At 51.6% G+C, this 65,027-nt stretch overlaps 2 protein-coding genes and 1 long non-coding RNA gene across 3 annotated transcripts in view; 1 reads left to right on the forward strand and 2 right to left on the reverse strand.

Moving 5' to 3' along the window:
- Positions 1-39,832: 39,832 nt before the first annotated feature.
- On the forward strand, positions 39,833-41,385 carry LOC122363538. Its single transcript, XR_006253386.1, has 2 exons — positions 39,833-40,082; positions 40,417-41,385. It is a non-coding gene; the product is annotated as an uncharacterized LOC122363538 (long non-coding RNA).
- Positions 41,386-42,084: 699 nt separating this feature from the next.
- Positions 42,085-60,297, reverse strand: LOC122363541 (peroxidasin homolog pxn-1-like). The gene is made up of 25 exons (XM_043332955.1): positions 60,264-60,297; positions 56,500-56,628; positions 55,980-56,154; positions 55,369-55,585; positions 54,758-54,913; positions 54,292-54,442; positions 52,935-53,103; positions 52,323-52,492; positions 51,874-51,982; positions 51,356-51,522; positions 50,834-50,972; positions 50,336-50,485; positions 49,774-49,913; positions 49,199-49,372; positions 48,618-48,794; positions 47,924-48,130; positions 47,410-47,537; positions 47,057-47,183; positions 46,715-46,887; positions 45,957-46,110; positions 45,524-45,645; positions 45,043-45,182; positions 44,441-44,587; positions 43,909-44,068; positions 42,085-43,612 (listed from the first exon to the last, which is right to left on the reverse strand). The coding sequence occupies exons 1-25, from the start codon at positions 60,295-60,297 to the stop codon at positions 43,187-43,189; spliced, it is 4,041 nt and encodes a 1,346-aa protein (XP_043188890.1). The 3' UTR covers positions 42,085-43,186.
- Positions 60,298-63,063: 2,766 nt separating this feature from the next.
- The window catches only part of LOC122363542 (thyroid peroxidase-like), a 39,764-nt gene continuing 37,800 nt past the window's right edge, over positions 63,064-65,027 (reverse strand). The window contains exon 6 of the mRNA XM_043332956.1: positions 63,064-64,542. Coding sequence (XP_043188891.1) covers positions 64,178-64,542 — 365 coding nt within the window. The 3' untranslated portion in view covers positions 63,064-64,177. The remainder of the gene's footprint in view (positions 64,543-65,027) is intronic.

Here is a 65,027-nt window from a genome sequence, read left to right on the forward strand (position 1 = left end):
TCGATGGAGCAGCTCAGCCGATGGTGCACCATCGGCTGAGCTGCTGTTTCTGTAAAAACACGCCCATGCATCAATGCACTGATGTACAATCCGCACTGAAAGTGCGGATTGTACCACTCATAGGCGCCAGATTTATTTATATATATATGCCTCCTTCCTCCATCTTGTTTTCTCCATCCTGGAAGGCATGGTACAATTCCCTTCTCCCGGGTGAGCCTGCATTCCCGTTCGTCCATCTACGGCTAGCCTCCACGGGCTTTCCGACATTATTGTAACTTAGATAGTCACAAAAGTAAGTGTAGACCACCATCTACACTTACTTTTGTGAAGCTTTACAGAACCCGAGCACACTACTCCGTCCATCTGGATGGACTTCCTCTTCTCGAGGAATTCGTTCTGTTGTCTATGTAGAGAGGTGACCGGTGAAAGGCAACAGAAGAGACGGATGAGAGGTAGAGCGGCGACGGGTAACAGCGAGAGCACCACAGCTTTGAGTGGAAACCACGGCGTGGGCAGTGGGCACTTTTTCTTCAGCCTCAGCTCTTTCTGGGCGTTCCGGAGCAGCTCGCGACCTTTACTGTCGTGTGTCTCTTTGTTATTCTAGTGATTGAGTTCACGACGGCCCACACCCAGAGGCACCTGTCTTCCTAGAGTCGTCTGCCAGCGCAAGTAGGTGTGCTCCATCCTACAGCATGGGCACACAGGGCGACATGGACCTCTCGCGGTAGTACTCCTGCATCTTCGTCAGCTACTCCAGGAATTTGCTGGGCACTGACAGCCCGTGATACTTAGGGACCTCCCGAGCTTTCCGGACTATACGAGTAAAGGAAGCCAATCGGCTGTTTGAAGGCTTGTTTCACTCAGCGTGCCGTGAACACGAGAGCTGGGTCCGCCACAAGACCCAATCTCTCCCATGTCCTCAAAGCCTTCAACATAATCTTCACCTCGTGATCTCTGTGGTACACCAGTTTTTACGGTCATCTCGTCCATTTATAGAACTACCAGCGTGTCTGCGTCGGAGCGTCTGTCATCTTTTTCGGCTATTCTCCAAGAAGGTCGATGACGATGTCCTGAAATCCAGGGAGCATCTGGATATGCTCGATCCTCTTTCGCAGTGGGCGAGGGCGAGGTGGGAAAAAATGGATCGCAGGTGACTGTAGGATCTTGCTCCTTGGTATTGGACAACCAGGGTGATGAATCACAATCAAGTCATCGCAATGTTCTTGTATTCTCTGGCCAAGCTCTCGCTACGCGGCGAAGACACACACGCTCAGCGAGCAGTTCCGTGAAAACCCCATAGAGGGCACCGCCATCTATCAACTGCGGTTAGTCGCATACACATCACAGGGCCATAGTCATTGTACTGTCCGAATACCTACGCCTTTTGGGCTTGACACCGGCTAAGCGGAGCTGCGGTTTGCTGCACTTTTTGAAAACTGGAGACATTAGGGGGCGGCGGCACTTGCTTTGAGTACAAGAGTACATCATTTATGGTTGTCTCCCGCCTTTGCTTCAACTGAGCTTCGAGCATTTGGATTTTCCTTTGCTGTGGGCTCACTAAACCTAAGTTTGTTTTTTCCGCCTTCGATCCCGACTTTTTCGACACCGCTTGGTATGTTTTCATCCCACCGTGAAGTCATACCGGGGTTGTGCTGGATGGCGGGTAGTCACTCTCCACCGGATCTGTTGCTCAACACTATTCTTTTTTAGGGAGTCACCGAAAGCTGTCTAAAATGACTCAAATAACTTCAGGAAGCTACTCTCCTTTACTCTCCCCAAAACTCTTGCCAGATCTCACCACTTTCCATGTACCTACTCCGTACTTCTCTCCCAACTCCCCCTAAAACGTTTCCTCAAACTCTCCATTGCTCTCCTAACAGGCATTAGCTCTCCTGTTAACTTCCCACTCCTCCTCCCCCCCCCCCACACACACAACCCCTCATTGCTCCTTTCGCGGGACCATTCATTACTCACCCAAAATTGTCATATGCGAATAGAGCAAACCATTTATTAACATTATCATTCGGGTTAGGCTCAATCTTTCACGGGCATTTTCGTTACGAAACGTCAACAATAGGTCACCCAGCTGACAATTTGCGCCTCTTAGCAACACATTACAATTGACTGTGATTAAGCAACGGTCGGGCAGGCGCAGCGGATATCTAGCTCAAAGGTGCATACGTAGAAATACGACCTTCAAGTAGTATTTCGTAAGCTTGCAGAGAACGACAACCAAATGCATGCTCATGAACTACGTACCATTGCCACCCTAGCCGCAGTGTTGTGACCGAGCAAATCATCCAGCGCCCTGAAATCTTCGGAGGTTATCAGGCGTCGGAAGTCGGGCTGCTGCTGATGCCCCGATGACTGCGCCACTTGCTCTCGAAGCTCACGTTGCCCCTTTTCTAGGTTATCCAGCTTAGCCAAGATCTTGGCCAGGTAGACTGTCTGCTTACGAAATTCTGTACCAGATAATGAAACGGTCTTAACCCGCGCCCCGCTGGGATATTCAGTATTCAGCCATACGCGCCCTGCGGGGGGGGGGCAGATTCTGCCCCCCTGTCTAACTTCCGAACCGATGGTCTCTAACTTCCGAACCGATGGTCTCCAACTTCCGAACCGTCTCCTGAAGCAAATATGCTTGTTGCTGCAACACCTGAGCAATCAAACAAAGTAGCCGAGTCTCTCGGTGCGTTGCTCGATTACGCCAGGTGGCAGAATGCTGAGCAGCGCGGCGGCCCAGTAGCCGAACCGTCGCTTGCCTGTCTCGAGCCGCGAGCGTGCATGGGGAGGTGGAAAAGGTGGTCCTGTCGAGTGGATCTTTCTCGCGCGTCACTGTTATTAGTGAACATGGCAGCTAGTTCTTTGGGCTCGCTCTTCCCTATTATTTACTGAGCAGTTACAAGGGTTTGGATATCGGTAATAGCTTTTGGAGGTATCCATCCGAGTGAGTCACGGAGGCGAGACACCTGGTCAAATTTACGGCGGCCGAAGATGACCCGTGCAGCGAAGTTCATAATTTTTTGAAGTCGTTCAAAGCTTTTTTCCGGGAGTAGAAATTACATAAGACGTTTGACTGGGAAGCTGCTGGTGGTGCTGCTACAGCCCACAGAATAGGTACAATTTTGTGATGGTATATGTATATTGTTTAACTTGTAACTCAAAGTAGCTACTAGCAAGACATCTTTTGTAACTAATAAATATTTACTTTTGTAATTCACCGATGCTAATGTTGAAAATGAATCATGCATTCATGATAAACAATACTGTTTAGCGTTTAAGAAGTAAAAACAATAAACAGTGAAAAGGAATTGAGTCTACGCCTTGCGTGGTGTCGGTTAGCTGCCGAAACACCGAGAGGTCGACGTCCGACAGCTGGGCCCACGGGACCACCGCCATGAGAATGACAATGGCCTCCGGGGTGCCGTTATCAGTCATCTGATGTTCTCGGCCACCGCCGCGGCCATGGCGGGTGCGTCGGGAAGGGCACTGAGTGGTGTTGCCCGGAGGCGAGGGCGTTCCTCCGAACGACACCACGACTACATTGGGGGCAGGATTAGGAATATCAGCCAAGGGGAGGGGCCCGGCTCCCGCAGGAGGAAAGCCGACAGGATCTTCCGGCAGTCCTCGGCGGCAGCCCCACCTGTCGCGCCACCCAAGGCTTCGTATTCGCCCCCTTCCCCTGTGGTGAGGTCGGCCGGCAGGCACTGCTCGACACGCCTGGCGTGGCTGTCGCCCAGGTACACAACGCGAGCCTGATGACCCGCCGGCCCGCCCTTCAGTGTCGACCTGGAAGTGATTGTACTTCCTCGTCATCTAGCAGCATGGCACATTTCATTTTTTCTTCTTCTGTTCTGACACTGCCAGGATGTTGACTCACACAGGCTCTTCATCTTTTTTGACATTGATGCACATTGCACAATCCATTTCATTGCGTATCGATGTGTTTTGGATTCGTCACAAAGCGCAACCACATTGGGCCATCACCACCACAGACTGCCACAAGTTGAAGCATTTCAGGCTTTAGGGTCTCACACGGTGCCACGTCACGCAGCCGGTGAGAGGCAAGTCCTGGGCTGCAGAGTTGTGAGGATGTCATCTGATCGAATCGATAATATCGCGGTACTGGGCAGGAATACAATCGAGAATTCCGCACATTTTTAGGCGCGCAATCGCGCGCTCGACGTGAATGCGTGCTTCCGCGACGTCCCGGTTGTGCAGGACCTTGTATTTGGTAAATTGAGGATTATACAGGTACGCTGGGGTGTTCACCTCGACCCCCTCCGGTACAATATCTTTGACGGGGAGCCATTTGTCGGCTATGATCATTGATCAGGTCACCTGCCATCAGCTGATCAGGGATGTCGGACGTTTGCACAATGTTCCGGTCAGACGCTTGCCCACCATAAACTGGGCTCACATAGTTGATGACGCCGTTTGGTGCCAACCCCACCATGACCTCAAGTGTTTTGCAAGACTTTTACGCACTGTATGTGATCGTCTTATCGTTTGTTGCTTCGGGCACTTTCATCCTGAGTTCAGTGCAGTCCAGTATAGCACGAGTTTTTCAATTTTGAGAACGAAGCTGTTAATTCAGTCATGCTTTTGTCTTGGCATCGACTCGCCAAGGCTGGAGGAGGCTGTTGACCTGGGCGCGGTTGGGCAGGCATAGCCGTCCAGGATCCGGTGAGACCGTCGTTCTGGAGGAGCCAGTTTCCGGGGGCGCCCAGCCTCCAGGCCGCGATTCGGTCATTGCGTGGGGGCCGCCGGCGCGGCCTTACGGCGGCGGCGCCGGGCGCCCCAACAGCGGGCGCAGCGAACATGTGTGTGAGAAAAGCGTTTCCCTATCGGGCTGTAAAAGAGTGGAACTCTCTTCCCCCTGCCACTCGGCAGTGCAAGTCTCTCAATGACTTTAAGAAAAAGGTTCTGTCTTTCATTGTGTAGCTGATCTTAACCACTGACTCTATGACATCATTTTTATCGTTTTTCGCTTTTGCATGTGGGTTGTACTCGTACCCATGTGTTCATACCAAATGTGTTTTTGCGTGTACTTACCATTTTAATCACTATTCTTGTATTTTATTGTATGAACTGTCATAAGTCTCGCCCATGTACTGACGCGGCGCTCTAAGAGCCACGATGTGGATATCGCCAAGAACCGCAATAAATAAATAAATAAATAAACATGTAAGGGTTGTTACGTAAGGCATACCCGAACTGTGCTGGAGCGAAAGTAGGAGCAGGCGGTGGTGCTGCCGCCGCTGCTGCTGAGGCCGGAGCTTGTGGCGGTTGCGTGGCTGGAGGTCCTGTCGCCGCTGGGACGTCTATCCCCAGGCGTTTCAGGTCCCAGTCAGGGAGGGCTGTGAGCGCACTTCCCCAACCTCGATGTCCTACCACGGTGTAGAGCTGGAGGTGATCCGACAGGAATTGCCGGTCTTGTCGGTTCAACGGTGGCCGCTCTACCGCCAGGAGTAGCGAGCTTGGTGCCGATGCTCGGACACCGCGCAAAGGCGGCACCAGACCGTCAGTTCAATTAAAACAGCTTTGTTGCCCACAAAGCGAAGGGTAAGTTAATGCATAAATGCTACAGTAACCTATTGGTGGCGAAAGAAAGCACATGACTGGTGTTGGCTTCTTGACCAGCGTCCTGTAAGCATAGGACGTATTAAGCGAACTGCTCAAACAGCTCGCGGTGCCGAATCAACACAACGGAGAACTCTGAAACGAATGGCTTACAAACGTCTACGACCTCGAAACACTACGTCCGTACTAGTCACATCACTCACTTAAACCCGTAGTAATTGCGCTTAAGATTAACCTCTGACATCAATTTACGATCGTTTGATGCATAAACACGTGTGTCAAGTGGGCGACAGCGGCATTGCGTTGTGATCCCGGGAATAACTTCTCGCCAGCTTTTTCACGGCGAGGCGCTATCCCGACTCGTCTCCTGTATACGTATATTGTATTGCCTCCTCCTTTCTCTCCTCGGTTACCCCGTCCGCCAAGCAGCTGCCTCCCGGCAGACTGAGCGTGTTTAGGTACGATGTTCAGTCCTGCAGGCTGTCCTTTTTCTCCTTCCGCCGCCTCTGTGCCCAGTTTTAACGACCAGCGTCCCCTCGCGCCGGTCGTACTCCTTTTCGTCCGGCGTGGCCCCGCTGCTGTTTTTGGCGGGTGATGCGTTGGCGTTCATTCAAATTTCAAGCGATATTCTCGATCTGATACTAATCCATCTAGTCTTTACCTTTATTCTATTCTAGCCCTTATCGATTCAGGTATCTTGTACGATACGCACGTGTAATTTTATTCATTCCTGCTCTTTAGCTAGCCTTGTTCTTTTATCTTGTCGGTGCTCTTGTGATACACTTGTTTTACTAGTATGTTTTCGGCGCAAAATAACCTTGTAGTCGGCGCGCCCTAAAGCCCCAATAAACAAACAACAAACAAACGAGATATTCAATATCTTCAGCTGGGTTTTCTCAAGGTTTGCAATGCGCCCCTCGCAACCTGTCGGTATGGCGACACCGCTCCTTCTGTTTCCACTACCCTGGTTGAGGCGGTTTTCGAGGATGTTGAGGATTCGCATAAGGTTTGCTTCCAGAGCGTCCCGCCTCGCTTCCAGCGCTCCGCGGCTGACGCCGGGCTGGGCTCTGTTGATGAGAAGTTGGGTTCCGCCGACGACGGGCTGGGCTTCGCTGACGCCGGAGCCCAGCTCGGCGTCTAAAAAATGTAGAATAGTTTATATTCACGTCTCATAGTTTTTTCTTCGTTTTTTTTGTGATTTTGGTCTCCTGGATATTGCAACGAAATATCTACCATCAGTTATTTTATATCAGCCCTGGGTAGGGGCACCCTTTCCACTGCCTTTCAGACCCTGAGACGGCGCCCAGCCGACCGAATATCATGCACATTGCACAATATTAAAGGCGGTGTAATTGGTCCTACCATCACGTGGCGCCGCAGGCTTCCGCGCCAGCTGCTCAAGCTTCTCCTCAGCCAACGGAGCGGGCTGGGCACCGATGGTGGCCGTTGGCGGTCCGCTAGAGTTGTGCGCCAGCTCGAATTGGAGTTGTCGCGCAACCCCGCTCCGGGTGATGCGTCCATACTCCACAGACGAGCGGCGGGTGTCTAGCATACATGTGTGTTACACTCATGCTACACTAAGATGTGCATTTCACAACAATACGCGCTTGCCATCATCCTTTCTTGTTACAGCATATGTTATATTTTGTGTGTGCTATTCAAAGTGCTATTCTTGCCTTTATGAGTCGTGAATGACCAAGTTATTATATAAAACGTCGTATATCATACAAACATTAAAAACATCCAATAAAGACGATATAAAAAGGTCGAGCGGACGGTGCTCACCGGCGGCAGACTCGCACTGGCAGTGTTCCTCTAACGCAGGACCTCGTGGTACACGACGTTGCGGGTCGTTGACCCGCTGAACCGTTGACAGCTATGCCGCAAATGCTACGGGACATTGCGACATAGAGCTAGCTGTCCGTGAGATAACACGGGGCTCTTGAGGCAGACTTTCACACGCTCCTTCATCTGGCCCTGACTACGGTTGATTGTCATCCCGGAGACCACGCTCACGAGAAACTGCAGCCTCCGGAATGAAACACAAGCCAGAGTCCGCCGAAGACTCGACTGGGAGTTGCGGAACAAAAATACTATTGCCGCGCTCTGGTCTGGTGACCACCATCAGCTCTAGCACGCTATGCATCAACGTCTTTACGACGCAGAGGATGCTGTAGACAATCCGAGATGCGTCCGAGTTTCGGATCAAAATGACGGGAGCACCGGGCTTAAGGCGAATTTTATGGGCCGGTATTCCAGAAAGTTCGATGCTGTTGAGCACCTCAGTTGCCAGTGGCACTGCGTCAGGGTCGGCCATGGAGTTCACGCTTGTGTGCCCCATCTCTGATTTGGACACACGCGCGATGACCAGGCCATTGACTTTCTTTGCGTCGGAATTTAGCATGGTTAAAATGGCTCGCACTTCGAGCCAGCCCAGGTCCGGCAATTACGGTCCAGATCGGGGTATTTCCGGTCCACCAGCTCGTCCGGAGTCCGAGCCGGACTCAACACAGTTGGACCAAACTAACCCCTGGGGGTTGAGTTGGTGGCTTCGATCCCTCTGAGGGGAGTTGAGGGGAGGGCTACAATTCCTCCGCAGTTCTGCTGAGCATAGGAGCTGACATCCTGCCAAAATAAGTCATTATGAAATATGCATAAGTACATGTCAAGATATATGCGACACAGTGCGTTTGTACCTATGTATATTATACGAGTATATGGGAGGCAACTGCACGGCATACAATAATTCGTGCACTGCGAGGCGGCGTAGCGAAGGCACTATGCCGCCTCGTACATGTCCAGGTGTGCCGAGTGTAACGATATAATTGAATCACCGGTCATTATTCACTCACCACTCATTCAAAGAGAGAAAGCTGGGACACGGTTTATTTGTTACAAATCATCCGGCTCAGGCGCCGTACGGCGGCGCGCTCTCGCGGCGGCAAGTGCGTCAAACGTGATCCCAGTCGCCTAAGCAGGGCAGCCGTCCGACGTAAAATCACACTGACTTCCTGTGCCCTCTCGCGCTGGGCAGCCTGAAAAAGGAAAACTTGGCGTCACCTCACGAGCAGGGTTAAGTAAAACCGGGTAGGTGGTCAAAGTAGAGGTCAACTTAGGCGTTTTTTTTATACATTGCTCAGGGGTATAGAGTTATCCGATATTTCAGTGACGGCGGCCACCAAGACGACGTTAGGGGTGGTTCAGCAATGTGCAATGAACACGTGCGTTAAACGGAGAAACAGAAAAGATCACTCACCATGGCCAGGTATGCAGCGCGGTAGCGTGACCGTGTGGTCACGATGGCCATGGCCAGATATGCAGCACGGTAGCGTGACCGTTCGGTCGCCAGGTACCCCTCCATCAAAACGCAGTCGTAACATGGAGATGGAGGCGGCACGTCCGGATCATACCGCCAATCCGGTACCTCGTAGTCCGGGGACGGACTCCTCGCCGTCCGCCGCACAAACGTCACGTTGAAGTCGCCTACGACCTCCGGCTCCGGACTCGCCGGCCGCGGTGGGATCCCAGTAGGGGTCGTCTCGGCGATGGTTGTCGTGGTCGATGGTTAAGATGAGGCTGGTAGAGATGAGGAGGCTGTACGCACTTACTCTGACTGGGGCACTCCGAGGAGTCCTTACTTATCACCTAGCGAAGGGGGCGGGGCGAGGCTCAATCCCCGCCCCGACTCGCCCGACCGACCCCTTGGATTGGCCATCAGTAATCCCGGCCATTAGGACCGGGTTGCGCCGCAGGGCGCGGATCGGCGCCTGCGCACTGGGAAGGGAAGGGGTATGTCTCTCCATTCACTCTTCATCTCCGTCGTAAGGGTCAACGTAAAGAGCGGTTAGTGACATCAAAGAACGGTATCGTAATGCCCGGCGGGGTCGTGCCGGGATGGGGCTGCCTCGTGAGTCAGCTCCGGGGATGGGGCTGCCTCGTGAGTCAGCTCCGGAGATGGGGCTGCCTCGGGCTCCGGCCTTGCCTCGGCCACACACAGACTCGGTAGCCAGGCCATTGGACAACGGCCCTTGTGTACAGGGTGTTGCAGCTAAATTGGGAATTTTTCCCGCTTACACTTAAAGTGGCATAACTCAGTAGAATGAAGAGACAGAGCTTTCAAACTTTGAACGTGTATTGACGCACATGTTCTCTACCCTCTCACTCAATGTGGCCACCATGAGCCTCCTTCACCATCTCCAGGCGGCGTCGGAACGCGCCGCACGCGCGCTGAGCCTCCATAGGATCGATGCTGCTGGCTGCCTTCTTGATGGACTTCTTGAGGCTCGAGATGCTGTCATGGGCACGTGCGTTGGACCTCTCCTCAATCGCGCTCCACATCCAAAAGTCGCACGGATTTAGGTCGGGTGAGTTTGGAGGCCACGTATCCTTTGGGACATACAGAGGGATCTTCCGACTAAGGAAATCCTGCACCCTCCGGGAAGCATGAGCTGGAGCCGAGTCCTGTACAAGTGTGACTTTCTTCAGGTCGTAGTACTTCGCCATCCAGGGCAAAAGCACTTCTTCTAGGATGGCCAGATACTCCTCTGCGCCGATTCTTTCTCCAGCAGGTATGAAGTGAGGGGGCATGACGCGACCGTCGCTCGCGACGGCTCCGAACACCATCACAGAGGCTGGATTTTTGCTTATCATCACTGGTGGAACATCACCGGGGTTCGAGGCGATGACTCTTGAGTTCCGGCGGTTGGCAACTTCGTCTACCACAAACTTCTTTTCGTCCACAAAGACTCTCACGTCTCCTCCATGGTTCTTGAGCTGGTTCAGAACCATCGGGACCCTCTCCTTCCGTAACGCTTTTAGACGCTCCGTCAGAAGGTTCTGCCGTTTCCTACTATACGACCTCATCCCGAGGTTCTCCTTGACAGCCCTGCTAATGGTGCTTTTGCTCACCCTTCGGTCTCGCGCTAGCTTACGCATTGAGACACCTGGTTTGGCCTCAATAGACCTTTTCAAGCCCGCGAGAAACCGAGGATTCCGTTTGCGGTCACTTCGCGGCGCATGGGGACGTCTACTGACATCTCCTCCACCGTCCATAGTAGCGACAGTGCGATATACCGTAGACTTCGGGTATCCTGTTGCGATAACGATCTCTTTCGCGCTTTGTCCAGCGCGAACTAATTCAGCAACTGTACATCTACGCTGTTCCTCCATGACTGTTATCGGTTTTCGTGCATCAAAAATATTAGCACGTGAAAGAGCATTGTTGAAATAGTATCATGTCAAATTTTCAGCCATATCCTCCAAATAACAAAATTGTGATTAGGTTACGAACTTTGTCCCAATTTAGCTGCAACACCCGGTATGCTGTAGACTCTGTAGAGGACTCGGAGCTTCTCCAACACAAACGAGCTCCTGCAGACGCCCCACCACGCTATTCAGGATGACTGATGTCATAGGCTGGTCAAATGCGAAGAAGCACGGCTGCTTCCATGCGCTGCATAGGCTTCTAGCCATCATCATCTGCATTTTGCCTGCACACCTGACTTGATCTGCACCTTGGCTCTAGCACCACCGAGAGGCCAGGCTCACTTCGTCAAAGCATGTTTCGGTCAGCTTTTCGATGCCTGTCTACACGGTCTACGGTCAGCCGTCTCACTCCTGTCACCGGTCACCGCTCGCGGCTGGAACAGTCAGCCTCCGAGACCCCGGGTGACCTCGCCTCGGCCACACAGCGGCTTACTGCGTCTATCGGCTGAGGACGCGACCCGAGGCGACGCACTCTGCCAGGCAGTGGAGCGCGACCGTCCGGCGGCCGTCGCAGCACTGTAGCCCTGCTCGGCAGTCCTGGCCTCCTTAGTCGGCCAGTCAGACGGCACGCGCCTTCTGCCCCGCAGGGTAGTGGAGCGGCGGTGAGCTGTCGCCGTTGGCTGCATCCCAATGCGGGTGGCGCTTCTGCCGCGATCCGGCACTGCCCCGTGTAGGATGGAGAGGCCGGCCGTGCTGGTGCCCTCCCACCGTCGCAGGAAGGCGTCTATCTACGCCCTTGGTCCACTCGTGGCAGTCAGGTCCGGTGGTAGACTGGTGGATGAGACCTTCCGCAAACTGGCGACATGCGTTTCCACCGCACAACAGGGTCAGTTCCCCTTTGTCGAGCCCCTCAAACAGGCCCTCGACTCCACCCAGGTTATGGGACTGCAGCCCGTGAAGAGGAGGTCACTGTTTCGTCTTCTCTTTTCCAATTAATACATTGCGAGAATAGCACACAGTTAGGCGACCTTTACCCTTTTATTTCTGGAGGTCTATCATCTTCAGCACGATACATTTCTCTCTTTTAATGATCCGGGCCCTCGGATGGCGGGCCAAGAAAGCCCGCACCGCCAACACCCTGGTCGGCACTCCCATCTCCACAAGCGTGTCGGCCGTTGCCAGTTCGTCTGCGGACCATGTCCACCGCTTCCTGCAGGCAGTCTGCTGTCTTCTTTCCCACAGCCTCCGCTGATAGATTTCCTGGTACTGGTACCATTTCTGATCAGCGTGTCAGACGCTTATGGGAGGTTATGGGACTGCAGCCCGGGGAAGAGGAGGTCACTGTTTGCGGCCGTTGGCAGGAGCGAGCGGGCATGCTGGTAGAAGAGGCTCACCAGGGACGCCTGATCCGGCGTCAAGACCACTGTCGTCGTTCCCATGATGCGCCGAACCTTCCCGTCATGGTGCAACACCGTCGTGGAGCGAGCGGAGTCGTGACGTCGCTCCCACTCCTCCACTTCCAGGCCGGTCCGCACGCCGGCTCTCGGTGACCGGCGAATAACACCAGATGGACGAACAAAATCTGGCGGGCGCTGCAAAAAGAACACAACCATAAACACATGTTATTAGCATCGTATGACGTAAGCACAACTTTGCGTCTATAAAAATGCAATCAGCTGTGCGATGCAGTCATATTCCAACTATCGTTTATCAAACAAATGAAACAGATAATACAAATTCAAAGCAAATGAAAGTCTGCGTGGAAATAAAACGGGAAAACGCATTTCATTAGCCTGTTCTTTATGGGAACTGCAATTCTAATTTAACATTAGTTTTTCATATTACCGAATGGCATCGGAACTTGTCAGTTTGACTTCCTTGAAGATCTGAAGCAGTAGTCGTTTCGACTGCTCCGGCACGCTTTTCCTCCGCCGATACTCGTCTTTGATGTCATTGGCTTTCGCCTGCTTCTTGGCGCTCTTCTTCGTTACGTAGTCGGCGACCTGGGTCTCGTTTGTTGCCATGGCGGCCTGGACCACGTTCATGAAGTTGTGGAGGACCGTCGACCACTCGGTCTGAAACAAAACGCACATACATACGCTCAGTAACCACCACCAGAATGTTACCTTAACTTTAAAATTCGCCATAACTCATGCATCACACGACCTCAGCAGGATTGGGCTTTCCCAATTAATACATTGCGAGAATAGCACACAGTTAGGCGACCTTTACCCTTTTATTTCTGGAGGTCAAGCATCTTTAGCACGATACATTTTTCTCTCTTCAGGATCCGGGCCCCCGGATGGCGGGCCATGAAAGCCCGCACCGCCAACACCCTGGTCGGCACTCCCATCTCCACAAGCGTGTCGGCCGTTGCCAGTTCGTCTGCGGACCATGTCCACCGCTTCCTGCAGGCCGTCTGCTGTCTTCTATCCCACAGCCTCCGCTGATAGATTTCCTGGTACTGGTACCATTTCTGATCAGTGTGTCAGACGGTTATGGGAGGTTATGCGGCTGCAGCCCGTGGAAGAGGAGGTCACTGTTTGCGGCCGTTGGCAGGAGCGAGCGGGCATGCTGGTAGAAGAGGCTCACCAGGGACGCCTGATCCGGCGTCAAGACCACTGTCGTCGTTCCCATGATGCGCCGAACCTTCCCGTCATGGTGCAACACCGTCGTGGAGCGAGCGGAGTCGTGACGTCGCTCCCACTCCTCCACTTCCAGGCCGGTCCGCACGCCGGCTCTCGGTGACCGGCGAATAACACCAGATGGACGAACAGAATCTGGCGGGCGCTGCAAAAAGAGCACAACCATACGAGCACATGTAATTAGCATTGTATGACGTAAGCACAATTTTGAGTCTATAAAAATGCAATCAGCTGCGCGATGCAATTATACTCCAACTTTCATTTATCAAACAAATGAAACAGATAATACAAATTCAAAGCAAATGAAAGTCTGCGTGGAAAGATAACGGGAAAACGCATTTCATTAGCCTGTTCTCCGCCACGCCTTTCCTCCGCCGATAATCGTCTTTGATGTCAATGGCTTTCGCCTGCTTCTTGGCGCTCTTCTTCGTGACGTAGTCGGCGACCGGGGTCTTGTTTGTTGCCATGGCGGCCTAGACCACGTTCATGGAGTTGTGGAGGACCGTCGACCACTCGGTCTGAAACAAAACGCACATACATACGCTCAGTAACCACCACCAGAACGTGACCTTAACTTTAAAATTCGCCATAACTCATGCATCACACGACCTCAGTAGGATTGGGCTTTCCCAATTAATACATTGCGAGAATAGCACACAGTTAGGCGACCTTTACCCTTTTATTTCTGGAGGTCTATCATCTTTAGCACGATACATTTCTCTTTTAATGATCCGGGCCCTCGGATGGCGGGCCAAGAAAGCCCGCACCGCCAACACCCTGGTCGGCACTCAAATCTCCACAAGCGTGTCGGCCGTTGCCAGTTCGTCTGCGGACCATGTCCACCGCTTCCTGCAGGCCGTCTGCTGTCTCCTATCCCACAGTTTTTGATTGTATATTTCCTGGTATTTGCACCACTCCTGATCAGCGCCGTCACTGTCAAAAGGGTACGATCAGCTGACTATGACGTGCCCACCGCTATTTGCGGCGAATCGGAAAGCCAAATAAAATGCAGGGCGTATGTCGGGGACTTCCGCAGCGCCCTTCCGCGGGAAACATACGGCGGATTGGCCTACCAAGGCACTCTGGTTCTGCGGCCCGCCGCTCCACACACATCTCTGACGCCCTCAATTTAGCCCTTACCGAATTTATAAGAGCGATTCTAGGCGCATGTTTGTATTAGTGCCCAGGCTGGGTTCTTTATGGGAACTGCAATTCTAATTTAACATTAGTTTTTCATATTACCGAATGGCATCGGAACTTGTCAGTTTGACTTCCTTGAAGATCTGAAGCAGTAGGCGTTTCGACTGCTCCGCCACGCTTTTCCTCCGCCGATACTCGTCTTTGATGTCATTGGCTTTCGCCTGCTTCTTGGCGCTCTTCTTCGTTACGTAGTCGGCGACCTGGGTCTCGTTTGTTTCCATGGTGGCCTGGACCACGTTCATGAAGTTGTGGAGGACCGTCGACCACTCGGTCTGAAACAAAACGCACATACATACGCTCAGTAACCACTACTAGAACGTGACCTTAACTTAAATTCGCCATAACTCATGCATCACACGACCTCAGTAGGATTGGGCTTCCCCAATTAATACATTGCGAGAATAGCACACAGTTAGGCGACCTTTACCCTTTTATTTCTGGAGGTCTATCATCTTCAGCACGATACATTTCTCTCTTTTAATGATCCGGGCCCTCGGATGGCGGGCCAAGAAAGCCCGCACCGCCAACACCCTGGTCGGCACTCCCATCTCCACAAGCGTGTCGGCCGTTGCCAGTTGGTCTGCGGACCATGTCCACCGCTTCCTGCAGGCCGTCTGCTGTCTCCTTTCCCACAGTTTTTGATGGTAGATTTTCTGGTATTTGCACCACTCGTGATCAGCGCCGTCATTGTAAAAAAAAAAAACAGTACGATCAGCTGACTATGACGTGCCCACCGCTATTTGTGGCGGGTCGGAAAGCCAAATAAAATCCAGGGCGTATGTCGGGATTTTATTCCCGACATACGCCCTCCACTGTGCGCAACCCGGCAAAGCTGGTGGCTCCTGGCACGTGGTGAAGGAGCATGCGCAGGTAGAAAACGTCCCCCTGCCGTGGCGAAATGCTCACCACGCGGCCGATTATGGGCGCCGCCTGACGGTTCTGCTGCCGGACCTAGCGCCGGCGACCCTTGTCCCATCGACAGTGGCGTGGAAAGTCAACGCATGTGGCGTAAACAAGTCGACGTATAGGAGACGCCGACACTCGGGGCCGGCAGCGACACTCTCCTGGTTGTATAGCAGCCATGCAGTCAGCGGCGTGGCCTTGGGTTCAGCGGTGGAGCGTGTCAGATTGAGATTCATAGAAGAGCTGGGCGTTGCCTCGGTGGTCGGCTGCCGCACGACATCTGTGCTGCAATTTTGGCAGCGGATGCTCAGCTCCCCTATGGTCGACAGCCTGTCCACGACGGACGACGTGACGCTGGCCACCGAAAAGGGAACCCAGAGATCTATAAGTTTATGTTTGCAAGCTGCAACAGAGAAATTGAAAGAAGCAGCGAGCCACCACTCAAAGAAGTGGCTGACTGTGTCTCGGCTTCTCGCTACCCGGGGAGCGAGGACTTCGTCAACTTGCGTACTGAAATGGAAAATAAGACAGCATATCATTGCTCCGGAGACGGAGCTGGCTATAATGGCACCTGTGCCGTGGCGGCAATCAACTGGAGCATTGAGCGGGCGACCCGATGCTATGTTGGTAAAGGGTGGCGCTGCATAAAGTTAAACATCTAAAAAGTGGGTAGGTGAAATTCTTTTAATGCACTGATACTCAATACAAACCTGTCTCTCGATTTGGAGAAAAGCCCGGGTGACATTGGTCTCCAACACAGTCGTCCCTGCCTCGGTCCGAAGGCCCCTGGCTGCATCTCGCTCCTCCCTCTGCTCCTGAAGGTTATCGCCGCAAGCGCACATGCGTGCGTTTCCCGTCCTTGGGGCAAAACACTCGACACACCTTTATGAAAGGTTGCCCGCAAGGCCAAAACACCTCCGTGCCGGTCCTCTCGGTGGAACATGCAGAACAAAGTTTCATTCGTTTCTGTGGAATAAGCCCAATGAAGTGACCATATGTTCTTGTAACGATATGTTACAAGTGACAACATGTTTTTTGTTCTCTTTTCAGGACACTTGCACTTGATTTTCTATTTTTCTGCGAACTATTAAATTCGGGTTCAATGCTGTCTTGGACGCTGTCCTGGGTCGTTCCTTGACCGTCGAAGACCACGTCATGTCTCAATAGTCCACTTTTTTCGCACTGTTGGTGACAAACTGCACCTATACATACATGGCGGTTCGGGCGCGCGGGCGTTTCCGCCCGTCCGGCCAGGATAGTGGCGCAGCTGAAGCCTGCTTACGGCACGCCGCACGGTCCGCCCGAAGTCGACGCCATCGTCCAAGCTCACTCTGAGAATCTGCTCCGAGACGCAGAGCGACCGCCCGTCCGGCCCACACAAACTGTCGGGCGAGAACTCGGGGGCCACGCGGTTCCAATATTCCCAGGAGGAGCTGGATATGCAGTGCTCATGGCTACGTCCCGTGGAAAACTGAGCCCACTGCACCGCTTCGGCTGATCTCACGCACTTTTCAGGAGATGGAAACCTTATCATCATGTCCGACATGCCCACCAGAACTTTCACCACTTGATTTACATAGTTCCACGCTGTTGACAAAGATACCCCAAACAGGGCGGCTACCTCCCGGAAGCTGATGATGCTCCCAAGGTAGTAGAGGAATAGCAAGAGTTTCTTACGAACTGATTGTCCTGCTCCACTTGTTCCATGTTTCGCTCTATTTCCCTTCCAAGGTGAAAGTTGCACTTCTCCTCTGATCTGTGGTACAACCCCTTCATCATCTCGTTTGAAGGGGGCGTTTAACGCCCCCCCCCCCAGCAACTTGCGGGTTAAAGTACGGTGCGTCACCTTCATGATCCGGATGCCGGGATGCTCTGCGTGAAGCTCAGTCAAGACAGCTTAGCGATCCCTGCTGGGAATGATAACGGCGGTGACCCCACCTCAACACCCCACAGCAAGGAGCTGAACTCCAGTGTGCCGCTGGTAGTGCAGTGACCAGGCGGCCGTTCACGCCCAGCGGCCTCAGTGCCGTGCGGAGGGCCGCCCGGGATGTTGGGTCGTCTGGCACCCCATGCTCGATCAGCAGGTGAAACAGGCGGTCACTGATACGGAAATGCATATGCATCACATCAATGACGATATTCCAAGGTTTGATGCACGGCAGCAGGTTCTCCTGTTTGCACCCAGGGTCACGCTTTCTGACATGTTGGCGCTTGTCGCCGACACCTTTATAATGCATGTTGTTCGGACATTTACAATATATACACGCATGTGAGGAGGTGGCAGCCTTCATTCCAAGAGCTATAAGTATGAATTTGTAGTCAGCACATAACAGGATTTGTACATTTTTGTTGCCCACAAGAATGGTCCCTGAATTCAGCAGATCGATCTCGGTATTATACAAGCTGAGTAGCTCTTGAACATTTTCGTATTTCTCGCTCTCCTCCAGGACGGCGAGGAGATGTGGACAGCGCTTTTCCGCTCTCGGCTCGTCAATAAACGTGACAGTGAAATTTGTGAACGTGCGATATTTGCCGACGTTTGCACCGTCTGCGGAGAATTTGACTCGGATTTTTTCATCCTTGAGGGTTTCTGGAATAACTTTTTCGAGAACTGACTGTATGCTAAAGAAGGAACCTGTCGTGTCGTCTGAGTCTCTTCTCGCCTGCTTCAGCTTCACCCAGTCACAATCACTCTTCTAACTCAAGACTTGTATTGCAATTACCACGCAAGAAAAGGAAAGTATAACGAATAACATAACGCCGGCCAGTGCGTGCCAACTCAGAGTGTGCCAGAGAGTGCCACGTCATTCGCATGTTAGCCCGACAATAGTTCCGCTCGGGAAACAGCTGACGCGCGCACGCAGGTCGTCCGAAAAGACACACACGAGTGTCGTCCGAAAAGACACACACGCGGGTTGTCGAAAAGACGAACTGATACGCAGGTTAACGAAAAGACGCGCGGACAACAATACACTACATCTGCCCCTTCCTTTTAAGCCAAACCACTAGAAACCAAACCGGTCGGGCGGTTTCACAATTCTCCCACATCTCATCCTTGTCGCCAAAATGTCGTGTCGTCTGAGTCTCTTCTCGCCTGCTTCAGCTTCACCCAGTCACAATCACTCTTCTAACTCAAGACTTGTATTGCAATTACCACGCAAGAAAAGGAAAAGTATAACGAATAACATTACGCCGGCCAGTGCGTGCCAACTCAGAGTGTGCCAGAGAGTGCCACGTCATTCGCATGTTAGCCCGACAATAGTTCCGCTCGGGAAACAGCTGACGCGCGCACGCAGGTCGTCCGAAAAGACACACACGAGGGTCGTCCGAAAAGACACACACGCGGGTTGTCGAAAAGACGAACTGATACGCAGGTTAACGAAAAGACGCGCGGACAACAATACACTACAGAACCGTTTTTCAAAGTGCGGATGGAGGAATCGATCCATACTCCACAGACGAGCGGCGGGTGTTTGACATACATGTGTGCTACACTCATGCTACACTAAAATGTGCATTTTACAACAATACGCGCTTGCCATCATCCTTCCTTGTTACAGCATATTTTATATTTTGTTTGTGCTATTCGAAGTGCTATTCGTGCCTTTATGATTCGTGAATGAACAAGTAATTATATAAGACTCGTATATCATACAGACATTAAAAGCATCCAATAAAGACGATATAAAAAGGTCGAGCGGACGGTGTTCACCGGCGGCAGACTCGGACTGGCAGTGCTCCTCTAACGCAGGACCTCGTGGTACACTACGTTGCGGATCGTTCGTGAGATCAGTTCACTGAAACCACCCTCCCAAACGAGCAGACGAAACTCCTGCGTTTCACCCGACATGTTTTTTTTTTATTCTGCGACGGCGGCAAAACGCTGGGACATGACTCTTAAATCGTGGCGTAGTTTCCACCCTGGCTTGCCGTCCATGGCCAAGGCCAGAGCGCGCCGCACACGGGCCGGATTCAAGTCCGGCCACCGTCGGAGCCGTACCCGCAGCTCGGCGGCCGTCCCCTCGGCGGCGGCAGTCGCCAAGGAGGCCTCCTCTAACCGGCGACGTAGTGTCGCCAACTCGGCAACCTCCAGCTGCCGCGTCACGGCGGACAGCGCCGCCGCCTCCTCGGCTAGGCGGGCCTCCAACATGGCCTCCCGCTCGCCGGCCGCCCGCAGCTGTTTCTCCATCTCGTATATTTTTCTGGCGGACGACCGGCGCTCCCGCTGAAGCGAGCGGGTCATCCCTTGGAGGAGGCCCATGAAGGCGTTTCTAGCCTCCTCCGCTAGCTCCACAAAGGGGGACGGGAGTTTTATTGCCGCTCGCAGAAGTAGAAAGGGGGTGAGAATATCACCGTTCCGAGCCCAGTTCAGGTAACGTGCACCGTGGTCACGTAGGACACGGGCGCACGTATTAACGACCCTGGGAAGAAAAGAAATGCAACGGTGTTACGAGCGGTCGACCAGAGAAACGAGTAAGCTAGGATTGACGTCACTAGGCAACAAACAATTAACAGTCGTGGGAGAAGCGCTGCAGTGAAACATGAAAAAAACAACAACAGCAGCAACAAAAATACCCAGGGAAACCTAGGAGACCCACCTCGCCATCTCTGCGCTCCCGGTCGGTCGGTCCGGGTGAAATCGGGCCTGCAGTTTACGCAGGCGGCGGCCGACTTCGGTTTTCCAACTTTCACTTCTTGATTTACATAGTTCCACGCTGTTGACAAAGATACCCCAAACAGGGCGGCTACGTCCCGGAAGCTGATGATGCTCCCAAGGTAGTAGAGGAATAACAAGAGTTTCTTGCGAACTGATTGTCCTGCTCCACTTGTTCCATGGTTCGCTCTATTTCCCTTCCAAGGTGAAAGTTGCACTGCTCCTCTGATCTGTGGTACAACCCCTTCATCATCTCGTTCGAAGGGGGCGTTTAACGCCCCCCCCCCCCCAGCAACTCGCGGGTTTAAGTACGGTGTGTCACACCTTCATGATCCGGATGCCGGGATGCGCTGCGTAAAGCTCAGTCAAGACAGTTTCGCGAGCCCTGCTGGGAATGATAACGGCGGTGACCCCACCTCAACACCCCACAGCACACAGACAACTCAAAGTTTTTTTTTTCTTCAACACAACAAACAAAGGAATATGGATAACGGGATAATGATGGATGTTTGCTAATGGACAAGGATGTTCACCTTCTGGCGAAGCAGTTACGCCGGCCAGCCCATGGCCGTCTTCAGGATTGGTGACGTTTCTTGGAGGTGGTAGTATCGCCGGGGAACGGCCAAATCATGGCCCATGTGGTTGGCGACAATGTCCATTTCGTTTTCACGCAAGTTGAGCACTTGATTCTTCTGCCTTGGCCGCGCCCACCGCGGGCACTCCGACGTTGTGGACGCCGTCCGTCGCTGATACTCACTCGTAAATTTGTGCTCTTTTTCAGAACACTTCTACTTGCTTTTCTATTTTTTTTTCGCGAATGATTAAATTCGTGTTCAAGGTTGTGTCGTCTTGGATGCTGTCCTCACTGGTCGGTCCTTGACCGTCGACGACCACGTCATGTCTCAAAAGTACGTTTGTTGCACACTTGATGAGATGTGGCACAACATGCATACCAGTCACAAGAACACCTAGCTAAAAAATAATTGCGTAAGGTGACTCGAGGACAGTATCTTACCGCTAACGACGATTGTTCAGCTCTCGTATGGTTCGCAGCTTGTCGACGGCAGAAAATCTGACGCTGGCCACCGGAAAGGGAACCCAGAAATATATTATGTAATGGTTGGAACAGAAATGTTGAAAGAAACTGTAAGCTTTCACTCACAGTGGTTTACTGTGTCCCAGCGTCTCGCTACCCAGTGCTTGAGGACTTCGTCAACTTGCGAACTGAAATAGAAAAGGACAGCATATCATCGCTGGAGGTGGCGGCTAGGATATCTTTTCTTTTATCCGTTCGACCAACTCCCAAGTGATTTACACAACCTTTTGGCGAGCTGGGCTAGCCGGGTTGCCGCCCGCGTTGCCCTCTTTCAGAGGCGGCGGGCTTCCCTTTCAGCGGTGACGGCTTTCTTGAACGGCCTTGCGAACCTTTTCCAAGTCGCGGCGGGCGATAATTTTCTGGATGCCACACCGCCGCACGTTGTTGTGGGCGGTGTCGTGCGCGGTAGCTCAGCGGGAGCTGGATGGCCAACTGAAACCTCTAAAGGAGGCTGGCTAACTAAAGATCAACCTCCTATGACCTAAAATTCTCGAGATGGAGAAGAAACTGCAATGTGTGAATTTGGACATGACCCACTGATTCATCGGTATATACTATTAGACTGTGCCAATGTTTGTACGAATGACTAGATTATGTAATTCATCCCGCTGGATACACAGTACACGCGGCACCTGACCTGGGACATAGACGCAGAAGTATACATGCTGCATTACTGTCACCATCATTCGCCCCTGTGGCTGATACATGTACTTGTGGTCATCCTTCAGCATGAGGTTTTCGTCCAAGAAGGACGCTTCTTGGGGAACACCGTTTCTTACACTGAAGGGGCACTTCACCTCCAACAGAGTCTCCCCACAGCAGTCACATGACAAGATGCTATCTGGGGTAGCTGCCAAGTATAGTGCTTTGCTATATATCCACAACCCTGACTTTTTCACCTTCAGACCTGTGTGCAGGAGTTGAAGGGTCTCCGGAGCTGTTTTCACTGTTGCATCTTCCTTCATGTTTGATACCTCACTGCACACTGCGCGACCTCTGTACGTAGCGCCTTTGGAGGGCAGCTCACCTTGTCCACAAGTGATCTACTTGTTCGACAACCTCGCACATTGTGGACCACCTCACCAAACACTGAGGTAGTCAGCCGATCATGCCTGTGACCTTTCCATACTGTTGACTGACTGAGCCACTGTTGCAGTTCTTTAGAACCTGATCAGGGTACATCTCTGGCAGCTTTGACAATAATCGTGTACAATACTTTGGCGAAAGAGATTCACCCTGTTCCATTTTTCAGGATACTTGTGCCTGATTTTCTATTTTTCCACGAATTATTGCATTCGTGTTCCGGGTTGTGAGGAAAATGTCTCGGACGCTGCCCTCATGGGCCGGTCCCTGGTACCTTGGCAAACAAGTTGAGTCACGTCACGATTTTTGATTACAGAATGATAACACGGATAACACTTCCTGTTCCTGTCCGATTTTGCGAGAATCCGTGGTCCTAGGGCTCCCAGTGCGTTTTGGTTGTTTTGGGAATATCATCGGTGAGCTACATCCACTCGGAGCTGCGCCTCTCCTCGGCACTGTACCAGCTGTGCAGCTCACCACTGCTGAATGCCGTGCTGAGACGGGCCGACTGTCGGGCCGTGTTCGCACTGCCGCCTGCCCCGCCGCCCGCCAAACAGCTGCACACCGCCCTGCTGCGCTCACTGAACCGACTGCAGCGGGAGACGGTGTGCAGCGTGTCAGCGGGTACCCCTCCTGGAGATAGGATGTCTGTAAATGGTAAGCCAAGTAACAGCTAAGCACATAACCATTTTTCTTCTTATTAGCGGGCATGATAAACTAAAATAAACCAACGATGATTGAGTACGAAACGAGTCAGATGGCCATATAAACGGCAGTACTTATCACCACATGACGCAATGGCGGTACGCCTGGAAGCGGAGCTGCTTGTGTAGGAGTTCCACGTCGCCCGCTGTTGGAACCGACTCCCCAGCGCCCGTTGTGCTAGAGCCGGGCCAGCTCCAGCGTCACAGGGTCTTGTAAGAGCAGGATGAACTCCTGCGAGAACGTGTGCGTTCGTAACCACATGAATCGGTTCTGTTCAATTTCTTTTTCCATACTATTTCATGTTCGAATATAGTGAACTCCGGACCCCACACTTTGATCAGATCCTCAGTGATGCTCTGAGTGCTTGGAGGAGTGATGTTACGCATTGCGTATTCTTCGAAGGATACAGCTCGCTTGACCACTTCGTCCATAGCCTGGCTAGTTCTTTGCAAGGTGCGTACCTGGTCTGCCAAAGGGGATGGCATCCAGGTCTAGGAGCAGGTTCCGTGACCCTATGGCCAATGTCAGTGTCCCCATTTCCGTGAATTTCACCCCAGATGTAATTTCCTGGTCCTCCGCTAAGGAGCAGCAAAGGGCCCGCGACAAGGCTGCCCTGCTGCGAGGCGCCAAAGTCACGTGAATCTTGTCTATTGAGTTATTGACGGGGGGGTTGGACGATATACGCTCAACCCGCTCAACTAGCGATGGGTATGAAGTGCCCGAGCAGCTGGCGTACGCGGCCATTCGTACCGCGACGTTGTCGAGGTGGTGGGGTTACATGCTCCGGGATGGCCACGTCGAGGCTGCCGGGAAGCCCACGATGATAATCATCCTCCGCCAGAGCGGTCGGACCACATGCTTCCAGGGGGTGTCCCGCTGGCCTTTGGTTGTCGGCTGGTTGGTTGATCAAGGCTGGCACTGCGTCGAGAGGTGCGTCGTCATCGTCGTCCAGAAACCACGTCGCCGGTGGCTGGACCGATATTTCGAGCTCCTCCCACAGGTGCTTTCGTTCGTTCTGCCAACGTCTCAGGCGTGAATCACTCTCGTGCCTTTCATGTCCGCTCCCTTGAGGTAGTACGTGTGTCACTAGGTGTGGCTTGAGTCGGTTGACGTGGACTTTCTTGACATCCCCACTCCTCGAGGGCTGTCAATTTTCGTGGGAACTTTATTACACCAACGGGTGTCTACTAAATAGTTATTATAAAAGTACCAAGAAAGCTGTCAGGTCTCTTCACTGAAATCCTGCCATTTTATTAGGTACCGATGGCTGTCTACATCATGCTTCAATACTTTTCATCAGTGAAGTATTCCTCAACATTACGCTTCTCTACGTGAGGTTGCCACCCTTTCTCTTCATTCATTTTCACAACTGATACACCTCCATTACTCGTCGTACACGCCTCGCAGGGTGGAATTGACCCAAAGGCTGCCACGAAGCATGGAAGGCTGCCACAACTAACCCGCAGGGCCACTCCCTCAATATCTTTACGTCATCTCCCCGTTTTTTTTTTGGGGGGGCCTAATGTACGGCTGAACGATGATGAAGAAGATGAGTAAATGTGACGCATACTGAAGTAAACGTACAACAACTGGCCAGCCAAGTAAGCCAGTGAAACAGAAATAGTATAGGAAGACAAGGCAGACAATGTAAATGTTTCCAACATACTGAATGATAGACGAGTACTAGTACATATTGCGTCCGGCATGTAAAAGAAAAGATGTAACCTGGCTATGACTAGAGGAAGTCGTGTATATCAAGATGGGCGACACGTAAGCTACTATGATCGTTATGATCGTTTAGTATAAAACGAGTAGCTCCTTGGTAGACACGTTAGGGGCAGCGCACTTCTGTCCGAGGGCTCAAGGCGAGCCCGCAGCGCCCGCTACCAGCCAAGAGTGCAGTAGCGAGCTCAGCCGCTCGTGGCCCTGGGCCAGCTAGATGAATCCCATTACGGGCGAAACACGCCGAGGCGTGCACATAGTAGCCACGCCTCTTCCCATTCCGCCACTGGCACACTCGGCGCCCCACACTCAGGACCGTGGTGCGGCACGAGTTGCGCAACGCCCGCTCGAACCGGAACGCGGGCGTCTCATTCCACATCTTCCCGTCATCGTGGGCCAGTCGGGGTGTCGGTGCGATGAGGGTGACGTCCGGGACCAATGCGGCCAGCTCCGAGAGGAAAGCGACGATACCGGGCATCTCCAGAGCACCTCTTTGACCACCCGGACCGGGGTAAACATCGTCGCCCCCGATCCAGTCAGCCATGACGTCACCGCTCTGCAGTCCGTCCCCCGGTGCGCGACATACCTACGTCCTAACAATACATACACCATGTATGCCAACCACTGGAATATCTCTAACTAAGAAATAAGGCCGTATGGTGATTGGAGGACAGTTTCTCACCATCGACTATCACGCTGTTTCAATATTCCGTTTCTTACACACTTGATGAGCTCCTGCACACGCCCGACCACGCTGTTCAGGATGACTGATGTCATAGGCTGGTCAAATCCGAAGAAGCACGGCTGTTTCCATGCGCTGCATAGGCCTCTAGCCATCATCATCTGCATTTTGCCTGCACACCTGACTTGATCTGCACCTTGGCTGAAGCACCACCGGGACTCCAGGCTCACTTCATCAAAACATGTTTTGGTCAGCTTTTCGAGTGGAGTCGTCTTCTGGACGGCATCTTGCAAGACAAGAGCGTATGCTTCGACCATTGGGGGCATGACCATTGACCGCTGCCCTGACCAGTCAAACGCCTGCGTTTTTATAATCATACCGTGGTCTTCTAAGGTCTTGTTATGGGCGCCGATGACCACTGTAGTCCGGGCACCCAAAAACCCCAATTCATCATCGGGCTTACCGTGGCCGGTGAAAACCTCGTGATAAGCCCCTTCGTGCCGGACTATGTTGCACCCCATATTGGCCAGCTGGAAGGCCGTGTGCTCGCCCCAAAGCTTGTGCTGGAGCCTGGCGACCTCCAACGTCATTGGGTCGTGGACGACCAGGTGGAACTCCTGCGAAAACCCAACGCTTATCAGCACATAACTCGCTTCTGTTGATAGCCATGGAATACAATGTCTGAGATAAGATGACTCATAGACAGTGGCTGCTGCTATCTCTCAGTCACCCTCATCGAGTTGCTGTTCCTCCTGTTCTTGTTCATTTGATCCACAGGCTAGGTGTATCCTGTTGCTGTTGGCACGACGAGCCACTCTGTTCTCTCTGGCAGTGACTCTTTCCCCTTTCTTGACCCGGTCAGTGGACCGAAGTGGGGTTTTCTCAGAAGGCGCTGTCACCCTCTTTGACTTGATACAGCATGGCCTCCTTGGCATAGAACTTCTCCAATTTCTGGCATATGTTATATATCTGACGTTCAGCCCGCTGGGTGCACATTTTATGTGGCAATTGACCTGGGACATCAACACAGAAGTACACATGCTCCATGCTTTTTACCATTATTTGCCGCTGTTCCTGTTAAGTGTATTTATTCGTCACAATTCGCGCTAATAGAAAAGCCACTGGATTGTGTGAAAAGGGACATTATTGTTCGTAATGTTAGTACATCCATAGATATAGGGGCTTTACTGGTGATGTGATCCACCGAATCTGCGCTTCTTGACGAAGTGCTATCAGAGGGACGCTCACTAGGGAACAAATTTGTCCTGTTGCTAGCACCACAATCGAGCCCGCAGCCGGAAGCCCCCCTTCCCCTCCCGGTTTTGCCGTGTTGGGTAAGCCGTAATGCGTGCGACGAGTATTGACGGCGATAACGAGCACCCGTGGCCGGGATACAGTTGACCCGCCGCGGGGTCGGAGACCCCGTTCCGAGGCTCATCGCGAGCCCCGCGATAGATGCTGCTGCCTGCCGCTGATCGGTTCAGTTCAGTTCAGTTCATTGTATTTTATCAAATGTAAACAAGAACAAAGTGCGGAAGATCGGTGCGGACCATCTGCCGGTCGTGGCCCTTGTAGATGTACTTGGATAAATATTTGACGGACTCGACGGAGCAGCAGATCTCCAAGTTTATGTGGCAGTAGTAGTGGAGCGAGAGCAGCGGGGAAAAGGGGACGATCCAGCGGTTGTCCACCAGCCGACCGCGGTGCTCCACCTGCTGACCGCCGGCGCCCGGAGCCCTCCGGCAGTAACCGGTATAGGGACTGTCGTCCCGCCACTAAGTATGGTCAGCGTACTCCTTCGGAAAGTGTTTGGAGCACCTGCCGTCTCTCATGCACCCAGCTGCCGGGTTAGCTGCGCCGCACTGCGTGTGCGTCATGCAGTTCAGCACGAGGTTGTGCAGCCGGCGCGCCTGCTCGAACTGCTCTGGGTCGGGCAGCTCGGCCGACACCATCGTGTCGATGTCGTCGGCGGTGGCCGAGCAGTTGTTGTTGTCGAGTATTACCAGAATCTGGTTGTGTGGTAATTCAGTGCGCAGCTTGAAGGGTTTGCCGATCAGATAGTGCCTTAAGTTCTTGACTGCTTTGATGCCCGCGTCCAGTGCTCGCTTAGTCACTGACCAGTTCTTCTCACCAGGTGTCCACCTGCCTGAAGCAACGGCGATGAGACCTTGCTCCTGGCCCAGTACAACATTCAAAGAAAACAATTGTAATACCTTTTTACTTGAAGTGCTGAGCCACTGTTAAAACTTGTAAGAGTTTGTCCTTCGTCTGTATTTTTGACGTTTGGCATAATTTTCAGTTCCAGTCCTACACACTGACCGAAAGCCAGGTTGACATTGTTCAATGGTTAAGCCGCCTCTTGTACACTTTGAAGTGCTGCAAGCACTTTGGCACCGGCTGCGTCTTGGCGAGCTGTAGGGGATTCGGATGGACGATTCGGTGTATATCGTCCACCCGAATGAAGCATAGCCGACGCTTCGAGATGGGCGACAGTCGGAGCTACAAATGTTTGTTACATGAAATACAGAATATTACACTCAAATATGCCGTCACCGATAGCAAAATATACAACTGCACCATGATCGCTCCGTGACACACTGAAGCCAGGCAGATGAACCCTTTGTATGCTATTCGCGCGTATCAAGGGCCGCCGACACATCGAGACAGGCGACAGTTGGAGCCACCTCGATTGGTATGACGGGCTGTTGGCATGAACCACACCACCCTCGAATACCTGTACAAAGTACACAACCACAACGATGGCTAAAGTCAATGAGCCAATCACGGCCCATTGGCCTAGCACCACCCAATGAGCCAATGATGGTGTTCCAGCACAACAGTTTCTCTGGCCACAACATCATAACCACAGCGATCCGCCTGCAGTCTCAAGCGAGTTATGAATGAGTCAAACCGCTCTCCCTCCTTCATGTACAAATCGTGTAATTTAGCCTTTTCGTACGTGACATTCACTTGTAGTTGGAAATAAGTAATAAGCTTTCAGGTTTTCTGTAAGAAGTTTGTACTCATCTGCAGAACGTGACACTCCAGCAGGTTGAGGGAGAGTGCGTACTATTTCCCGTACTTCTAACCCCATAAGCGTTTGACGAACAGCGGCTTTCCTCTCAGGCCTTGTGTTCCGTCTTGTCCTCAACACTCAGGTCTGCCACGTAGTCTATATTGTAGCATCTACGTAGGTAACTACAGCCAGCCGCCGCTAAGACACGAATGGGACCGCGCGCACAATCCACTCCCGACATCGTCTCCGCTGACGCGTGTCAACTCACACCAGAGTAATCGACTACTAAACCAAATAGCGCAGTACTACACAACAGATGGCTAAAGCCAATCACACGGAAGCCAGTGTGTACGTTTCGTGAAATATAAGGCGGCATTTCGTTTCTGATCGCATCCTATGAAGCCGGGAAGAAGACTCCCAGCGACTCACAGCACTCGATTGTCAGGTGAGGCCGTATTAGGGCATCTTGCACCTCCTTAAGTTAAAGGGCCCGGACAGTGTTGCCTTTTGTGTGGACTTTAAGATAAGAACTTTGTTTAAACGCTGTGAAAATGGTTGATCGATAATCTATTTCGTTACGGAGCGAGCGAAGCGAGCGTAGTCTTTCCTTAGATTAACGGAAATTTCTGAGTATGAGCGGCCGGCCGGCCGGCCGGCCGGCCGTGCGGACGCTTTTGCGAGGCTTATATCTCAGCAACCACTTGACCGATTTGCACGGGGTAATTTTTCTAGGGTAGCTTCATTCCTTCTACCAAGTATTGGACTATTCCTGATGCATGTGGGTGACCCCTTATGCACGTGCCACGTGCAAAACGAAGAGGTGTCAGTTTTGTAATTGTTGCAATATCTTGGTAACTACTTGGCCGATTGCGCTGAAAGTTGGCATGTAGGTAGGCACCCACTAGGCACTGCATATCCATGTGCCAGAGTTGGGGTGCTGCTGCACGTGCGCACGTGCAGGGGTCGTTTCCAGATCTCGAGAACGGCTGGACCGATGGCGCTCAAATTTGGTACACGGTTAGGGACCAGTTAGTAGGGTGCCGTGCACAAGTCAGTTGGGACCCATTCTGCACGTGCGCACGTGCAGGGTGCCGCTTCCAGATCTCGAGAACGGCTGGGCCGATTGTGCTTAAATTTGGCACATCGCTAGAGACCGGTTAGTAGGGTGCCGTGCACAAGTCAGTTGGAGGTACCCCCTCGAAATTTCGCACGTGCAAGGCTCACCCTCTCGCTCGCTCCGTTAGTCGCCCCAAAAGGCGCTATACTGGTTGTAAAATCGCCACTTAACATCGAAGAGGTTCAACTAGCACCACCCCTATGACTTCACGTGTTCGGAAAACCGTATATTCCAAAGTAGTACGGTGTGTCTAAAAAGTATGTCCCCTGGTTTGGCTCTCCCACCGTAGGCGAATCGGTAACTTGGCGGAATACGCGACCGAGGTAGGGAGGGTCGGAGAGGGGAAGGGAGGGGAAGGAGGGGCAACCGCTCGGGACCAGACGATACCTGGCTGACCCCGCGCTCCCTCCATGACCTCCGTCCTGCCCTCAGGCGAGGACCGATTTCCTCGGCCCGTAGCGGCCGAGCGGTGAAGCCGAGCTCGCGGGGCGCGACCGCACTGGCCCAATCTTATAAAGGGAGTGCTATTCTTTTCACGGCATTTGGTAATATTTATAGTGATAACCAGCACTCAGCAGTGAATGTGTAAACATACAGTCCAAAACAAGCGGAAGCATCAAGCACACAATTCATTCAAAATATGCTCTCCCATTCCAATAAAGTCACCACTTCTATGGCGGGAGTATTTTCTTAGAGCGTAAAATTCGCGCTGCTGCAAACGAAGACACTACCGAACTTTATGAAATCGGGCGCTGGGATCCCGTCAATATACGATGGAATTAAATGCGTTAAAACAATTTTGCACGTAATAGCCGTTTCCTTGCCAATGCCCAGTGACGTCATACTCATATTCATTCCCCGGCGTTTATAAGACTGCCCCCCCCCCCCAGCACCGCACAGAGAGAGTGAGAGTGAGAGTGAGAGTGAGAGTGAGAGTGAAAGTGAGAGTGAGAATGAGAGTGAGAGTGAGAGTGAGAGAGAGAGAGAGAGAGAGAGAGAGAGAGAGAGAGAGAGAGAGAGAGAGAGAGAGAGAGAGAGAGAGAGAGAGAGAGAGAGAGAGTTTGGTGTTTTGCAAATTTTGCATTGCTGACCTTGGGTAACGTCATTTATGACGTCATTGAGGCCATAAGTTTTTCGTCAATAGCTCCCGATCAAATTGGGCTAGCGAGTCGGGAAAACCACCATTCACCAATGCAGTGGAAGACCTGTCGAATCAAATGATGTGCGATATCACCTCCTTTAACCAACTTCGTGACCTGGGACTCTGACCCGTCCTTGATCTGAGGTCAACCTCAGTTGACCTCAACCGAACAAAACGTATGCCTACCATTCGACACCTCTGAGCGAGGCGAAATAAACGATTATGCAAAAACCGCGGCTCTGCGGCAATTTTGCGGTTATTTATCAAAAACCGATTTCTTGCCTTGGGCTTTACCTATTACCTGACCCTGACCTGGGTAACGCGTTATAAGTTTGCTCGGCGAACACTATTGTTTATTAGGCTTCTACCAAAGATGAACTATCCAAAGTTCTCTCTTTATGAAAATAATGTAAAATTTCCTTTTTATTTCAATTTTGTTTTTCTTTCTGATCAATTAAAGGAAAACTGAAACAAAACATTAAAGTAGCAAAAACAAAAATGACGAGTGTATTTTTTCTGTCACAAATTTCCAGGAGTGTTTTTGCAGCGATAGTAGCTCGGCATCGTTTACTTCGATCCAGATATTGTTGTTCAATGGTGGCCTCTGCGAACTTAGAAAAGCTGTTTATGGTCATGAAGGCCTGCATTGGCACACTATTACCACGATGTGGTTAGCCAGATGTTTTTCTTCAACGCTCCCTTTTGGCTCAGACACGTCGCTAAACGTGGCACCCGTAGCAAACGTGTCAAACGAGGCAAAACTTCACAGTCCCTACGAACCCTCTTAAGCACTCGTTGCCTTGGTGTGTGACCCGTGCCCTTTGGGCGAGACAGCCGCCAGCCTATACCGCGCATCGCGCGGCGCACCCCTCCTTAGCGGGCGGGGAGCGCACCACGCGCTCCCCGCCCACACCCCTCCCTCCTTCCCGAGGTCGTGTCACGAAGGTTCGGGATTACGCTACTATCAGCCACTGCGTAGCTGCCGCCCAGCGCATGGGAATGCGTGGTTTGGTCCGGATTCAGCCAACTACCGGCTCGCGACACCAGCGCCGCGTGGTGGCGAGGGGACATTCTTTTTAGACATACTATACACAATCAGATCAATTAAAGGACTTTTCAAGGGTTTGCGTTGCAAATGTCCTCAAACTTTCCACAACACACACATGCCTTCGCATCAGATGCTCTTGTGGCGTGAGATTACTGTGTGTAGCCGCCTCTCCAGACCCAGCGTGTCGAAATCCAGTATGTCTTAACGGACCGTTTATTGGACCGAGTGAGCTGAGTGGATAGCCCACACGATCTCGAGAGTAACGGTCGTTGCTGGGAACGAAACATAATACACAAATCAAAAGACGTATAAATAAGCGTTATCAAACGTACAATAAATCAACGAAAGGGGTGGGCAAACAAAGAGGGCTTAAACGTACCAATAAATGATACACCATAACAGGCCGTGAGGGGCCCTACCACAGATAACACAGCATCCCTGCGTACTGACATCAAATTAATCGTGACATTTCGTGACCTTTCCTAACATTCGTGACATTTCGTGACCTTTCCTAATATTCGTGACATTTCGTGACCTACCGACAAATGTGCCTTCTGGGTCGCTTCGCGGCTAACGTCCATACATCCAGAGGCATCCTTCCAAGCCAGCCTCACATCTCCGACGCCATATTTACGAATCCAGACACCAGTCAGGTCCATTGTCGTTTACCTTAGTGCAAAGTATCATAGTCTCGGTTTTAATCATATTCGCGCTGAAACGTCTTATATGAAATTGACAACAGAATATTTATACGAGCTAACAGATCACACATTTAAACGCATCATAGTGAAATACAACTGCTCAGCCACTTACCATCGCTCGCGCAAACACAGACACGACACGACCGCCTCTGCCGCCATCAGCGCGAATGATCCAGAATTATGGCCGGGCATAGAGCCGGGTGGCACGTCACACAACAAACGAGTACTGAGAAGTATTGCAGAAATTGCCTTCTAACAATACACCAACGAACAATGAGCCATCGAATATTCAAACTATCAAATAATCACGCGATACATTTCAAATTGGTCGTTTACGACAATCAACATAGTACAAATGATACAACGGAAAAACGCAAAGTACAGCAAAATCAAGTACAAACAGAGTAAAAGCTATACGAAAATGTCCACCTCTAGGACCATGGGCGATACTACTCGCAAACCGAGGGGAGGTAGTCCCGGCTCTCCAGGCAGGCAGAGCGGGGAGGCAACCGGGGCAGAGAGAAGAGCGAGCCGGCTTGAGCGGAGCGGCGCACGACTGGGAGCCCGCACCCCCGTTCCACCGCGCGCCGCAGAGGCGCCGCGCCTACACCCGCCCCCATGTGTGCACCATGTGCGTCACATTACTTATTCTACATGAGAAACACTAACTTCGAGATCGGCCTCTTCAAGACGCGGCTTGCCGTTTTCACCATAGCGGAACGCACAAGACCCTCGCTGTCCGGAAACACCTCCAATACGCGTCCAAGAGGCCATCGTCATCGCGGGCTGTTAACGTCAACGACCAAAACAACGTCACCAACAGAGAGGTTCTTTCGTGTTCTGACCCACTTCTGGCGCTGCTGAAGAAGTGGCAGGTATTCCTTTACCCAACGCTTCCAAAACAGGTCGGCGAGATATTGCACCTGCCTCCACCTTCGACCAAAGCAGCTGTCCCTCTCGCTGAAGATGCCGTCTGGCACCGGACCACCACGCAGTAGTAGCAGGTCGTTGGGGGTGAGAGGCTGCAGATCAGCTGGGTCACTTGATACCGTCGTTAGAGGTCTACTGTTGAGCACAGCCTCCACTTCGCATAGCAGCGTGCGGAGCGACTCGTCAGTCATCGTCTGCTCCCTGAGGAGCGCATTCAGGACTTTTCTGATGCTCCGAACTTGTCTCTCCCATATACCTCCTTGCGATGAGGCACCTGGAGGGATGAACTTCCACGTGATCCCCTCTTTCAGTAAGCAGTCATGAACGCTTTTCTCTTGCAGCTTGCGGACTTCTTCTCTCAGCTCTCTCTCAGCGCCTGTGAAATTCGTCCCATTGTCAGACCTGATAAACTTCACTTGACCCCTCCGAGCCTGGAATCTGCGAAGAGCATTAATGAAAGAGCTTTTATCTAGGGTTTCGCACACCTCGATCTGAATAGCCCGAGTTGCGAGACAAGTGAAAAGCACGCAATATCTCTTCATCTGCTTTCGTCCCACCTTGACATAGAACGGACCAAAATAATCGGTCCCAACTCGACTGAAAACTCCACCATCTGGCGCCGTTCTGTCTTCCGGTAGGTTCGACATCTGCTGTGTCACCACCGAACCCTGAATCTTTCGACACCTAACCTTTCAAATGCCTGTGTTATCGACACGGTTCGGCGTTTGCATCTAAACGTGTTGTTGGCCGACAGACGCTGCTGGTCGCTGCGGATGAGGCGGCCAGCGTTACTAAGAGCTGGCCCGTTCCAGCGCATGATCAGTTCAGCAGCCGCATTGGTGTGGTCGAGCCGGCGGTGCTTACCAAACACTTCACCAATGACGCTCGCCATAGACTCGACTACACTTTCTGGGGGGTTTATAAGCCACAGTCGCGTCACCAGGTTCCCGTAATTCCTGGCTTCTGGGTCTCCGCTCCGTTTGTCCACCAGCGCCTTCCACAGCTCCGGGCTGGTGCTTCATGACCATGGAGGAGGACGGTGCCCGCCTCAATGCCGCGAGCTGTAGAGATGTTTGCGCTGGCAGGCCACGCTCTCAGCAGCCGCTCTCCTAACCTAACCTAATCTAACCTAACCTAACCTAACCTTTGAGCGGGGTTTGGTGGGACCACGTCTGTAGCCGGAGGTGCGAGGCTCGGTGGGGGAGGCGAGGATTCAGCACCTGGAGAGTCGTCTTCTTGGCGAGAGGCGTCTTCGGGTGAGTCGTGGGGGACTGGTTCTTCCGCCACGATGTCCGCCAAGACAAATGGCTCCACGCTGGAGCGGCGGTCAGGGTCGACGCCTGCCATGGCCACGAACTGCTTCACCGCCTCGATGTCCCGCTCGCGGCGGGACTCCATGTTATAATCCCGCTGAGCGGTCGGGGCCGAGTGGCGGCGGAGGCTGCAGAGGTTTTCAAACCCAGTATACGTGAGCTGCCCTGCCCGCATCTTCTCCGCCGACAGGGTGTTGTGCCAGCGGCGGCTCCCCACCCCCATAATGGCCTTGAGCTCATCTGCGCCGACGCCGATGATGGCCAGCAGCTGGCGCGACTGGCCCAGTTGGGCGGGGTACCGTTGGATGGGGAAGACTTGCGGTTTTGGTGCGTCTCGGAGGTGCTTCCTCATATACTTGAGGTAGAACGCCGTGAGATCTGCTTCCGCCGTTAGGAAGAACGCAACCGCGCTTCCGTGTTGGTCCTTCGTCTTCCCGCCCATGTGCTCAACGAAGCGTCCTAGCTCCGTGTCTTCGCCTCGGCGGAACTCGTCCACTGTTACTTCCGCGAACACCTGTGTCCGTTGGCCTTGGAACAAGTTGGATAGTATGAAGAGCACTTGGGCGAAAAGCCGCGCCACTGGCTCCAGATCGTCTTGGCTCGCCGTGAACCAGTTTTCTCTTATCTCTCGGAGCCAGTGTAGACCCCGCTCTCGGACCTTGGCGCGACCCTCCTTGCCGGGGTCGCTCTGGTAGGATTGCACCTTCCGGTCCCGACGGGCGCGCTTCGCTTCTTTTCTGGAGTCGGCCGCCATCGTCAGCTCATAGTCAATGAGCTTGTTGAAAGCCTCGAGGTACCCCTGCCAGCGCAGCTCCAGGTCATCGGGAACCACGATGATCCGGCCCCCGATCATCTTGGTCACCCATTTGAGCGACATACACATCATATACCCGGTCGGATACTTTTCTCTCAAAAAATCCGACAGGGCGCTGCGCAACGCTTCTTGCGAGGATGTGTCCGCCATCAAGACCCGAAAGTCGAGGCTCTCCAGAGGCTTGTCGTGATCCAGGATGTTCGATGCACGTAGCAGGCGCGTCAGGTGCTGCGTGTACTGCCTTTTCGTGTTCACGTTTTTGAACGGAATGTTCATGACGCTCCATTCGGGTCTGAAGGGCCCCACCCGCTCCACAGACAAGCAATGCAGATCTTTCCGCTGTGTCACGTAGCGTGTTGGAGCTGCTTCAGACGAACCGGCAGTCTCACCGTCTTGAGTTGGGCCAGGGGGCTTCGGAACTTCTGGGCCGTTTAGCAGAGGGAGACCAGTGGCCTGGGCGCAGGCCCACGTCCTGGCCACCAGTCGGTGCCCAGTGTTGAGTACCTTGATGAGCACTTCTTCCTGATCATCCCCTTCATGAACCTTGTTGCGTTTGAGGTGCCGGCTCAGGCACTTTCTCAGCCCGTACCCTCCGCTTCGAATCACTTCTCCGCAGGAACACGTCCGTTCCGTGTTGGAGGTCGGCGCGGACCACACTTCGATGTCCTTGATAGTCCTCATCTCCCCGGCCAGTGGGCAGTCCTGGCCGCCAGGGCACTGGGCGACATGTTTCCGCCGGTGGTCGCGCTGAACTACACGGGCGACGACAGGGCACCACAGTGCCACTGCCGTGGTCCAGCCCTCTGCAGGCAGGAAGCTGTCCACTGCAGGCGCACGTGAGGCGGCGGCGGCGGGCGCGCGTGAGGTGGCGGCGGCGGGCGCGTGTGAGGTGGCGGCAGCGGGCGCGAGTGAGGCGGCGGCGGCGGCGGCGGCGGGCACGCCTGAGGCGGCGGCGGATGGCGCGAATGCGGAGGCGGCGGCGGGCGCACCTGAGGCGGCGGCGGCGGTGGGCGCGCCTGAGGTGGAGGCGGCGGGCGCGCGGGAAGCGGCGGCAGTGCCCACTTCCACCCACACGTCCGTGCTACGGCCCGGTAGTCCCTCCTGCATCATATGTTGCGTTGCGACTCGGGCTCCGACCGGAGGTTGACCTTCCATGTCCCAGTCGGAATCCGACCAGTCGTCCACAAAGGACGTTGTTTTCACAGCTTCAGGAAGCGACATGCTGTCCGAATCATACGGATTGAACGTTGGATTCTGAACATGATCCGATACCGGGGAGGGTGGGGACGGTGGTTCTGATGGTTCCGGAGGGGGAGGTGTATCTGGCGGGGTCAGAGGCCGCAAGACCGACTGTGGATGTCTCATCACGGGAATTCCGACACACTCGTCGAGTGTCGGAGTGTCGCGACTGTTAACCACACGAACACAACACACGAAACTCACAACACACTTACACAAAACTCAAACACAAAATCAGTGCGTCACACCGCACTCTCCGACACACTCGCCGAGTGTCGGAGTGTCGCGACTGTTAACCACACGAACACAACACACGAAACTCACAACACACTTACACAAAACTCAAACACAAAATCACAGTGGGACAGAAAACTTCTTTATCTACATTTTGGTTTTTGAAACAACAAAATCGGACAGTAAACACCAGAGCTACGGACAAAAAACCACACACACAGACAGCAAACGATACCGCGAAGACCGACACAGAGAGAACCCACCTGGAGGACGTCTCGGAGCCGAAAGAGGACGCTACTCTTTAATCGTTTGGATGGTTGGCATGAGTGAAGACATTATAGTCAAAATTGATGTGAAAATGATCAATAACATGCCAAAAAGTAGAGGAGGTTTTTCACTTTTCTGGGGAAATCAATATTGAAAACACTATGCGCGAGCACGTATGCCGTCACAGCCTCTGCCTCGGTCTCGGCTGTGTAGATGTCGTGCGCGTCTTGGGCCACCGTCAGTCCATAGATGGCTGGCTGGCCTTCACGCCTCGAGTCGATACTACGCATCAGGTCTTCGTACTCAACCCCGAGGAGTCCAGCGACCGGGGCACATTGGGTCCCACATGGGCTTTCCCAGCCGGGACCCACATGGGTATAAGCGAAAAATCCCACATGGGGCCCATGTGGGTTCAACATGGGACCCATATGGGGCTCAGCCGGGGCACATATGGGTCCCATATGGGCTTTCCCAGCCGGGACCCACATGGGTATAAGCGAAAAATCCCACATGGGGCCCATGTGGGTTCGAAATGGGACCCATATGGGGCCCAGCCAGGGCACATATGGGTCCCACATGGGCTTTCCCAGCCGGGACCCATATGGGTATAAGCAAAAAATCCCACATGGGGCCCATGTGGGTTCGAAATGGGACCCATATGGGGCCCAGCCAGGGCACATATGGGTCCCACATGGGCTTTCCCAGCCGGGACCCATATGGGTATAAGCAAAAAATCCCACATTGGGCCCATGTGGGTTCGAAATGGGACCCATATGGGCCCACTGTGTCCTCCCCCAGTTAGCCCCCACATGGGACCACCCTGAAACTCCCCGAAAACGCCTGCCCTGTGTCTTGCACCTGGTATTCGTTCCATCAACCTGCTTTCCTCCGAACTATTCGCGTATCAGTCAACAAACAATCCACTTCTTTTTTGTTTATTATCCAAACACTGAATGAGACAGTCGCTCTCGGAGATCAGGGTCACAGGAGATGCTTTCCTCCTCGATGGGCGCCGGCGCGGTCGCCTCCGAAGCCGACGGCACTGGCGGACTGGGGCGACGGCGCTTTCGACCACTGTCCCTGTCACGGACGCCGGTGAACCATTTTCCCAGCGCCCGTTCCACTTCATTGCAGGAGACGTCCTTTGTTGCGGCGTTCCAATTTTGCTGTAAACAACGTCCCCAAGGTCCAGGGTCGCTGTAAAGTTGGAAAATGGGTCGAAATGGGCAACGGAAACTAGATCCATTGGGCGGTGGCATGGCATCTTTCTGTCGCAGCCACCGATATTTGTCCCGTTGTGCGTCCCATGTTTTTTTTTTTGTCAGTGTCATCACCTGTTATGAAAAGCCAGGGATGTGCCCATGTGTATTATTGAAGCGTCTGTATGTATTTGCCACTGGTTGCTCACCCGCCACGGACTATCGCCGACCTCACACTGGCACATGGCGGGCACCTGGGTCCGCTCAGCCCGGGCCCGGAGGAGGCCGATACATGCCCAATTGCCTACGGTTACAATCATGTCGCTAGTCAAAGGAACGTTCAGAACATGCTCGTATCTCACCGTCACGTAAGCAATAGTGAACATAGGGATATGCCACCATGCACTTACAATACAAATTACAAACCATGATAAAAGCATGTACGAGTATGATACACTCGTACGTTTTATGTACATGAGTGCAACTCTTATAATCAGTGGGTACACTTCGATCCTTTTCATTCTTATTCCCGTTTCTAGAATTCCGTCATGCCTATACGGTATACCTCGAGCCATGCGAAGTCCGTAACCATAAGCATCGCCATTTATGTCATGTAGCCCCTGTAGTTGCTCTTGTCGCCTCTGCCGCTGTTTTCTGTCCTGTGTTCGCAGCTAGCCGGGGCTCAGGATCACATCGGAATCTGCATTACTGCCGCGGCGCCGTGGTGTGAGGATCTACAACTTACATATTGACCACCAGACATGGGCACGGATCCCAGACGACCAAACACGAAAATCAAGATGGCCACTAGATTAGTGGACTTTAAAGGGACACTCCCACCTTAACATTAGTTTTGAGTTGAGATAGCCAAATTGGTGGCCATGGCCTGCAAATACCGGTTTGGGCACTCACAACATCGAAAAATGCTTTAATTCGGCGCAACGTCTGCCGCACTTTAAGGCTGCCAAATTATTGCTTCCAAATAAAGTCGCTAGTAACAGGGGAGATCCCAAAAAGTAAACAAAAGTAAAAGCCTAATATCTTGAAAACCAGTGAATATTTTTCGGTGAAATTTGGTAGATATTCGTTTTCGCTCTTTCTGAACCAAGGGACATCACTTTCATGCCAATTCATTAACTTTTTTGAAGGTGGGAGGGTCCCACTAAGCATGGAATTATGGTGGAAAACATGGCTAATAGATGCCTCTCAACGAACCAACTATTTTGCATTCCCTCAGAGTTCACAGTTTTGAGAAAATCCCTCAAGATCCATCTCGGATCCATGGCCACGAGGCACGAATCATGGATCCGAGATGGATCTTGAGGGATTTTCTCAGAACTGTTAACCCTGAAGGAATGCAAAATAGTTGGTTCATTGAGAGGCTTCTATGAGCCATGTTTTCCACCATAATTTCATGCTTGAAGACCGTCAATCTAATGGACATCTCGATTTCCGTGATTGGTTGTCTGGGATCCGTGCACATGTCTGTTGACCACCACACCACCGTTTGGATGGGCCCTTGGCTGACGGACAATGGACAACGACGGTGGCGCTCTATCCAGACTGAGATGCTTTCTGCTTTCTTGTAAGTATGAACATGACTGAGTATTTCTGTTTTCTGGTTGTTTGCCTGTTCTGGTGGTTGACTTTGTTATCCGGCAGACTTCTCAGTAAATGTATTTTACCATCAGTATAAGGTTTTCATATGTCAAACTCCAATACGCGTTTGTAGAAAGAATACTATTTCTGATATAGGACTCCATGAAACCTCTGCGTCAATTATCTTCTTCCGGTTGGCTAAGATGTTCCAAAATCTGTCAGTCTCCTTTCAGGGTGTACCTCCCAATTTTGCAGACCTAAATTTGTGGATGCTGACCCTACATTACCATTGCTATATTAAAACGCAGTTTTATTTTCAGCGTTCCCTGCTGGATTCGAGAGAGTCGAGTGGTCAGTGGTCACCTCATCGGAACGATGGTGGCCAAGGGTGTCTGGTCATCTTCGGCTGATGCCTCACGTCAGGCGACATCATCCGACCCCATCGATGATATCATCATGGACCAGATGAATGAAGAGCTTCGTGATTTGACGCTGGCTGAGAGCTTCGCTCGAGCGACCAAGACTGTGAGGAAAGTGATGCGTGAGCCAATGTCCGACGCATTGCGGGGAGGGATAAGTGGTCAGGGATGTTGAGTTAAAAACGCTGTTTAGGTGGGATTGCAGAGTGTTAAATCAGATAGAATAAACGTGATTTGAGTTCAGTGATCGGACGGGAACTGATATTTTCAGGATGGTATGCTCGTTGCCTTGTATAAAGCTATGGGCGCAAAATGACCTTGTAGTCGGCGCGCCCTTAAGCCCCAATAAACAAACAAAACGTGATTTTAGGGATGTAACCGTCATAGGCGTAATGTTAAAACTCGGGTCTTTGGGGAGGGGGACGGGCTTAGGGGGGGGGGGGATCATGGCCCTAAACGCCCCCCCCCCTGGATCCACCAGTGGCGCTGTGCATGGTTGTAAATGCATTAGCACTTAGCGAAGGTGCGGCTACAGCAAGAGGACGGTCGCTCTCAAGATTGGGCGGATGCGCAGACTGTTGATGCGGGATCTTGCGTGGTGGGACTAACGGGCATTTGCTTGTTGATTTATGATTTTGTGTTTGCCGCCGGCGAAACGGGGCAAATGGCATGTGGTGAGAAGGAACGCTACCGGATGAACAACTCCTCCGCGTGCTGAGGGTCTTCTCTCGGCGCTGGTCTGGGCTAGTCCATTTTCAGACAAAGGGGAGGTAATTGGGAGTGTTTCCCTGAACGGGAAGGCTCCGCTGACTCTGCCTCTGCAGTTTGTATTATTTTTTGTGGTAATGAAATATATGTAACTGCGCATAAGCTTGCTGTTTCTGCCGTACCGAAGATGAAGCACGGATGGGAGTGGAACTGATGTGATTTCGTGACGAAGGGAAGATAGTGTGAACCTTTACAGGCCAGTATTGGGTCCTCAACGATTGGTATGGGGCCGTGAAAAGCCGGTGTGGGTTTTTGAGCCTCATGATAATCGACCAAGGGCCACTGCCCCATAGGCCCATGGGCTATCAGTTGCGGGGGGATGCACATTGCAACCCATTTGCATTTGGAGGTGACATGGCCCTGATGCCCCCGCCCTTGCGACCAGGGCTGCGGAGTCGGAGTCGGAGTCGGTCGGAGTCGACAGTTGTGACCGGAGTCGGAGTCGGAGTCGATTTTAGAAACTCGAGCCGGAGTCGGAGTCGGAGTCACCGAAAATCTGTCGACTCCGCAGCCCTGCTAGGTCTGCGGAGTCGGAGTCGGGAGTTGGAGTCGGTCGGAGTCGACAATTCTGCCCGGAGTCGGAGTCGGAGTCGGAGCCGGTTTTTGAAAGCCGGAGTCGGAGTCGCCGAAAATCCATCGACTCCGCAGCCCTGCATGCGACCCCCACTGTCTATGTCCAATGCCTATTCCAAGAGTATTGCAACAAGCTCATGGTTGACAACTGGGTAACGATTACGAGCGGCTGAACTAGGTACTAGGTAGGTTGCCAGTTTTCCGTCGGGAGCAATTCATCAACATTGGTCACGCATACAAGAGTAGTGTATTACCAGCTGATATTGTGGCAGCACATACACAACGAGGTATCAATATAAAAGCTAAAATAGAGTTCAACTTACAAATAAATATTCAGATCGCATCCTAAAAGTCGTCGCAAAGAATTTCAGCTGTGCTTGGAAAGCGCTCTTATTTTATCCGTCATACCACAACTGGCACATACGTTAGTATACGGGACACTGCTCGCGGAAAAATCGCTGTTCACGCCAACAGCGAACACAATACACCCAGTGGCAGTTTGCAAGGCTCAAATGGTAACCTTTAAAACTGGCAGCGTTTACACCGGTCGACATCCGCCTGGCAGCACATCTCACATCTGGCAACACAACTCACACCTGGCAACCGCTCAACAGGCAACAAATAAACGACACAACCACAGCTTAACCGGACGGCAGCGGCAGACAAAATCACCCACACTTCTCACTCCTGTCCTTGCCGAACGCACCGCAAGCGTCCTCACCGAACGCACCGCAAGCGTCCGCACCGAACGCCCCCACAGCTATCACAATAGTTGAGCATTAATAATGTGTCCGTGGTGCGTGTTTGCGGCAGCGGCGACCAACTAAAACCGCCTTAATGCTACTCTCACGCGCGCTCATTGGCTGGTGACGCCTGTCCCTGAAAACTCGTTCGGTTTCGCTCGGTTCTAGAGCTGACCGTTTTGCGACGGCCGACGGATTGGACGCTCCTCCGCGAACGCAAAGTCAAGTCCGTCGTACCAACACTGACGCCTCTCCATTATCTTTCGTTATCCTCTCGCTCGTCATCCAACGCGTAATCCTCATAATCCGATTCTGATTCATTGACTGGTCCGTCCCAGCTCGCTCGTCAACTTTCACAGCTCCGCCGTCCTTTTATCCACCGTTCGGACGGATATGTGACCGTCTTAGCGACCAAAAACGGGCGGATAACCTTTACCCGTGTCACATGGATCATCCGAGCTTGGTCCTTCCGCTCGTCCGTTCGCTCGTGTTTGACGATTCTCGTCCGAACGGCTTAATTTCTATGTCGATCACAATAGTTCAGTGTTCGCTCGCTCATCGTTCGATGGCCTCAGGTATGAGCCTGCTTACAGACCAAACAGCCTTCCGAGGCCCTGCAGACCAAGTCCAATTCCTCCAAACGGCCCGCCTCCGCGGAAGGGCCGCCCGCGCGTGGGCTGCTGGGGCGGAGGAGGCGGCGGCGGCGGCTGGAACTGCGGAGCGGCCGGCTGGAAGCCACCTTGCTGTTGCTGTGGCGGCGGCGGCTGGAACTGGGGAGGAGCCACCGGGGCGGGGACGGGGGCGGGGGCTGGAGCGACCGGCCGGGGAGGACTGAGACCTGACGACGGTCGTGCTCCTCCACTGCTGCCGCCGCCGCTGGCTCCGGCACTGCCTCCTCCCAGCTCGGAAAGACACTGGACGCGACAGGAGGTGTCGGCGAGGACTGTGTTCCGGCCGTGCTGTTGAGCCAGCTGCTGGCAGCTGGTCACACGAACACTCTGGCAGTTGGTTTGCTGAAACACGAGAGAAAAAGAAGTCAGATAGGCTAGACGGTGTAGCGAGGGAGAGGGCAGTTAGACATTGGAACAAAGGTAGAGGAGACAAGTTATATGGCGCAGAAGGATGCTCGAGACAATTACATAGTGGATCAAGCATTGACAATCGGTATTCATGGAAGCATAATCATTGTAATAATTTTGCCTACGTTTCCGTGGAAACCGAGCGCCAATATCTAGTAGCACTCTCCGCTGCGCCATCGGATAACGGCGTTCTGTGAAACAGGGCCGAGGAGGTACGATATGCTGCTTACCCCGTTGGAGCAGGAGCAGCGGGTGCACGGACTGATGCTGATGGTGGTGCCTCTGCTGAAGGAGACACCGTTGACGTTGCACTGGCCGCCGCCGTTGTTGCCCTCCTTCCACAGGTCAAAGTTCATCCGCGGCATGGAGCGGCACGCGATCCGCGGGTTCCTGAGGTCAGAGGTCACAGTGTCGTCAGGTAAGTCAACGTTTGCGAGCACAGTTTACGCTTGAAAATACATGATAACATGCAAGGATGGCGTAGCCAAATGGAAATAAGCACTGACTGGATATATTTCAAATCATTCGCCTTCATTTACACTCAATCGTTAATAATGAAGTCATTGAATACATAAACCAAGCACAAATAGTTCCTGCCGTCAATATTAACTTATGGATATCTAAGAACGTTTCGTATTTTGCTAACTCCTCCATGCCACATTTCACGCCCAAAGTCCCTCAAACAACATCTCTACGCCCCAAAATCTACCCAACACCATTCCCACACCTTCCGTGCCCCCTGACAGCGACCCGTCTACTCACAGGAAGTCGTGCGGCATGTCGAACAGCGCCCTCTGTAGCGCGTCCACCTCGTCACAGTTCTGGCACATGATGTGGCTCATGGTCACCTTGCGGATCTCGGCCAGCTGCTTCTCGGTGAACCGGATCGAGGGCTCTTCCGTCTCGTACCTGTGGGAAGTGAGAGTGGTGAGAAGACTGAAGGGTGAGAGGGTGATAATGGGAGGGGCGGGGTGAGAGGCAGGGGCCGAACAAGCATTGGGAGGGGACTGGGGAGACTGCAAGCGGCGAGAGGGCAAGGCGGTTTAGGAGCGGGAAGGTGGTTGGCGAGCGACCAAGCGCGGGTAAGATGTTGGTAAAGACAGTCTGAATAGGTGCCAAGCGACGGTCGTCTGTGTGCAGGAGGCTATGACGTTGAAGCCTACGGTTTGTGTTCATTCCCTTCCATGCTAAAACTGTGCCGTTTTGAATCAAATGCAATATAGTTGCTGTTTAAAAGAGCGAGTAAGATCTTCGCAAGCTACAAAATATTTTATGCAAAGCGGGTCTGCCGCATTAATGCACCTTACGTGATGGTTACGTAAATACACATCCAGTCACGGAGGCCGGAGCGTTGGTTTACTTACCAGAACCGGTCGCATTTCTTGAGGAATCTGAACTGGAGTCCGATGATGCAGCCGAAGGTCGGTCCGACCAGACCTCCCTGAAGCGGGGTCTCACTCAGACCTCCCGTGAACAGGTCAATGTCGTCCACACTGGCGTATACCTGGAAGGGAGATTGAGAGGGTGAGTCAGATGAGGCGACAGAAGAGGGAATTAGACGGGTACTAGACGAGGGGTCAAGATGAGCGACAGACCGCCTAATACATGACTGATCTATGATCCATGACTAATTGTTGATGTCAGATCTTACATCGCAAGACGGATTAGACGACCTGAAACATGACAGTCGAATACAGTGTCGGTTGTACAAGGGGGGAAACTTGACGAAGGGCTATCGCGTAGGAGATAAGAAAATATTTTGCCATGGGTAGAAAAACGTGGCAATGCAGTATGATCGCGTTGCCTGAATATCCAAGGCACACTAAGGACCCTTGCTGCGCCTACCTGTTTCATCTTGTTGATGAGTCGCTGAGGAATCTCCCGGGAGAGCTCGTCGAAGGTGGTCACCTTCTTCAGGTTACAGATGGCGCGGTACTCGTTGTAAGGCCGCAGACCGTGGTCACGTGCTGAAAACAGAACGGTGAAGTAAGTTCAGGGAGCTCTTCTTTGGGCAGGAATGACCATGAACAGAGAGGCATGTCGATGCCATGAATTTTACATATTATGAAGTTGAATAATACTGGAGAAGCTAAGTTGGGAAATGAAGCTATTTCGAATCACATTCTGCATCACAGACATGCGATTTAGAATTGCGATTCCTACCGTGAAAAAGCCGTATCGATGTCCAATGATGAAGCTAGGTTGGGCACTTTGAGCTCTACGACTGTTACACTTGACTCCGTGATATTTCCCGACTGTCAGCCATTGTGCTACCTACCTCTCTGAATGTTGAGCGAGACAAGATCCAGTCCCGAGAACGGATGACCGCGCTCCTCAAACAGATGCTTGGTGACCTCCGAGGTGATGAAGTTGTCCAGGTTCTCCATAGGCGTGTTCACCAAGCCGCGCATGATCTCGTCGACCATCTGAACCTGTGGGAGCGCATGACGACCGTCAGATGCTGGCTATAACGATGCTAGTTATAGCGATGTAAGACGTTGATCATGGTGGAAACATTGAATGTTCTTCGGAGTCGTACAATGTTCGGTGGAGCGAGAGGAATCGTTATGAGGCTGGGTGGATTGTCCATGGGCGTAAAAAGTCGAACAGATTATGGCATGGAACGCTTGGAAAACCTTGGCACTCAGCAGTGTTTATCAGCTTTACTCTAGTCTACGTTCGTTTCAATACGTCAACCCCAGCTATGTAGCCCGTCTATCTCAACTGCTGTTTAGCTTGATGGACAAACTCACACGCATCACACGATTAGATTTAGCACACTTACCAGTGACAGCTCAACCACACGCATTTGTCACACACATTAAGTAGGAAAGTAGTGAAAGTAGGCCATGTAAACTAAATGACATTTGATCTTTTCTATCCCTTCCATTGTCTCACTGCCTCACTGTTTGAACAGAAAATTACCATGCAAACCTTACCATGCCTCTTCTGATCTTTCCACCTGCACCACATCATACCTCCGTTCACCAACGACCATTCTCTCAGCTTTCATTCACCACAGGGTTTATATCTTACGTCAAACAGCATGTCCGAGTTGAAGAAGCTGTTTCGCAGCTGAATGTGCGGGTTACGCTCGCCGAAGTTGACGCCCATGCGGAACAGCTTGGGCCGGATCAGCGAGTGTCCGAAGCGGAATGCGGCTGAGGAGAATTCGTTCAGCACGGCGGCGCTGCAGGTGTCGTCATAGCCTGTAACCATGACAACGGGTGTAAACAAAGCGGCCTAGGTCAAGCATCCTTAAAACTTCCAGAGTCTGCTGATAAGTAACTTCATGACATCAGGCACTCTTGCTAAAAACGTAGGCTAAAACAAAGACAAGCTTCAAATTCGACAAAAAGTGTTGGACCCAGAACGCACCCTTGAAGAATCCCTCGGTGCCGACGCGGAGGTCGTACAGCTGCATGGCGTTCCAGCCGAGGATACGCGGCAGGAATTCGTTGTAGGTGATGTGCTCCCAAACGGCAGTCACGATCTTACGGCCCACCTGGTGATGAAAGTCAGGTCAGCATTGAAGCTTTGCTGTCGTATACTTTGCTTGCGGGTCAGTTATTTCTCGCCTCTCTAGTGACCATTGACAAGAATGAACTGAGCAATATGAACGGCTAGTCTGAAGTGGAAGCAGACGATTAATTTTTAATGGCGCTAACCTTCCAAAGCTGGTCACAACTAACATATGTAAATAATATTGCCTTTAGCGCGCGGTCTCTCACCTGGTACAGCTTCTCGTCATCCCAGTGCGGGTTGATGGAGGCCAGCTCCGCCACCACACGGTTGTGCTCGCGGATCCAGATCACGTGCAGAGTGGCCAGACCGGCCTGTTCCGAGGCGCGGTTATCACCTGTTGGTGATGACGTAACGTTAGCGTGGGGATAATTGACGTTTCGTTGTCATGGCGATAATTCATAGGGCATGATGTTGCAAAAAAGTATCGGGGTGCCAAGAGTTACTGAGAGATGAAATATTGCGGCCAGGAGACAAACGTAATGTTTTTGTCACTGGACCTAATTGGCAGGCAGCCTGCCAAAAGGGGGTATTGCGGGTTCTTTTATTATGATTAGTCTTCCATGAATACCGCAAAAATATCGTGACAAGTCAATACATAGTAACTGAAGAGAAAATTCGAGTAATACGCTCAAAGCTACCTAAATCGCAACTAAATACCACCTTCCCAATTTCACTCTAGCCCACATCCATCCCCCACAAGCCCGTCACCACGGTACCCACCTGCAGCGAAGCAGGATCCGGACGGTGCCCTGCACTCCTTGTTGTCCCTGGTGGTGGGCAGCAGACCCTTCCCGCGCACTGGGTGGGGCGTGGTGATCAAACGGCCACCCTGGAACTGACGCAGACTGCGGGCCTCGCACTGGTCCTGGCCGTAGATGTGGGACGCGTCCAGGTAGGCCGTGTTCTGGTTGATCTGCTCACGAGGACCTGCGGGGGAAGGAAGAAATGATAACGAAGAAATATTGATTCACCACGAGATGTTGATGAACAATAGTAGTACTTACGATGTAGCTAGATTCTGAACTGATAAGTGGTCTGTACTGTAAGTGGTCTGAACTAATAAGTGGTTGTATTGTCGAGACAAAAAGCGTTACAATACTTGAACGCCTTTGATATGTGAAGAATATTGAAACTTCGTAAACGAGACAGTAAACTTTGAACGATAATAAGCATTGTGTCATGCAAAGAGCAGACGAAAATGCAAAATGATTTAAAGCCCTTTCGAAACGAGGCGAGGCAAGTTGAAAAGGTGGCATGTTTGAGACGATTGACGACTTCAAAATTCAACAAGCTTATACGCGTTAGCTCGCCAAGACGGCGCATTATCTCACGGAGGAGGCGCGCTAGGCTCCAAAGGAAGCACATTAGCTTACAAGGCGTCGCGTAAGCTCCACAAATTGTCGCGTTAGCTCACCGAGAGTCTGCTGTCCGGGCAGAGAGCGTGTGAAGGCGATGCAGAAGGGTCTGCCGCTGCTGACGTTGACAGGGGGGAAGTACGGGTCGTTCTGGGGTACACTGATGGGCCAGCACTCGGGGTGAACTCGGTTGGCAGAGTCACAGTCGCGACAGTTGAGGATCGAGTCGCCGAAACCTGAGAGATGGGAAGAGAGTCAGAGAGAGTCGGGTGCAAATTAGGTACAGAATGCAGCCTGGGGCTGCTGGAAATCGCAAAATCGAAGTAGGACAATGAAAAAAAGCTGATTATTTGGAGAGCAACAGCGAAATCACAACCTAGCTTATCGTCGACAAAACCGGGCATCGAGATTGATGTGCTACGAAAGATTATCGATAACTGTTGTTTCTATAGGTCGACAAAGAACGATGTCTTCCAGATATCGAGAATTGGAAGATAAATATTACGTTCTACCTGCGATCCTGCATTAGCAAAAAATGTTTTATTATGCTCACAATGACAAAATTATAGCACGAAATATCAGCCTTTATAGTCAAACACCTTACAGCTCACATTAGCACAGTACAGCAGGCGATTCTCACCCTTATTGATGGGCGTCATGCTGATGTCGTGGTCGAGGAACTGTCCGAACTGCATCAGGAACATGGTGTAGCGCGAGTGGGGGTTGCTGACGTCATCGTGCAGAGTGGTGGAGATGAGCCGGGGAGAGGGCAGGGGCACGCCAGTGACCGAACGCTGACGGGGGCGGCTGATGCCTGGAAACGGGACGGGGGAGGGGGTCAGCAGTGTACAACGGTAATACGAAACGAGAGACGTGTCAATGCGTTAGACCTGGAAGATGTTGGGCCAGTTTAGCAAAGTGCCGGGCTAAAAAAACGAAACATTGACCACAAAGTCTTTCTTATATTGAAACTTCCAGCGTAATGCAGCATAATTCGGATCTTTCAATAACATAAAAGCGTGGGCTTCGATCAGCCAACCATTTGATACTCCGTCTGCATAAGGCAACTAACGAAAAATAGAGAACGATCAGATGGAATAACCGAAGACAAATTTAACGTTGCTCAAAGCGCTAATCATTTCCGAACAAGACCAAAAAACTCTCATCAGCACCCTCCCCCACCTCTAATCCCGTCACTAAACCAACGCCACTCACCGTCGTCATACTGCGCGGGCAGAAGCCGGTGCTGGGGCGTCACCGACTTGCCAAAGTTGGGGTTGGCCAGGTTGTTACAGTAGCCCGAGTAGGTGCGGTAGGGGGCGGCCGGGTCACATGGCACAGTCTCCTCGTCCGCTCTGGGGGCAGGGTGGAGGTCAGGTCAGAGGTCATCCCCGGTCAAGACTCAAGATGCCCAGCCAATGAGCGAAGTCAGCCCAGAATAGGGTGCTAGTGACAGTGATGGGGAGGAAAGGTGATATATCAGACTATTTCTGTTTAACAAGAAATGTCCGTGATAGAGGTGGCAGGTTAGAGGTCAAGCTGGTAAGATCAGTTGACAGGAAATAGTCGGTCAGGTCAGGTCATCAGTTAGAAAGCTGCTTCACACTTGTCGAAGTGAGGTCGAACAATACACCCAGCTGCCGTAGAATAGCGAACAGAACGAGATCTTATTTGCTTACTGTTGACGCTAGCAAAGCTAAATGATCAACTTAACGTGCTCATCCCTACCTCTTTTGTGGGCATATCATATCGCAGTTCCGCTGTTACGAAAACTTACCTGCACTGGTCGATGATGGGCACCTGGGACACCAGACTGGAGACGTCAAACTGACGCAGACTGGTGCTGAAACCCTGCACCGTCTGAGGGTTACCAGACAGCTGGTTGGACAGATTCACCAGCTGACGCTTGATGCGAGAGTTGCCAGATCTGTGGACAGGGTGAAAATGGCGTTATAAAGCGCATTGTCGCAAGGATACAATATGGGAATAGATCGTACCGCGATTACGCTATTTCATTATGATATCCTTTAAAGGCATTTCATTCCTACATTTGCCCGGATAATTCACTTATATTTATTTTGGTTATTCAACAACTTGCTGGAATTAGCAGTACATAGCTGTCAGTACACAGCAAGTAATATCCACTTCCACTCGTAATCAGTTACACGTATAACACCATCTAATCAAGCTTCTACTATTCATAGTCACCGTGGCTTCTACATGACTAGCTATCAGTATCAACTATAACAATCATTATCAGCAGCTCTGCACTCACTTGGAGAAGACGGTGGACATGAACTCCCCGGAGGCGTACTCGAGAATCAGCGACGTGTTGGACAGCAGAACCGCCTGCTTGTTGGGGCGGCTGAAGGCGTACGCCGTGCCCAGAGACGACTTGGGGTCGGCGTTCAGTTCTGCAATGGTAGAAAATATGTTATAGTTTTGAGGGGGAGGGGGCTTATCGGCACCAGAAAGGCACAGGGAAGTGACGGAGACTGAGCTCTTGAGATCAACAGCACCGTGATAGAAAGAGGATCTGAAATTACCGACACCCACTGAACTCCTCTCTTTCCCTTCCTCATTCATTCATTCATTCATTCATTCATTCATTCATTCATTCGTTCGTTCATTCATTCATTCATTCATTCATTCATTCATCCATGCATCCACTAACTCATCCACTCATTCATTCGTTAACTACCTTGTTCACTCACTCACTCACTCACTCATTCACTCACTCACTCTTTCCCTCCTTCCCCATGCCTTTCCTCTCTTCTTACCCACACCAGCTACTCACTCAGCTCGGTAAGAATCCTCTCCTCATTTCTGCGTCTCTCCAAATCCATCTTGGCCTTGCTCACAACATCTCCAAACACATCGTCAGGGATCAGCACTCCAGAGCGGGCCGATTTCCAGGCCGAAAGGTCAAGGAACGGTAGCATGTCGCACAGAACGGGTGCGTTCCTGGGGAGAGATGTCAGTTATACAGGTCAGAGGCGAGTCTGTGCCTGTGGGTTTGGTCAGATCAGGGTAAATAAAAGACAGTCGATTCGTGTCAGCATGACAAGTCACCTTACAAAGTAGCTAATGGGAAGACAGAAATGGCGTGACTATAAAACCAAAAGACGTTTTAAATCTACAGAAGGCATGGCCTTGTATGAGTGAAAAAAAAACTGAAGCTCGTCAAAGAAATTGAGGCGGCCTCAGCTGGTTTAAAGTCAAAACGATTCGGAAAAGTGTAGACCTGATGAATCACGTAGCTAAGCTAGACATACAAGCCAGGAAGGGTTTCTTGAGTTTACTTTCGTCACTCACAGGAAGGGGTCCTGCTTGAGGAACACGTTTGGCGGCAGTTCCCTCACGCCGTCGATGTTGTTACAGAACAGGCGGGCCATGCTAGACTTGCGGATCTGGTACAGTTGCTCTGTAAACGAACATATATGTAATATTTAGAACATGGGGAGTCGAGTCCGGAAAAACTTCGTTGGCTTTGTTTCATTTTGCCATAAGTATAAAGTCTAAACTAATTTGCATTTTATACATTCTTAGCGTGAGATAAATTTTCTGAACAAAATACGTTATCCAATCAACTATAATGTAGCGCATTGCAGATAGAGTAGTTTTTGTCTTCGACCAAATTCCACCGGTGGTGGAATTTCATATTTACTACAACTGTCAAACTACACCACGTCTATAAAAAATCGACCAATACAACCAACAGCCCAAATGTCTCCCACACCCACAGTGGGTCCTTTCGTCCGTACCTTTGGTGAACGCCGACGGGGGCACCTCGTTCTCAAACCAGAATCGATCTGTCTGTCTGACCAACTGGAACTGCTGGCCCAGCAGACAGGCGAAGGTCGGACCCACCACGGCGCCCTCCACAGGAGACTCGAGCACGCCGCCCACGAATAGGTCAATGTCGGCAGGGGACCTGGGGTCAGAGAGAGTTCGATGGTCAGGGATCAGTGGTAATACTTAGGGCAGAGGTTAAAGGATACCGGTCGAATATGAGGGATCTAATATCAAAGATAAGCGGTTAAGCTAGGGAGGACTACTGAAATTAGTCCTGTCTTATAATCTTATTCTAGTTAAGCGATCTGAAGTCGGTTACAGTTAATCGTATACCGATAAGAAGATATACAAGTAAATGTGTCTTCTCACAAACGGTTAACAATACCAAGCTCCCCAACCAATTCGTCTCAGTGCATGTTTACTCGCCATTGCATCTGTGGCAACAAATTATCTACATCTGACTACATTCGGCAGATTAATATGTCCATCATCTTCCCGTGTCATAACGTTAATTATCTTTCCTCCCTCTTCGCACATTTCCTGACACCTCGTCAGCCCCCCCCCCCCCACCGTCCACCTACCGGTACATGGTTCTCAGCATATCGATCTTGCTGGGCGCCATGGTCGTGTTGAGGTCACGGAACTGGGTGACCGGAGGCAGGCCACACAGCTGACGCCACTGGGTGTAGGCGGCCACGCCGTGGTCACGTGCCTGCTGGATGGTGTCGGCGGCCAGGTCCAGACCAAGAGCTGGAGAGGGGGGGGGGGTTGTCAGGAGATGGTTAGCGCTGGAGTAAAGAGGATGAAGTTGGGGACATTGCAAGGTTATGTCCGTAATCCGCACCGTACCAAAGACATCGAAAATCAGGCATGATAACGTTTTCGTTTTCAGACACAGCTTGTAGAATAACATCGTCATCTGCGCTTGGGTACATCTAAACCGAAATTCACGATCAAACTTGTAGATAGACAGCATACTTGGCATGACTAGCCAAAGAGCTAATCGTCTAATCAGTCCCAAGCATCTTGTCCCGTCACACTTCGCTTTTCTTTCCCATCCTGTCATATCCTGTCGTTTCTTAGACCATCCCAATCCTTCGTATACCATGCTTCTTTCCTTGGGTATCCTATCCTGATACGTGGTATGCTCCCCTATTACCCTACAGAATATTACGTTCCATACTATTACCAGTATAACGCCTTTTGGGGCGACTAACGGAGCGAGCGAGAGGGTGGGCCTTGCACGTGCGAAATTGCGAGGGGGTACCTCCAACTGACTTGTGCACGGCACCCTACTAACTGGTCTCTAGCGATGTGCCAAATTTGGGCACAATCGGCCCAGCCGTTCTCGAGATCTGGAAGCGGCACCCTGCACGTGCGCACGTGCAAAATGGGTCCCAACTGACTTGTGCACGGCACCCTACTAACCGGTCCCTAACCGTGTACCAAATTTGAGCGCAATCGGTCCAGCCGTTCTCGAGATCTGGAAACGACCCCTGCACGTGCGCACGTGCAGCAGCACCCCAACTCTGGCACATGTATATGCAGTGCCTAGTGGGTGCCTACCTACATGCCAACTTTCAGCGCAATCGGCCAAGTAGTTACCGAGATATTGCAACAATTACAAAAGTGACACCTCTTCGTTTTGCACGTGGCACGTGCATAAGGGGTCACCCACATGCATCGGGAATAGTCCAATACTTGGTAGAAGGAATGAAGCTACCCTACAAAAATTACCGCGTGTAAATCGGTCAAGTGGTTGCTGAGATATAAGCCTCGCAAAAGCGTGACCACGGCCGGCCGGCCGGCCGGCCGGCCGCTCATACTCAGAAATTTCCGTTAATCTAAGGAAAGACTACGCTCGCTTCGCTCGCTCCGTAATCACCCATCGGTCCCATATTACTCCCCCCCTCGACACGGCCACCCTGCGCCCCTCACCATCGGTCAGCTGTTCGGTAATGGAGTCACCCTGCGACGCCTGACTTCCCGTCAGACCGAGCAGCACCTGCTCCAGACGACCCTCCTTGTAGAGGTCGAACGGAGCGAAGAAGGAGGCAGAGAGGGGAGCCTCGCCCTCGGCTTCTCCGTTCTGGGGGCGAGAGAAGAGATAATGAGCTGTAAAGCATGGCTTAAGTAAAATACATAAAGACAAATCTATAAGCAGACATAAAGGTTCATCAGGAACTGCCTTATCTGCAATGTTCGTTTGCCAATTAATTAGCGATTTAAACAGCCTAAGATCTTTGTTCTTCTCAACGATGCAGTTTAGACCGTTCTCTTTACAGCTAGCATACCATAAGCCCATCTATTCCGTTGCAATTTAACAATCCTCAACCATTATATCCAATTGCCTGTGTCACCTCTCCTTTCTGAATACATATCCCCTGTTTCCAACCCCACTCACCACATTGATGTACTGCAGGTATCCCGGCAGGAGGGCCAGGTAAAACTTGAGCGCCGTGCTGGCAGCGGCGTTAGACACTCCCGGGTACTCGTCCATCGAGTAGTGCTGGTGGAAGCCGGCAGACAGCAGCTCCAGGTCGAAAAACTTGGTCACCTCCTGTTGAAGGGGGGGGGGGGGGATACCGAATACGGGTGGTCAGGGGGTGTAAGAATCTTGGTCAGGACTCAGGGGCACGTAAAGGGTCGTCAGAGGGTACATTACGGGCCAGCAAAGGGTGAATTACGGATTGCTTGAGCGTTTTACGGGCAGTCAGAGAGGAAGCATTAGGCATAGGAAGCATGACAGATACGATACGTGTCAAAACTCGGGCTGTTTAGAGAAAATTACAGACCGGGGTGCATTACGAATCACCAATGGGTGACTTACGGACCACCAGACGGTACATTACAGAACGTTAGGACATTTTCATCAAAATTAAGTGGTGGATTCCTGACCAGCATCGAAGGGCAAGTCAAGGAACCAAAAAATTATTTGATCAACATTCAACGTCACTTCCAACATCATTATCAACATCATCATCGTCAGCATCATCATCCTCATCATAATCTCACCTGACCCAGCACTGCCGGCACAAACTCCTTGAAGGTGATGTGCTGCAGCTGAGCAATGATGAGCCTCCGGGTCTCCTGGTAGGTCCTCTCGTCTCCCCAGTGGGGGTTCGTCTCAGACAGCTGAGCCGCTATGCGGTTGTGCTCGCGGGCCAGCAGGGCGTAGATGGCACTGATTGCTGAGTGTGAGTTGGCGCGTGGGTCGGCGGCCAGGGGGCAGCTGTGGGTGGCAGAAATAGGAGTGTTAGTGTTGGGACTTGGGTAATGAGGGGCAGGGTTTGAGGGAGTGGTTGAGAGATATCGGAGCCTTGGGGCAGCGACGACAGGTTTACATATTGTGAAAAATTAATACTTTTATGAGACTGGTTCAACCTTATCTCAAGCTTCTGCGCTTAAAACTACATCAGATAACGATATAAAAGACGAGCGAGTTTCCTCTAGCAGTCAATTTTTACAAGTTACAATTGAAAATTCGTCCTCAAGCAATAAAGCGCCAACCATTAACTCAACATACCCTCCTTCTTCCCTCCCTCCCCCTCTCTCTCTCTCTCTCTCTTCCCCCTCTCTCTCTCTCTCTCTCTCTCTCTCTCTCTTCCCTCCCTCTCCCCTCTCACCCGCTCTCCTTGCTCCTGCATGGCGTATCGTCCCCTCGCGGCAGAGTGCCATCGGAGTTCAACTTCAGCTGTCCCCGGCTCAGGGACCGCAGCCGGTGCGCCGACTGCTTGGTGGTGCCGTACAGACCGCTTCCGTCCAGGAAGGAGGTCGCCAGGTTCATCTGCTCACGTGGGCCTGTCGGAGAGAGGAAGGTGCGGTTAAATATGGGGTGGAGTTGCCTGTGGGATAGCCGAAATACGTGAGGCTATAAAGGAGATAATTTCTAATCGGTGAGACTGCTTAACCCAGCGATGTGGCAGTAAACGCCCACAACTCGTCAAGCAAAGTTCTTTAAACTCGCTGAGGTAAGTTTGTTCAACTCACCTAGGTGGTAGCTCACTACTCGCTGAATTCTCACAAGTTCCCATAACTCAACCGAGTCGAGGACTCACTGACCCGAATTCACACAATTCACCAAGGTGACTCTCTACAAATCACGGTGCCGAGTTCTCACAACTCACTGAGTCGAGTTAAACTCACCGAGGTGACATCCCATCTGCAGTGAGGACAGTGACCGCACATACTCCTGGCAGTGACCGGGAGACAGAATGGGCAGGCAGTGAGGTTCACGGGCTCCGTCCCGGCAGCACGAGGTGGCTCCGCCGTCACCTGAAGACGAGAGAGAAGAGGGTGATTACGGGGTGGTTAGGGGGTAATTAGGGGGTGGTAAGAGAGAGATGGGGAAGGTAGGTAAGGCGGCACTTTGAGGGTGGTTTCGGTGTAAGATGAGACGCGGGATAAGACGCGGTAAATGGGCGTTGCATTTACAACGATAAGAGCACTTTGGTGTACTTTGTGGTTGAAGGATTGAAGGAGTGAAGAAAAGGACTGAAGAAAGAGCACGCATGTAACTAGGATATACGATTACGTAACAGGTGTGCACATCGTATATCAGCATAGATACATTGACTATAGCTATCGATTTCACATTATCAGAACCATCACTCCAACAGTCGGTAATTGTACACCGGCACTGCTCAGTGCTCATTCACAAAACAAATAGCCGGTCTTCGAACACAGCGCGTTTCTCCCTCGATCACTCGACGGCTTTTTATCAGCGTTTTTCTCACGCCGATGACATCAGATGCATGCGACTAACTACTCCACTTGATTCACGATTCACCTCCACTATCGCATGTAGGCAACGGGGAGAGGCGAGGTCTTTCGACACAGGTCAGCCCGGAAAAGGTCATGGGGTAATGAGGGCACGGGGTCGCTCTCCCCGTGATCCAATATTGCAACTGTCGGGATCGGGAAGAGTGATTCGGAAGCCCGTCACTTTCGGTGAAACGCTGAGAGCAACTGGCTCAGATATATGGGATCGAAAACTAATCCTGCACAGTTAAGTTATTGATAGGCATTAAAACGTTGCTTACAGAATGAGTTGCAGTCCACATGGCACGTCTACATAAAACCTTTATACGAAGTTGGTTCTGTATTCAAAGGTGCAACTGATAAGTAACGTTCATATTCACACACTAAATCATTCCTTTGGAACAGCAAGTGACCTTCCCGACAAAGCAAAGCCTTCCAGATTATCATTGTATATCTCAACACACTGAAACCAGCCGGGCCATGCCGCTGCCGGCTCACATCTGCCATACCGTGTCCCTGGGCCCTGGCTCGGTCTGTTTGTACGGTAATCATCCAGCTAAGCAGCTTTCTCGGCACTGTAACGTGTTTACAGCACTTAGCCGGCCCGATGGGGGATAATCACAGCCCCCGAGAAACGTTTCAAACATGACTCACAACATGAGGTCAGCGCACGCGGCACAATCTAGCCGAAGGCCGAAGGGTACCGCGGAGGTAACATAATCCATTGTTGATTCTCGCTACGTTAACATCAGAGTAAAGCTTCAGATAAATGGCAAGCTAATGGAGAAATGACATTCATGGCTTTTAGTAAGGCGCTTTGAACTGAGATGCGAACGAAGCGGTCCGAACTCATAAGGGATGATTAGTTGCTGTGAATATAATGTGGTGAGCTCTTAGCACAACTATGTTCACTGATTCTTTTTTGCCAACTGCTTCCGCATTCCTTTAAGAAATCCTCAAACTACAAATTCATCAGATGTCCGAGCTAGAACCGAACGACGCCCTCAGGTCTCAGACCATTGAATTATAATCCAGTGACGTCCTCAGGGCTCAGACAATAGAATTATAATTCAGTGACGTCATCGGCCCGTTGCAGAAGGGTGCAGCGTCACACTCTCTGCAGTTTTAACCCTAGATGGCTCGGGTTATCGCTGAGGTTTATCGCTGGCTGCACTCGATAGTGAAAACGGCCACCGCGCGCCCTACACGGGGAGGGCGGATGAGCGGAGCTTTCTCTTTCATCGAGCGGCGAGCGTTGCTAAGACCGGCTGGCTGGCGGGAAGTTGGGGAGGGGTTGAGGGGAGGGGTTACGAGGGTGCAGAGGTGCAATGGAGGACCTGGGTGTAAAAGGATGAGAGAGGGTTAGGCATAAGACACAGGCACACTCACCCGCCGGTTTAGGTATTTGATATTCCTTTAATCTTAAACAAAATGTTCAAAATGCGACAACCTAGGCACGGATATTGCACGCAAGTGCACAATGCACATGCCTGATAGCGCAACCCTTTCCCAAATGCCTAACATCGGTACGCCCATTCATATTCTCCCAAAATTTCACCTCTGAATTCCTGTCTAATTTGTTTCAGCTTCGATACTCTCAATTCATCGAACCGGGATGTCACTTCCTTTACCGTGAACTTGTTTGATTTCATAATCTCAGTTCAATGGGGCATGACTCGACTCGCTTCATACTAAAACCCCAACAAACACAACATCCACTGACCGTGTGGTCTCCTGTTTTGTTTCTCATTTCTCCAGCTGGACTAGACGCATGGCAACACTCCTAAAAAACACCCACTCCGGGACGAAGCTTCACGGAGCATCACAGCTAATAACAGCCTCGGAGCTAAGTCCAGGGGCAGAGCTCAGACGACCTTCGGCAGACTGAGGCGAGCCACCCAGTTCTCACAGTCACAACATCCGGTGATTCGTCTTTTCTGCGGCCGACCTCCTCCAGAGAATGGTCACTTACGGGGACACAGCGAGTCCCCGTCGGGAGGAATTGTTCGCACAATCACACGTGAATCGTCAAGTGGAACGTGCCAATTGGTACAGGACGGCAAGTGAGTTACACAAGATGACACAAGGCTCAGGAGAGACCGCGAGAAGGAACGAGACACAACGAGACGCCAGTGTCGAGAGACACGACAAGATATCTCACAACGCTACAAGACATTACAGGTCGCTGAGGCTTACAACGAAGCTACTGAAACATTCATTCCTAGGTTGCTGAGCACTGCAGAACGCCAAGTAACCCCAAGGGTGCCACAGGTCGTTTAAAAGTTTCAAGACATCTGTTTCTGCCAGCCTAACCTATAACATCCATATATCCTATTCCTCCTTATTGCCTAGTAACCTGCGACTCCTGAGCAGCCTAGTCCAACCTTCACAACCTCAGCTGCAGTAATGAATAAACATTAAACAAGCACCTGTCAAGGGACGTTGCGTCTCGTTTCTATGCGATGGTCAGCCATTCCTACCTGAAGCACTCGAGGTCAGTGTGCGTCCTGCCGGCTACCCCCTCCCCCCATCATGACGGATGGCAGTCGACCCCCCCCCTTCGCCCCGCGACTGGGACTCATCACTCCGAGGGGGGGGGGGGGCTACCTTGACTGTCGAGACCTTGACCGAATGGCCCACCGACCGGTAGGTAAACGCAGGTTTGAGCTACCGCCATCGTTAAGGACGCATCGGTCATCATGGCGATGTGTGTAAATGTCAGACTCAAGTGTGTAAATTAGCATGCGAGCTGGGTAAGCATGTAGGATTTGGATGGGTATAGATGGGTCAACAGAAGGGATAGAAGGAGACACTTATAAGGTCACTGCAGAAACTCGAATGGGATATGATCGTTGGCTGAAACTTGAGACGGCAGGAAGTCGTTTGGAAGACCGTAAGTCGGTGGCCATAGGTCTTTTGAAACAGCACTTGTATTAAACATGAATATGAATAACAAATCAAACATATCTCATTGACGGTAATTAATTGCGAAATGCTAATGCATAGCAATACTAACAAAGAAACAACCACAAATACTTCAACGAGTCCGTTCATCCGTAGTACCAGGCACTACTAATCACGTGACCGCCTCCGGCTACGCTGACGTCTGACCTAGACCCACAGAGAGGGGGGGGGGGAGCTGCACACACCCCCTCCAGGACACGCGACGTCCAGACCTGCCATCTGTACCGTATTACCGGTGGGAACGGGGACGGACGCCGCCGGCACTACGGGCCAAGGTCACGCAGGTCAAGGTCACAGAGACAGCTAATGACTGGTAATTTGGACGGGAGACGGTCTAAGGCCGCCGGCCGGACGCGGTTGTGGAGGAAATTTGATAGTGCACGGTGGTTGTGGCGGCGGAGGCCATGGGTGGGGGCGGTGGGGGTGGGGAGGTGCGTGCCAGTGTGGGGGAGGGGGGAAGGGGCGCCGTGGCTGACGTTCGGTTCAAGTAGACGCGGGTGAATCCTAGAACAGAGTCGCCATTCCATAGCACTATTTTAACATGATTTTTTGTTTTGATTGATAATGCTTTGATGCTTTATGAACCATTGACAGACAAACAGGTGATCGAAAGAGAAAAACGAAGGCCAGAGCTCAACCAGATAAGTATGAAACGGGAAACTAAACCGATTTTCCTTTCCTTCTTAATAAGGCATAGTTTGAGTAAAACAGCGTAGCCACACTAGCCTCTTATCTTAGCACATTGAGGGCCACAGGGACGGCATTTTTTACATTAAATTTCACGATGTTCGAAGCCAGGTCGGCTCCAGTTGAAACATTAGCCGGACCAGTCTATTGCGACACGGTGAGTCCCTCTACTAAAGCGACCGTTTAATGGCGCGAAACATCGCGTCGGCTGGGCTACGTGGAACGGATCGGCGACAAGTTCTTAGAACGCGCAGCTATTGTCATTTCTAGCGAGTTTCGTAATTCGTTTGCAAAAAAAAAAAAACGTCTCCGGTGCTTGATCGTAATGGTAAAAATAAATGAATTTGTCAATGAAGTTACGATAATGCGGTAGCCGGTAGCCGGAACGGCACCTTTAAACTAAAATAATGAAGAGAGAATAGGAATTGGTCGAATCTATTAACCTAAAATAATGAGAGGATTGGAATCGACCCATTCTATTCTAAGTCCACCGGTCTATGAGCACACCATCAACAGAACATAGCTTGAAGAATCTCACTCCACCTCACTTCGACATAAACCTATCGTGTGACGCAACAGAAGCAGGTGTCGAGTTTGCGACAGCACTCAGCACTCAGCACTGCTGCTGCGGGAGTTTGCACACACTCGGCTTCAATAACTCGGCTCATGCTACTCGATTGTCGAGCCTCGAGGTCGTTGGCAAAGAGCGCTACTAGCTTCAGAGCCATTTGCTGGCGTTGTTTAACGGCACCATATCCTGCCAACAGCAAGCTACGATAGGAGCTCACAAACGCTTATAGCATCTAACAGTTGAAGCCCCACGACTTTCTGCTAACAGTAGCTAACAGTAGCCCTTCCATCAGCTTCCACCATGCACACCACACCGACACATAGCACCATGGCGCACCTCACCTGACGTGAATGTTGATCATGTCACCTGACGTGAATTCTAATTACATCCATGGCGTGTCCCAACAAACGCCTGCCGTCACAAGCGCTGCTCACAGCGCCATTGTCATTCGACAGCAGCGTAGATGAACAGGATTCGCTGGTCATTGCCTACTGTTCAACGTGAGAAGTGAGAGCTGCTAATGGTAAGAGTTGATGCACCGATGAGAGCCGTTATCCGATCGAGGCGAGCACGCCGTTCAGTTTGCAGGTATCGGGTGTGTTCATTTGGCTGAGTCTCTTCAGGTTTTGCTCCGTTATGAAAACACCTCAGCATATAACCCAAGACAGCCTGATTTATTGAATCACTCGTCTTCGTCGATGGCGTTCATTAGCAACAAATCGCTAAAGATATGAAATATTATTCACGCCTAACGCATCGTATGACGTTTAACCACTTCGTGTTGCTTCTAACGTTCACAGAAGTATTGACATGTAAACTATGATCCCCTCCCCCCCCCGCCCACCGGAAAAGTACAACCAAATTACGATATAAAAACTTGAACAAGTTACTACCTAGTTCATCCACACCCCAGACCTACTAACCTCACTACCCTGTCCCCCATCCATTCCCAATCTCCTATTACGAGAGCACTTTCGTTTTCAGGGTGTCCGTCTGCTTGGAGCCGGTTCCTGCCACCCGCTGCCCCGCGCGCTAGGCACTCTCACTTTTCTAACGGTCACTGGCACCCGACGGGCAGTAACTCGACTGAGGTGATGGTCGACAGATTTGAGGCGGGGGACTTCGCGAGAGGACGGTGAGGGAAGATGATTTAGGAAGAGTGTCGACTTGTTGGATCAGCTGAGAAGGGATGCTTTTTTGCCGGTCTCATTAGGGAGGGATGATCGAATACGGTTATGACTTATGACCTACGTAATGTTTAGCCACTGTGAAGCTGCATCAGGCTTCTGGAGCTCAGAAAGGTCAAAACGAAATTAAAATAAAATGTTTCTTCCTCAGGACAGTGAGCACAGCGTTGGGTGATCTTCTTTATGAAAACATCTTTTCAACAAACCTATGGCTGTCTTTTGATTACTGTTTAAAAAAACATCACCGCTTCCTGACAATCACCCATAACACCATCTAACCATCTGCGTCACATGAATGCCCAACACGCCGCACATAAACTGGTATCGTGTTTTTACAGCCCTGAGTTAGCGTGCAGGACTGCCGCGGGAGGCTCGTTTTCTTCTTCAGGGAGTGGCACCCCCATACACCCCCACTAGAGATGAATCCAGTGGCTGGCTGCACCTTCCTCGCCTACTGAGGCGGCCACTGCAGAGCTCAGTTTCTCCCCAGAGCAGTTTCTCTCCTCTCCTTCCTTCTGTGTTCTTTCTATGCTTCTTTTTCTTTCATTTCTTCATCTCATCTCTTTTATGCCGTCTTCAGTGCCAGCTCTTTATGTTTCGAGCTCTTTTCAAGAGACGTTCATGGACCCCAGTCACCTTTCTTCAAGCTGTCGAGTTAACTCTATTCATCTCATCATCGGCTTGCAGCCATCATCTCGGACCAGGAAGGAACAGAACTGACCTTATGCGACCCCAGTGGGCCAAACAACCTGACCTCTGACCTCAAGCCGTTTTCGACCCACAACACTCATCACGGCTTTAGAGAGCCACCATCGCCTTAATCAACCCCCTTCTGTAGTGACCCCGAGAAGGTTGTAAACCAAGCAGTATAAGTGAGCCAGGCGGTAAACCAGGCAAGAAGGTGATATCAAATCATAGACCACACACGGCTTCATGGTGTTAGGGTGGGATAGGGATGGACAGGAAAAGGGCGGGGCAAGGGAAGGTAGGATAGGAGAGGATAGAACAGAATAGGCTAAAACATAACAGGACAAGACACAGCAGGGTGAGACGGGACATTTGACAAGGGCAGAGCTTGGCCAAAAACACAAATTGGCCCAAGCGCTTTCGTCCAGCATAAACATAAACACCACAAAACGCAGTGGATTGAGCTGAAAGAGCAAACGTCTTGAAGCAAGTCGCCATGATCTTCAGAAGGGCGACAAAGGCAAATACGTCTTCATAAAATACACTAAGCATGACAGCGGTAACAGCAAGACTCTCATAATGCCTCCGCTGAATGACGGATTACGGCTTGACAAGAGGACAAAAGACAGAATGGATATCGGTGGAGTTTTTCACCACAGTGAGCATGCCAAATCGATCATAAAACATGGGAAAACACAGTGCCGCGTTGGTCACCCAAGCTACACTAAATACTGTTGCATTTGGTACGTAAAAACACCAAACGCAAATTTAAATATGTTTCATCACTCATCAAAACCCAAGTTTCTTATCCGGCCTGGTACAGTTGTTGTCGCGCAACTGTGACCCAGGGGCGCGGGAACTACTTTCCGACTGGGGGGGCACACCATAATAGAGATTAACCTAGGGTACCCCCAAATCTAGTTTTCTCACCGGTTTTAGGCCACTTATTTTTTACCCCTCGGCTTTTTCAACAAAAAAAGAAAACATTTGCAAAAAAAGTGTGGTATTCCGTCTCAAAGCTGTGGGGGCACCGCCCCCACGGCCCCAGAGTTGGGGGGGGCAAGCTGCCCCCACTGCCCCCCCGGCTCCCGCGCCTATGCTGTGACCTGTGGGTATGGTAGCAATGGCGACAATTCATCCGCATCTGCGACTTACCTGGCGCGCCGCTAGCGATGTGGACCAAATCATGATGCACAAACTCCGCCCAGACCGCCATCAGGGCCGTAACAAACTCATGTCGGTTGTGACCGGGGTGTGCCAGGCGTCCAGAGAGGCTGCGAGCCGACGGCAGGTCACCGCCGGAAACGCTTTGACCCCGCGGTGCGGACAGACCTGTCGGGTCACAGGGAAGGTCAAATATTGCGCGCCGACGGTCCTGCATGATCATTATCGGTATTATTTTGTCCCCTCAGGGTGGATAAATTTGAGGGTAACACGGGGTCTCGAGGTCACCAAGATTCAGAGGTAATAGGTCACTGCAGGTCACTGTGGTCATCAATGACCACGGAAAGTAACAGTGCAATAAAAGGTTTACGAAAGTGAAGAGGGTTCAAAAGTCTTGGGATTCGTTTTTTGCTAGTAAAACGATACATCCTCACATCATTTCAATAATCATCATTGTTTCCCAATGAATAAGTAAACTAAAGCAATTCTGTCGGACTGAATTCTACTAGTTTGCAGAGAGTTGAACTTGTGTCTAAAGTATACAAAACTGTGTATAATGCTTCAAACCGGTCACGATACATCACGTAACATAAACAACCTCTAAACCATCTAACCGTTCGTGAGTAACCAACATCGAAACCGCACTCAACACA

This window comes from Amphibalanus amphitrite, unplaced genomic scaffold (assembly GCF_019059575.1).
Source record: "Amphibalanus amphitrite isolate SeventyFive unplaced genomic scaffold, NRLGWU_Aamphi_draft 000626F_arrow, whole genome shotgun sequence".
Classification (NCBI taxonomy): Eukaryota; Metazoa; Arthropoda; class Thecostraca; order Balanomorpha; family Balanidae; genus Amphibalanus; species Amphibalanus amphitrite.

Excerpts from the sequence above, each read along its gene's own strand:
- LOC122363541 (XM_043332955.1), bottom strand. The coding sequence starts at position 60,297 with ATGGCAGGTCTGGACGTCGCGTGTCCTGGAGGGG. Across the intron at positions 52,493-52,934 it reads ATGCTGAGAACCATGTACCG|GTCCCCTGCCGACATTGACC; the intron begins GTAGGTGGACGG and ends CTCTGACCCCAG. Across the intron at positions 44,588-45,042 it reads AAGAAATGCGACCGGTTCTG|GTACGAGACGGAAGAGCCCT; the intron begins GTAAGTAAACCA and ends CACTTCCCACAG.